The 72,089-nt window shown below is 32.6% G+C and overlaps 5 protein-coding genes, 1 non-coding gene and 3 pseudogenes across 6 annotated transcripts; 8 read left to right on the plus strand and 1 right to left on the minus strand.

Annotated features, from left to right (window-relative positions):
* The first annotated feature begins 13,241 nt into the window (after window positions 1–13,241).
* Window positions 13,242–14,799, plus strand: LOC148194179 (protein FAR-RED IMPAIRED RESPONSE 1-like). Its single transcript, XM_088097135.1, has 3 exons — window positions 13,242–14,380; window positions 14,462–14,735; window positions 14,779–14,799. The coding sequence occupies exons 1-3, from the start codon at window positions 13,242–13,244 to the stop codon at window positions 14,797–14,799; spliced, it is 1,434 nt and encodes a 477-aa protein (XP_087953261.1).
* A 19-nt stretch (window positions 14,800–14,818) lies between these two features.
* Window positions 14,819–15,975, plus strand: LOC148194180 (uncharacterized). The gene is made up of 3 exons (XM_088096139.1): window positions 14,819–15,434; window positions 15,508–15,699; window positions 15,775–15,975. The coding sequence occupies exons 1-3, from the start codon at window positions 14,823–14,825 to the stop codon at window positions 15,937–15,939; spliced, it is 969 nt and encodes a 322-aa protein (XP_087952265.1). The 5' UTR covers window positions 14,819–14,822; the 3' UTR covers window positions 15,940–15,975.
* A 3,112-nt stretch (window positions 15,976–19,087) lies between these two features.
* Window positions 19,088–28,660, plus strand: LOC148194181 (uncharacterized). The gene is made up of 7 exons (XM_088097136.1): window positions 19,088–19,183; window positions 21,177–21,260; window positions 24,299–25,906; window positions 26,026–26,099; window positions 26,526–27,306; window positions 27,423–28,453; window positions 28,594–28,660. The coding sequence occupies exons 1-7, from the start codon at window positions 19,088–19,090 to the stop codon at window positions 28,658–28,660; spliced, it is 3,741 nt and encodes a 1,246-aa protein (XP_087953262.1).
* Window positions 28,661–40,556: 11,896 nt separating this feature from the next.
* Window positions 40,557–42,168, plus strand: LOC124841248 (NDR1/HIN1-like protein 1). Its single transcript, XM_047317489.2, has one exon. The coding sequence runs from the start codon at window positions 40,740–40,742 to the stop codon at window positions 41,367–41,369; it is 630 nt and encodes a 209-aa protein (XP_047173445.1). The 5' UTR covers window positions 40,557–40,739; the 3' UTR covers window positions 41,370–42,168.
* A 1,395-nt stretch (window positions 42,169–43,563) lies between these two features.
* On the minus strand, window positions 43,564–43,648 carry TRNAM-CAU (transfer RNA methionine (anticodon CAU)). The gene is given in 2 exon segments: window positions 43,564–43,599; window positions 43,611–43,648. It is a non-coding gene; the product is annotated as a tRNA-Met (tRNA).
* A 6,304-nt stretch (window positions 43,649–49,952) lies between these two features.
* On the plus strand, window positions 49,953–51,229 carry LOC124836182 (NDR1/HIN1-like protein 10 pseudogene; annotated as a pseudogene).
* A 6,999-nt stretch (window positions 51,230–58,228) lies between these two features.
* Window positions 58,229–59,263, plus strand: LOC124836178 (NDR1/HIN1-like protein 3). Its single transcript, XM_047311280.2, has one exon. It carries the CDS (start codon window positions 58,419–58,421, stop codon window positions 59,088–59,090), a length of 672 nt encoding a protein of 223 aa, XP_047167236.1. The 5' UTR covers window positions 58,229–58,418; the 3' UTR covers window positions 59,091–59,263.
* Window positions 59,264–61,035: 1,772 nt separating this feature from the next.
* LOC148194182 (NDR1/HIN1-like protein 10 pseudogene) lies at window positions 61,036–61,980 on the plus strand (annotated as a pseudogene).
* Window positions 61,981–67,116: 5,136 nt separating this feature from the next.
* LOC148194183 (NDR1/HIN1-like protein 3 pseudogene) lies at window positions 67,117–68,082 on the plus strand (annotated as a pseudogene).
* Window positions 68,083–72,089: the final 4,007 nt, after the last annotated feature.

Raw genomic sequence — 72,089 nt, forward strand, 5'->3', positions numbered from 1 at the left:
GAAAACCCTGTAACGGACTCGAATAATCGATTATCACTAACAATAATCGATTATCTGCGGCAGCTATAATTCATCTTTGCGAACACAGACCAGTTGGCTATATAGGTGAGTTCCAAAACTCTTAGAAACAACTCTGAGCTTTTGAGAATACAGTGTGATCTGAGGAAGTTCCATAAGCTAGTTCATTGCACTGCCTAGTCTCGTGAAAAGGAGAAGCTCTTGCTTTGTGGGTCAAAGGTCGGAGCGATTCTCTTCGAGTTGGCAACGCTACTGTTCTTCCGGTTCGTTGGTCGAAGGAAGAACTGTTCTGCACTGTTCCGGAGTCGAAGGAAAGTGTAGATTGCTTGCTTCCATTTCGTTGGTCGAAGGAAGGTTTTATATTTCTGTTTTTATTCACTCTTAATTGTATTTTGTTGAAACTGATTTTAGTGAAATCGTTAATCACTTTTTATAGTGATTAACAACTGGACGTAGATTCTTTTGAATCGAACCAGGATAAAAATCCATTGTGTCAACTTTTCTATTCCTTACACTCGTTACTGTTTTATGCACATCAAGTGTTTGTTAAATTTTCTCTAAGAAAATTGATTTTCTAAAACGGACCATCATAACTTGATTTGTGATCGTAACACGCTTTCCGAGTATTTTATTCCGTTGCACGACTCTATAACGGTACCGATTGTTCCGACAATTGGTATCAGAGCTTGCTTTGATATTCTTTCAAACTTTTGCGAAAATGGCCGGTCATCAAAATCAAGTATATGCTGAGGGTGCATCCATCAACACACCACCTCTTTTTACTGGTGATAACTATGCATTCTGGAAAGTCATAATGGAAATTTTTATGGGGTCTGTTGACAGAGGCATCTGGGAAGCTGTGCTAAATGGTCCCTATATTCCTAAAAGAACTGTTGATGGTGTAGAAGAAGAAAAACCATACTTTAACTGGACTCCTGAGGAAAATAGAAGAGCTCAATTTGACATTAAGGCTCGTAATATTATTTCATCTGCTGTAGTACTTGATGAATTTTATAGAATTTCAGTGTGTAAGACAGCACAGGAAATGTGGGAGGTCCTTAGAGTCACACATGAGGGTACAGACGACGTGAAACGTGCAAGGAAGAATACACTCATTCAGGAATATGAGATGTTCAGAATGCAATCTGGAGAAACAATATCTGATGTTCAGAAGCGTTTCACTCACATTGTGAACCACCTGACAAGTTTGGGTAAGACTTTTGACACTGACGAATTGAATGTGAAAATTTTGAAATCATTAGACAGGTCTTGGCAACCAAAGGTGACTGCCATCTCGGAGTCTCAAAACCTCACTCAGATGTCAACGACGATTCTCTTTGGAAAGCTTCATGAGCATGAGCTTGAGCTAAGAAGATTAACTACAGAAGAGGATCAAGGCAAAAGAAAGACGCTTGCCTTCAAGTTTGAAGTCTCAAAAGGAAAAAGTTCTAAGAGAATTGAGGATGATGATTCCGATAACGATGAGGAAAACATGAGTCTTATGATTAAGAAGTTTGCTAAATGTATGAAAGCAAAGGGAAAAGACAAATACCATGGAGAAAGGAAAGAAAATCGAGGATCTCCATCAAGCATTAAATGTTATGGATGTGGAGAAAGAGGTCATGTGAAGACTGACTGTCCTAAGAATAGGAAAAGTGAAGAAAAGAAAGAAAGAAAGTTTCCAAAGAAGAAGAAAGCTTACATAGCTTGGGAAGAGAATGCTTCTAGTTCTTCAAGTTCAAGCGATTCAAATGAAGAAGCAAATTTGTGCTTAATGGCAGACTTAGAAGATGCAGGAAGCCAAGTAAGTGATTCTAGCTTAGAGTCAAGTGATGAGTTTGACTTACAAAAGGCATTTCTTGTTTTGTTAAATGAATCTGAAAAACTTGGTGTTGCTCATAAAAAGCTAAAGAAAGAGCATAATGAATTGAATTTGAGGTATGAAAAAGTACTAGATGATGAAGTTGTTTTGAGAAACAAAGTTAGTAATTTGGAAACTAAATTATCTGAATTTGATACTGTTGTACAACCTGTTGAATGTCTATCGTGTAAAAGTCATATGTTTGATATTGACATTCTTGAGAATTTACTTGCAAAGGCAAATAAGTCTAAGTCACATGCCAAAACAAACTTTGAGAGAAGCAATGCTAGAAGTGGAAACACGCATCTACACAAAAAATATAAAGTGATAAGAACTCGTAGAGTTTGGGTAGAAAAAGGAACTCTTGTGAAAAATAAAGTGTATGAGGCTTGTTGTTTTTACTGCATGAAACTTGGTCACACCTCAAACAAATGCAACATCAAACATTTTGGTGTTCCAAATGGTAAATATGCATGGGTTAAAATTGTAAAATGATGTATATTTGCATAAACTAACCCCAAGGACCCATAATAAGATTGGGGACCTAAAGTCTTGCTCAAATTTGTTTTGTAGGAACTTACTAAGTCAAAGAAGTCACTGTGGTATCTTGACAATGGTTGTTCAAGACACATGACCGGTGACAAGAAAAGGTTTATTTCTTTTGAGAAGAAGAAACAAGGGTTTGTGACCTATGGAGATAATAACAAAGGTAGAATCATTGGCACTGGAGACATTGGAGGAGGATACACATTGACTATAAAGGACGTATTATGCGCTGAAGGTCTCAAACACAATCTCCTAAGCATAAGTCAATTATGTGACAAGGGTCTCAAGGTAACCTTTGAAAGTGATAGATGTACCGTATATTTTAAAAATTCTACTGAAATTGCTTTGCAAGGTGTTAGGCATAATAACATTTACTTGATTGATATTGAAAATGCATCTAGTCATAGTATAACATGTTTAGTTGCTAAAGAGGAAAATCCTTGGTTATGGCATAAAAGAGCTGCGCATATTCATATGCAACATTTAAATAAATTGATTTCAAAAGATCTTGTGATTGGTTTGCCTAATTTAAAATTTGAGAAAGACAAAATATGTTCTGCATGTCAAAAGGGAAAGCAAACCAAATCCTCTTTTTCGTCTAAAAACATGATTTCAACATCCAAACCTTTAGAACTTTTGCATATGGACTTGTTTGGTCCATCTAGAATTAAAAGTTTTGGTGGAAACTACTACGCTCTTGTGATTGTTGATGACTACACTAGATTTACTTGGACATTTTTCTTAACCTTGAAAAGTGAAGCTTTTAAAGCATTCAAATCATTTGTAAAACGTGTTCAAAATGAAAAGGATTTGAAAATCAAAACCTTGAGAAGTGATCACGGTGGTGAGTTTGAAAACGAATCTTTTGAAAAGTTTTGTGAAGAACATGGAATTGCTCATAATTTTTCTGCTCCAAGAACTCCCCAACAAAATGGTGTTGTTGAAAGGAAAAATAGGTCATTAGAAGAACTAACTAGGACTCTTTTAAATGAATCTAATGTGCCAAAATACTTTTGGGCTGATGCAGTTAGTACATCTTGTTACGTGTTGAACAGAATGATAATTAGGCCTATTCTTAAGCTAACTCCCTATGAACTATTTAACGGTAGAAAACCAAATGTATCTCATTTGAAAATCTTTGGATGCAAATGTTTTGTTTTGAATAATGGTAAAGATAATCTAGGCAAATTTGATGCTAAATCTGATGAGGCAATCTTCTTAGGATACTCTTTAACTAGCAAAGCATATAGGGTGTTTAATAGAAGAACCTTGAAAATTGAAGAATCAATGCATGTTGTCTTTGATGAAATTGTGGACCTTGAGGTGAACCCTCTTGAGTCAAATAAACCAATTGTAGGTGATGAGGATTATTTGAGGGAAGCTCTTGAAGAGATGTATCTAAATGAAAACTATCCTCCAGAAACTCAAAATGAACATCAAGTAGTTGATCCTAAAAGCTATCAACAACCAAGAGGACTTTCTCTGGACAACATCATCGGAGATATGTTAAAAGGGGTAACTACTAGACACAATCTTAATAATTTCTGCTTAACAGTAGCCTTTGTGTCTCAGGTAGAACCTAAGAACATAAAGGAAGCTCTTCAAGATGATAAATGGTGTGTTGCTATGCAAGAAGAACTTAATCAATTTGAAAGGAATGATGTTTGGGAACTCATTCCTAGACAAGATGATTATCAAATCATTGGAACAAAGTGGGTGTTTAGAAACAAGCTTGATGAAGATGGAAACATCACAAAGAACAAAGCCAGGTTAGTTGCAAAAGGCTACTGTCAAGAGGAAGGTATCGACTATGATGAAACTTACGCCCCAGTAGCCAGGTTAGAAGCAATTAGACTGTTACTTGCTTATGCATCTTTGATGAAGTTTAAATTGTATCAAATGGATGTGAAAAGTGCATTTTTAAATGGTTTCATTAAAGAAGAGGTATATGTTAGTCAACCTCCTGGTTTTGAGGATTTTAAATATCCTAATCATGTTTATAAGTTGAAAAAGGCCTTGTATGGTCTCAAACAGGCACCTAGATCTTGGTATGAAAGACTTAGTACTTTCTTGATTGAAAATGACTTCTCTCGAGGAAAGGTTGATTCAACCTTGTTTATTAAAAAAGTAGAAAAACATATCTTGATTGTTCAAGTATACGTAGATGATATCATTTTTGGGTCTACAAATGATTCATTGTGTGAGGAATTTGCACAAATAATGCAAGGTGAATTTGAAATGTCTATGATAGGCGAGCTTAACTTCTTCTTAGGACTTCAAATAAAGCAAATAGATGGGGGAACTTTTGTCTCCCAAACTAAATATTGTAGAGAAGTGCTTAAGAAGTTTGGTATGGATACTTGTAAAGAGGCCAACACACCTATGGCAACGTCTTGTTATTTAGATAAGGATGAATCTGGTGAAGGAGTAAATGAAACCATGTTTAGAGGAATGATAGGATCCTTACTTTATCTAAGTGCTAGTATACCAGACATTATGCAAAGTGTGTGTGTGTGTGTGCTAGGTACCAAGCTAATCCTAAAGAATCTCATCTAATTGCTGTCAAACGGATTTTGAAATACCTTAAAGGAACCCCATCTTTTGGACTTTGGTATCCTTCTGATGCTTTACCTAGTTTGATAGGTTATTCTGATGCAGATTATGGTGGCTGTAAAATTGATAGGAAAAGTACTAGTGGAACATGTCATTTTCTGGGCTGTTCTTTAGTGTCTTAGCATTCAAAGAAACAAGCTTGTGTAGCCTTGTCTACCACTGAAGCTGAATACATTGCTGCTGGAAATTGTTGTGCCCAAATTTTATGGATGAAACAATAACTGGAGGATTTTGATATCTTCCTTGATCACATTCCTCTGAAATGTGATAATACTAGTGCTATCAACCTAACTAAGAACCCCATAATGCACTCAAGAACTAAGCACATTGAAATTAGACATCATTTCTTGAGAGACCACATTCAAAAGGGAGATTGCCAAATTGAATACATTGACACTTTACATCAATTGGCTGATATCTTCACTAAAGCACTACCTAAAGATAGATTCTATGAGCTTAGAAGAGAGTTAGGGGTGTTAGATATGTCCTAAATTCAAACTTTATAAAATTTTCTCAATTCTGGTACGATCAGCGCTTATTAATCGATTATCATAGGATAATAATCGATTATTTTTAGCTTTGGCAAAAACCTCTATTCGCAGATAATCGATTATCACTTACAATAATCGATTATTTTTTAGCCTTGGCAAAAACCCCTATTCGTAGATAATTGATTATCACTTACAATAATCGTTATTCATATTCAAACCCAAAACTGGACTTGTATGCGAAGATAATCGATTATCTTCATACATAATCGATTATTACACAATTTCTAGAAAGTGACTTATGAGCAGATAATCGATTATCACTTACAATAATCGATTATTACGCGATCTGTTTCAAAAATATAGCCGTTACAGTGAATCCTAACGGCTGGAAACGGTCATAAACAGCTAGTTTCTCCATTTTTCTTATAAATAGCCCCCTATAATCGATTATTACTCACTTCTTTGCACTCAGAAACCTGCTGCACCCAAATCTGAACCAAATCTCTCATCTTTCTTCTTTCCTTCCAAAGTTTCTCTTTGCCCACTTCTCTCATGGCTGATTCAAGAAGAACCCGAAGGAGGACTGCTGGTGCTTCTTCCTCTCGCTCCCGCAATGTTCGTCTTGCTTCCATCGAAGGTTAGATTTCAGATGAGGAGCAACATGGTGACTATGTTCATTTCTGGCAAGAACGCCGAATCATGGCGGTAAAGTTCATCCGTCTCGACTTTTATCGTTTTTATGGCTTTCAATTTCCAGATCTGTTTCATGCTCAAGGACTTACTCATCTAGTGGAGCAAAAGGGGTGCATCTACCCTGATCTTATCCGTGTCTTCTACTTCAATATGCGTTATCGTGATGGCATCATCACAACAAAAGTGAAAGGTGTCCCTATAATTCTGGATGATGACATATGGACAAATGTCGCACAACTCACACTATGGGATGATGCTATCAAAGTCCATCTTGGAGTTCCGGACTTCAATCGTCTCCTTGCCTTTCAATCTTTTTTGCGCCATCCTGAACAACAAATCAATCGTCGACAACTGCTTGTGGGTGGATTCAAGGTTGAAGAAAGGATGATTCATTACTTAATTGTATGGATCCTATGTCCTCGTGCCACTAACCATGCTCAATGCTCGGAGCAAGATCTTCTACTACTATATGGGCTTTTAAATCACATCCACATTGATTGGCCAGCCCTCATCTCCGACACAATGGTAAAGGCCAAGAAATATTCTTCTTATCATTTTCCATATGCACTTCTCATCTCTCGAATTTTAGAATACAAAGGTGTAAGTGTGGACGGCGAACTCATTACCTCCATTCAAGCCATTGGCACTGAAATTGGTGAGACAACATTTCGCCAAATGGGTTTTGTTGCTCGTGGCCGTGTGATAATTCACAAGGATGATGATCACCACGAAAATGTCAATGACGATATGGACGCCCATATGGTTGATCCAGTCCAAGCTGCTACCTCTGCTGATGCTGGTCCTTCTCACATGCCTTCAACTTCATCCCTGACTATGGAGGAGCATTTTGCAAACCTGTCAAAACAACTGGAGGATATGCGTCTCTTTCAACAAACTCACTTTGAACAAATATATGAGTGGCAACAAAATCACGAAGAATTTGTGATCGACAGTTCAATGACCTTGATACTCGCATTGGAAACATTGAAAATCACTTTAATCTCCAACCTCCAGAGAGACCACCAAGTCCTGAATTTTAGATTTAGGATTTTATGATTAGTGTGCTTTCATGTTTGTTTGTTTTGAATTCCTAGGATGTTTTATCATGATCATGTCTTGCTTTATGTGCCCTTGTAATCTTTAATGTTTTCCTGAATAAAATGATCTATTGTTTTAGTACATACACTGTTTAATTGAGGGGGAGCTCATATTAAGGGGGAGCATTATCACTCTTTTTGCTTCTGATCAAAAAGGGGGAGAAATATGTGCAGTTACTACTAACTCCTACTGTTGTCTGTCAGTTTGTATCTTTTGCAGATAACCCAAAGTGCTTTTAAAAGGTGATTTTTGATCATCATCAAAAAGGGGGAGATTGTTACCAATGAAGAGCATTGGTAAATTTGAAGATAAATGATTTTGATGATGCTGAAAGATGATACATTGTTATAGTTGTTTTAAAAGAAATTTGTAGATTATAAATGTATTAGGAAAAGCCTTAAACATGTAATACTTAGAAAAATTCGTATTTTTAGAACTGCTACGCATTTAATCGATTATTAGAAGCTATAATCGATTATCCTGAGCCCTTCTGAAAAACCTCGTTGCTTTGGAATAATCGATTATTACTCCAAATAATCGATTATCACTAGTTCTGATGAGAACTGCCAAAGTCTTTGGAATAATCGATTATTCCTCAGGATAATCGATTATCATTTTTTGAAAACCCTGTAACGGACTCGAATAATCGATTATCACTAACAATAATCGATTATCTGCGGCAGTTATAATTCATCTTTGCGAACTCAGACCAATTGGCTATATAGGTGAGTTCCAAAACTCTTAGAAACAACTCTGAGCTTTTGAGAATACAGTGTGATCTGAGGAAGTTCCATAAGCTAGTTCATTGCACTGCCTAGTCTCGTGAAAAGGAGAAGCTCTTGCTTTGTGGGTCAAAGGTCGGAGCGATTCTCTTCGAGTTGGCAACCTAGTTGTTCAGTATTCTTCACCACTCCTAGTAACCTAGTTAGCGAATAACTTCCCGTTACCCTATACTAGCTGAGTGTTCGCACCACTTCTGGTACTAGACATTCCTAATATCTCTTATAAGTTGCCTAAATTTCCTTAACTCGTTAGAGTTTCACAACAAGTGTTTAAATTCTCTTCAGAATTGCAATGAAATGATTGCTTAAAGTCGTTTAGACTTTTACTCTCACATAGAGGATATTTGTTCAATACACTCGCTGAGTATTTCTCTCTTTTTACTTTTCTTTCTTATTATAATAGTAAGCAAATATTACAATGAGGCTCGAGAGTATTGCTTGACTATTCTCTTTCTGTTCTCATATATTCTCATTTTGCTTGAGCTTCTCTATGCTTTTCTTTTAAACGCTTTCGTAGGATTGATATTTTCGTTGTAAGCTATCCTCTTGATTCTTCCTTTGAATGATCATCTATTTAAAGAATTTTTCAAAAGGTATCAATTAGACTGAGCTTTTGGCCTTGAATTTTGTGTCTTCTTTGTCTTATGTGTGAAGTAATCGTTGGTTAAAGTCAACTTGTCAGAGCATACATGCATTTACAACACTTTGCTCAAAGTAGGTTGTACATGTCTTCTTATGAAGAGAACATTCTATAAATGTCTTCTTTGTCTCTAACGTCCACTTTTAATATATTTCAAATAAAGCATGTGGATGCATGTAATAGGTTGTATGCATAGAATATAGTAGATTGTGCATGCAACATATATATTTGATCTCTTATCACTTTTATTATTTTTGAACATTGAGCATTTAATGAAATTTAATACTTGTTCAAAACAACAAAGTATTTTTTACATTGTTTACCGTTGAGGTAGCCTTTATCATTTAAGTTTTTCCTTAAGAAATCATTCGTTGAGTAGGAACTTCATCCTTAAACAAAGTAAAGATTTTAGCTCATGGTTGGTATGAGGTTGAGACATCCCTAGACAAACACAGACTCAACTCTCAATCACACTAGAACTAGTTTGGACAATGACATAAAAACATGATAAATGTCGAATAAATAAATAAATAAATAATGATGAATAATTAACTTTAAAATGATTTAGACATTTTTGGAAAACGATTAACCAATGAATAATGTAAAACCCAACAACAAGCGCTATAAATACAGGTAAGGTGATGATAATGACAAAAAAGTGAGTTTCCAAGTATGTTGTTAATTATTTGTCCAAGATTATCCTAAGCAAACGATAAGCCTCCTAGTACAAAGTATTAAGAAGCCTAACTGATGAGAAGAATGTGAGAAATAACGGAAGACTAGAAAAAAATTGTGATCTACTTAGAGTGTCTTAATCCATTAATAATAATATTCAATATATTATACATTATGCATCTAATTGTTTAAGAAATACTGTTTGTGTGATAATATTACAACTTATGATATATAATAATATTACAAAATTTTTACAATATTGTATTTATAATATTTCAATGGAAAAGTTAATGCATTGCTTTGTTCATTCTTTTTGCAAATAAGATTTATAAAAAGGATTCACCCAATATTTTGCACTCATGATTTAATGTTTAAAATTTTTCTTACAAATACTAAATAAATATGACCTACATAAAAGGATCTATAGTTGCACCTACTAATCTACTTTAAGTCTAAAGTTAGACCTTTGTTATAGAAAGACAACAACACTTCCAAATTAGAGAGCTTGCTTTTCAAGGAAGATAAATAAATGTGTGTTATTTCAAAAGAAGTTTTAAATATGGATAACATTTATACAACTTTAAATATTCTACATAAAACATTAATTATCACAATAATATTTTGTTGGACACACAATTGAAGAAAGAATATGTAAAAAAAGAAAATATATACGAGAAAAAAAAAGGATTTAAAAAAAATTGTAATAAGAACTACTTTTTAACCTCTCATAAAAAAGATAGAAAATGCGAGATTATAGTTATAAAGAGGGAAAAAACTACAACATTTTCAAGCTTTATTCTCTTAACCTTAAAAAATTATATAAATTAACAATTATCACATCTTAAAAGAATATAACTTTTACTTAAAAACCTTAAACATTTTATCCATCTATCTAGTCTAGATTGAACGGTGTTCAAAACTTTTCTTTAAACATTCTAGGATTGTCATGTTTGACAAAAGAATGATCATGTGTTTTAAAACTTAGAGAAACTAGTCAAATAATACTTAGAATAGACTTTTGAAAAGCTACTATTTGAGATAATGGTGTTAGTCCAAACTAACTCCAAAGAATACTTGTTTGTGAAGTTTAGTGAAATTTGATAAGTGAAGAATTTAACATAGTCTCTAGTTAAGACCAACTAATATAAACCTTTGTGTATTTATCTTTTTTTTACTACTCTTTTTTGTTTTATCTTGATAACTTAGTATGAATTGTGATTTTAGTACTTTGTTAAAATGAGATTTATTTTAACATTTACATTTTGTTTAATTTTGTCAGTTAGTTAGACCTTATGTTTAATATAATCATTTATTACCATATTCTAGAAAGATCAGATAATAAACATCTATTTTAAGAAAGTTATTGAAAAAATCATTAAAAAGATTGAGGAATAACAACATCCGAATGAATCTAAGCACATGCTTAAAGGTCACATATAATATCACATTCTCAATCATAAACTCATTGTATTTATTCTCAATCATAAACTCATTTTATTTACTTAATTATAATGCCTCTTTGTGCTACCATAATCTCACAATCTACTTCAACTATAATAATTTATCATAAGTCGTTTGAAGTAATTTAACTAGTAATAATTATTCCATATACAAGAGCCTTCCTATTAGAAAATACTAAGGTCGATAAAAGACAACAAAAACTTTCTTGCATAGACTCGTATTCAACTTCAAGAATAGAGGAGACATTTAAATACAAATGCATTATTCACTATACATCTTAAATGAAAAAAAGACATAATTTACTATAAATCTTAAATGAAAAAAAAAAACATAACTTAGATTTTCATACTTTTCATTCTCACAACTTAAAAATAATTCTTAGATACATAAAAAATAATTTGTGATGCTTAAATATTTTCTTAAAAATAATTTACTATAAAACTCACATATTATGAATTCTAATCTTGCATAATATATGTGATCCTTAATGAGTAAGAAATTTTATTATTATATATTAATATTTAAAACACGTTGGATAAGTCACCGCAATAATATAAACTGGTGTTAACTAGTTTAATTATAAGAAAGTTATCTAAATCTGTTTTAGTAAATATTTAAACTAATTTATGAATGATGAATAAATGGAAATTTATAAAATTCAGCACAATTGTTTACAAGTGTTTAATATTTATGCAAATATAATTGTTTATATTTAATATAAAAATTATATACAAACAGATGAAACTTTAATAACTTATTTACATACAAATTTGAGTAAAAAATCTATTAACTAACACTATCAAAGCACTCAAACACTATAGAAAGAATTATTCATTTAATTATTTACTTGTATTTATTAACAATCTTTTCCCTTATATCCTTTCTTGGTTTGTGTGTGTCAAATCATCGCTAAATTCAAAGGAAGCTTAGAATTATATATTAATAAGATGTGAACAGAAAACAAAAGCGCTCTAAGAAAAAATAAATCGAGAAAAAGAAATAGATATAAAGTAAAAATATTTAAATATTTAGTTAAGTAGAATAACTTAAAAAATTGAAAATTTATTTAATTTGATTACTTTAATATAAATAAATAACTAAAAATATATGAAAAACAATAGTGAGTTTCACTGTTTAAAAATCATCTTTCTTTCATATTTTCTTTCAACCAAAGAAATAAAATTAAGTTTCTTCGTCATTTTTTCCCTTCTCCATCAAACAAATAATAATACTGTTTTTATTCTACAATTTTATTTAATGTCTCCCATTCATATTATAATTGATTTTTAAATTTTAAAAGCTCATATTTTAACAAATGGGATATGTTAAAAAGGGAGTTGCTCCCTCCACCCCCACGCATCTCTTCCTTCACCTCCCCTTTACTTTTTTGCCCCTTCCTCTACTTTTCCTTTACTATTTTGCCCCTCAGTAACATTTTATTTTAAAAATTATTGTTTTTTAATTTTATTCATTTATAACATATTTCAGTGATAACCTACGTAGTTCCTTGTATGAGTAAAATATTTTTCTGCAAAGCTTGGTGATCGTGAAAAGAATTATCAAGCAATCTTCCTCTTGTTCTCGGTGCAGTACGTGGTGCAGTGCGTTTATGGTGTAGTGTTCTTATTGTGATTCCTCTCCAGGTACGTAGTCATAATCCTTCCTATAATCCCAAACCCTAAACCTTTCCCATACTTCCAATAATGTTTTTAATATCCAAGCCTGTAATTGCATGAGGAGTAAAATAAAACCGAAACGTAAAAGGAACATCTGGACGGATGACATCCTTCAACAGATGTCAACATCCGTTGAAGGCGAAACGGATGTCGACATCCGTTTTGCCTTCAACGGATGTTGACATCCGTTGAAGGATGTCATCCGTCCAGAAACAGTTTCCTTTTACGTTTCGTTTTTATTTTATTTGTTTATTTTATTTACAGTAACTTATATTTAAATTTATAATTTTAAATGTTATATATGGTTAGTTTTTAAACGTAATAATTTTGTTAAAATATGAATTTGTTATAGATGATTTTTGTATCTTTAATTCTTTAATAATTTGATAATTATATAAAAAAATTATTTATTACTCTATTTATATCAAATATATAATTTAATTATATTAATATTTTTATATTTGTTTGATTAATTATTAATTATGTTAATAAGGGTCATTATAATTTTGTAGGTGATTATTATTAAAAATGAATGAATATCTTCATATGGATTCTCAGATTGGTTGTAGTTTGAAATCTGATTTGTCTTCATCAATTAGCAAAGTTGTAGAGAGAGATTTAACAAATAGATTTACAACAAATGAAATATTTCATTCACGGGAGCACTTAATTCAATGGGTAAGAGGGATGGCTTTTGATTTAGGATTTGTTGTGGTAATAGTAAGATCTGACATAGCTACTAGTGTACGGGGAAGAAAAACGTATGTCAAGCTTGGATGTGAAAGAGGGGGAAAATATAGGAAATACAAAGCTGATGCAGTGGCTAGTGTATACGGCACTCGTAAATGTGAATGTCCGTTTAGATTAAAGGGTAAACCATGTTCAGATGGGGCCGGATGGGTGTTGAAGGTGATGTGTGGACATCACAACCATGAGTTGGCTGAAACTTTAGTGGGTCACCCTTATGCTGGCAGGTTAAATATGAGTGAGAAGTCATTACTGGTTGATATGACAAAGAGTAAAGTTACACCTGCAAATATTTTATTAACACTCAAACAAAATAATGATCGAAATGTGACAACGATTAAACAAATCTACAACGCAAGGCATGCGTATAAACGATCATTAAGAGGGTCCAGAACTGAACTACAACAACTTATGATGTTGTTGGATCGGGATAAGTACATTCACTGGAGTAGGTGTGTTGATGATTCAAAGGTTGTTACTGACTTGTTTTGGACACATCCTGATGCGGTGAAATTGTTAAACTCATTTAATGTTGTATTTATGATGGATTCCACATATAAAACAAATAGATATAGACTTCCGTTGCTTGAGATTGTGGGTATGACGTCTACAGGGTTAACCTTCTCAGCAGCATTCGCTTTCTTGTCTACTGAAAGGCAGAGTAATTTCACATGGGCTTTGGAAAAGCTGAAAGGTTTATTTTTAACATCTGAGGGTGGTCCTAAAGTTATTGTGACTGACCGAGACTTGGCTTTGATGAATGCCATATCAAGTGTATTCCCTGAGTCATATCAGATGTTATGTCGGTTCCACATCCTTAAAAATGTTAAAGCTAAATGCAAAATGTTAGTTCATTCTACTGAGGTTTGGGAAGTGTTGATGGATGCATGGGAAAATGTGATGGATTGTGCTGATGAAAGCTTGTTTGCTGAGTATGTGAATGGTTTTGAATACGCAAGCAGATCATGGCCTTTGTTCTTTGAATATGTTAATCAGAATTGGATTATTCCGTACAGCACATACTTTGTAAAGTTCTGGACGAACAAAGTAATGCATTTAGGGAACACAACCACAAATAGGTATGTTGTAATGTTATTTTATTTATTTGTTTTGTAGATAAATATTTATTTGTACTTGTTGAAGTTTTTTTTTTGTTTCAGGGCTGAATCTGCTCATTGGAGCCTGAAGAAAGTTCTGGGCAATAGTATGGGTGATTTGTGTTCTTGTTGGGATAGTATTCATAACGTCATTATCTTACAACACAACAAGATTAAGGCGTCATTTGAAAGTAGTTTGTTGCTCAGGAGTGACTATTTTAAAGGCTACATATATAGAGAACTTATTGGGCGTGTGTCTCGATATGCATTGGATCTCATTGCTAAGGAATTGAAAATAGTGCAGCAGATAGGATTGGACTCCTCAAAGTGTGGATGCGTATTGAGACGTACATTTGGTGTCTCATGTGCATGTGAATTAGCACGATATGATCCTAGGATGATCCCTATAGGTGAATTTCATATCATGTGGCGAAGATTGCATTTCTCAAATGTTGAATTAAATGAAACTAAGCCTCAGTTATCCATTAAAGATGAGTTGAAACAAGTAGAAGAACGATTCAATGAGGTTGACATTGGCGGTAAAGTCACCATCAAGCAGAAGTTACTTGAAATTGTTTGTCCTACATTGACATCAATGGTCCCTCCATTACATAAAGTCAAGACAAAGGGTGCACAAAAAAGTAAAGTTAAACGAAGTGAAAGGTCTACTACGCGGGATCCATCATATTTTGAGTATGTGGACGCCTTTCATTCAACCATAGAATCTTCATCTGTGAGAAGTAAATTACAATCAAAGCCAAAAGCAATGAAGAAAAGGAGAGTTCCAATGATAGACCAGTTTCATTCTACTACTCACCCCTTCATTGTGGACGTTGTTGATGTTGTGGCTGATGGTCACTGTGGGTATAGATGCATTGCTGCGTTGTTGGGACTCGGAGAAGATTCATGGCCCGTTGTGAGGAATGAGTTGTACAAAGAACTGAGTGCATGGCGTGATGAATATGCAAGCCTAGTAGGAGGCTATGATAGACTAGAAGAACTGAGGTCCCCTTTGTTGGTGCAGTCACTGTCTGCGGTAAGTGTTTCCCGTTTTATGTAGTTTCTTTATTGCACAAAGGGTTTTTTCTAACAACTTTTATTCGTAACAGGCTAACACGAGCAAGTGGATGACATTACCAGACATTGGTTATGCAATTGCTAACCGATATAACGTTATCTTAGTGTGTTTGTCATACTCTCAAAATTATACTATCTTTCCACTACGTTCCACACCACCTTCTGATATCACTCAACATCGCTTAATTTGTATAGGACATGTTCATGGATGTCATTTTGTGCAGGTAAGTGCATTTTGTTATGAATTTATTTTAAAATTACTTATCACTCAATTATATTTTGTTATTTGTATAATGTAGGTTAAGCTACAAGAAGGTTGTCCGTTGCCCACGGTGAATATCATGTCCTCAACCCACTGTTATCCTGAGGCACGAGCGTGGTCATCTATTTATACTAGTAGGATGCACGCATTTGAACAGTTGATGGACATAACAACATCTTATGTTGACTTAGGTGATTCATGATATTTATATTATGTATGAAGATATGTAGAAATACACTATTATATTTTGTTATTTAAGTACTTATTGTCAGTATTCATGATAATTATATTTTTATTATTCGTGATATTTATGTAGTATTTATTTATATATGATCATATTTATATTACTCGTTGTTAATTAAGTTCTTTTTTTTTTCCACTTAAACATATAAATATTTGATCATCTATATAACCAATATAAAAGAACATGTAACCCAAAATGAAAACATTGAAATTATAAGAAATTATAAATGTCTATTACAAATACAAAGATAATATAAAGTTCTGTAATACATAATCAGATAAAGGAAATATAAAGTCCTATCAATTAGACGTCGACCGTCTACCACGCACATGCCTCTGCTCTCTCCTAGGCGTGGAATATTCGTCGATGCCTTCATTAGCAATCTGAAGCAGGTCCACTGACACCTGATGTGCAACAGTACCCTCGGTGACATGACGACACGATATCAAGGACTGTAACATTCTCGCCATTCGCCTAAATCTAGCCTGCATTATAATTATATCAAACAATTAAATAAACAAGGTGATCAAAATTTAATAATATAAGCAATGAAAAATAATATACCAGGGCGCCAGATGGTGAAGGTGGAGACGATCTACGATGGGGTCGTGTCTCCCGTGGAACATCGGGGCGTTGTCTAGGTGCAAGAGCCGGTCGCGCGTCATCTGCAGCAACAATAATATAAGGATGCGAAACCCTTCTGAACCACTGAATGTACCCATCAACACAGTCAGAAGGGGATGCTGCATGTCTGACATTACTCACAACATGAGCTCTGAAGTGCAACCACATATGATCAATGGCCACTACATCTGCATCTGGAACCGTAGTCGGTGATCGTGGAATGTCTTGCTGAAACCCAAATTGCCTCAGCACACGCTCAGGCAAATGACGCCAAAGGGTGTCACCAATCCGAATCCATCCAGAATACATACAGATGCCGAAGAATGGCCGAATGCCTCGATGCCCCTCATACGGATGCCATACAACTCCACTGTATGTCAGCGCATCCAACTGTGACCGAATCTCTGCGAGAGTGGAACTCTGTCTAGGGCTCTGCCACCTCATGGCACGTGGTGTGGTATCATCGTAAGAAGTCACCAACCGCCTCCTCCCCAAGCCAGGGAAATGTTCGTATATCCAACTCTAAAAAAATAATCATTCAATTAAATTACATCCATGTTCGAACATGGAAATAAATACATGAAATAAATGTCAAAGTTATAACTGTACCTGAAATAGAGTCAAATATCCAGCCATCTGCTTCGTGGACGCGAGACTTGCATCCCCGAGCTGCTCGTACAAATAGGCGAGTGCAGCAACACCCCAAGCATATCTGCCACACGCGTGTACGTCTCTAAATAACAATAAGTAAAACACGCGTATAGAACTGGCACTCTTATTTGCAAAAATCGTACATCCTACTAGATGCAACAAATATGCTCTAGCAGCATAGTCCCAATGCTGCGACTCACACCTCTGAACATATATCTCTCTAAGCCAGCTAAGTCTGACTTTCGGACCACGTGCGTCCTCCATCTCAGCACCTGCTGTGCCACCATCAACGCCGAGCAGTTGCACAAGGGCTGTACGAGCCTCCTCAAACTCCAACTCCTCCAAATCACACATTTGTCCCATCACGGGCAGGTGAAGTAATGTCGAGACGTCATCAAGAGTAATCGACATCTCCCCTATAGGGAGATGGAAACTACTGGTCTCAAAATGCCACCTCTCTATGAATCCGAGGAGTAACCCCTTATCAACGTAATCATAACAAATCCCTGTAAGAGGCATCAAACTGGAATTCAACACAATGTCTTGAATTCCCTCGTGGCATGGTCCTAACTTATTTACTTTTTTTCCGTGGGAGATCAACTTCAGTGTGTCCCCTCGATCCTACACATCAATATTTAATAAATTTTCTATTAAAAAAATAATAAAATAAATTTTCTATTAAAAAAATAATAAAATAAATTTTATTTTTGCACTCACCCGGCCTTGGGAAATAGCATAAGCTACATGCTGAACATAGTGCGTCAGCAATGAATGATCGTGTGGACCTCCAGGAAATCCAGCGACATCCTCTTGTATGTCATGAACATCTGCATGCTCCTCTCCATGAGTCTCATACGCCTCATATGTTTGTTCCTCAACGGCTCGCTCCTCAGCTATGGGGTCATGCTGGATAGGAGCTGCCCGACTTCTACGAGCAGAAACGGTAGGTCTTCTCCGAGCTTCGCCCTGCGACGAACTCTCTCCTCGAGAACTCTCTCCTCGAGAACTCTCACCTCGAGAATTAAAAGATGCACCACGTGTTCTTGCCATTTCTAACAATAATTTGTTTATTTAATTTCAAAAATTAAAATAAATTATTGTTTCAAATATCATTAATAAACTATAAAAAATGCAATTCAAAATAAATTAAACTAATAATAATTAATTTATTAACTTACAACAAAAATTAAATAAAAGAAACAATTAGCTAATTAATTAAAATAATATATTTAAATACATTTCCATTTAATTATTATTAAATTAATTATTATTACAAATACAGATTTACTATAAATAAAATAAATACAAATACAAATTTACTAATATTAAATAAATTAAATTGATAATATTTATTTTAAGAAATAAAAATAATTTAAATATATAAAAATTTTCGTATCTAATTCTTAATCAATTTATTTACAAACTACAAATAAAAAAATTTATAAAATATTCAAATAATAATCTAAGTCAAAAGAAAATTTAAAAACATTTAACAATAAATATATCAAATATATAAATATATATTTCAGTTATAATAATTTAAAAACAATTAAAAAAGTAAAAAAAATTCAGCAGAGCCGAAACGGATGTGGGATATCCGATTGGCCTTCAACGGATATCCCACATCCGTCAACGGAAGTCGGACATCCGTCGAAGGCAAACGGATGTCCCACATCCGTTTCAGCCTTTCCTGCACAGTAACATCGTCGACAAAGCACGGGGTGAAAGACCAACCTGGGACGCAGATCTGCTCGTTTCCTCCGCACCAGTGTTGCTCCACACCAAACGATCTTCTACAAAAACGAAAAACAAAGAAGAAATGGAGAAACAAATGGAGAAAGAAATGGAAAAAAATGGAGAAGTTGGAGACGGAAGTGAGAAGTCAGAGAGAGCTTACGGAAGTGAGGGAGAGTTACGGAAGTGGGAAGTGAGAAGTGAGAGATGAAAATGAAAGGTTGGTAGGTTTAGGAAAAAGTAAATTTAAATTAATTAAAATATTAAAATGAAAAAAGTAAAAAAATTTAATTTTAGGACTTAATTGGAATTACATAAAATTGGGTTAGGACATAATTGAAATTATATAAAATTGGAGAGGTGGAGGGAGAAGCATGTGGGGGTGGAGGGAGCAACGCCCTGTTAAAAAATTATGAATTACCAAAGCAACAACCCAAAAATCAATGAAATTAAGGCCCACAATAATGAGCCCAAGCCCATTATCCTTACCTAATTCAACACCGGCCTATATGTTCAAAGACAGATATGTGCTTTAGATTAACAAATAACTCAAGTTATTATGTGTTCTTTAATTTATATGAATTATAAATATTTATGTTAATAAAAAATCATAATTAAAAATTAGATATATTTTTTATAATTTGGAAAATTTGAATTTGATTTTCAATAATTTTCCAGTTACTTGAGTTTTTTTATCTCTAAAATTAAGCAAATTTGATTTTTTTTTAGTTAATTTGTTTCACTTACAAACCCCTCTTCATTATTTATTTAAGTGTTTGCGAAGTACTTCTATTCACTATGAAATAATATAAAATTTTTAGACATAAGAAAATAGAACTGTTGATAAATTTTAAACAATGCATGAAAGGTTATGTCAGAATAAATTAATATTTTTATTTATTTTAGGTGTAATCATGGCCACTATTTTCAGTAGAAGAAAATCTACGTCAATTTGTAACAAAAATAATATAAAAATAGAATGAGGATTTTAGACTAAGTAGAATCAATAAGATGACTAAATTTAGTTAAATATGTAAAACAAAATGTAAAGACTAAAATAAAAAATCTAAACCACAATGATCAATTCATGTGCTGAGTATATTGTAATTTTGATTCTCTATCAAGTTTTTTTAATATATATTTCATATTCAAAATAGACTGATAAGCATGATTTTGATATTTTAAAATAAAATTAAAATATCAATATATTTTTTATGTTCGGTCAGTGTCATAATAATAGAAAACTTTATATTGTAGAAGTCATTATTGTATCACATCAATATGATTATCCTTCCTTAATGCTTTTCATTCAAATGCTGCCAAACTAAAAAAAAAAAAATCAAAATTTAGAAAAACTCACATAAATGTCGAAACACAGATTGAAAAAAATATGTCATTCAATTTATAGCTTAAATGTGTAAGCACTTTAGTTTATTAGGCCAAAATATTCCCTTACTATGTTTTGACTTAATTACTTTTTATAAATTACAATTACTTTTATTTTAGTCATTTACATTTAAAATCTTCATTTTAAATTAATCAATATAAAAATGTGATTTTTTTAAAATATTAATTTTAAAAAATAATATAATTTTCTTAAAATTAATTTTACTTATTCTCTTTTCTTTTTTTAATTTGAGAACTTAAAATACTTTTTTTTTAATTTAAAAGTATAAAATATCTGGTGATGTATGGACCGTATTGTCAGACCTCGGAAATTTAACCTAAAACCCCTGCTCAGATTCATTTAAAACGCACCCAAAACTCTGTAAACTGACGCCAAGTGTCAAGAATGGAAGATTCGAAAATCAGTAGTGGAGGGCAGGTGTCGACAGGAGAGTGTACGTCCGTTGGACGTGGGGTAGACAAAAATGATTTTTCTGAAAAACCCTGCTCACTCTCCTCTGCATGCACCTTCTCCTTTCCAAACTCTGATTTCCATTTCTCCTTCTTCTCTCTAGAAACTTCCCCTTCTCTCTACTGTAACTCATCTTTCTCTTCTCCGATCATCATTCAGAGACCGTAGAAGTATTCTCGGCGTCGTAAGCTCCATTCTGAACCGAACAGTTCCAGATTCTGAAACTAGTAAGTTTCTCGTCCCTAGCTGTTCGTTCATATGCAAACCAAGCCCTGGTTGCATGCAATCACCTTGTCTGAATCAATCTTGGTTCTGTAACTTGTTTTAGTTGGAAGAGTTAAGTGATCGTGAGGGTAGAAGTTGTAGTTGGCGAACCAAGTTGCAATCTGTAGGACGTTCTTTCACACTAAAGGTAAGGGAAGCTTATTTAATTTAATCTGTATGTAGTTGTCTTGTATGAACGTCCGTTGTTTGAATGAATGAATATGATGCATGATGGTTGATGTGTATGATGATGGGTGATATGTATGAAATGTATGAATGTGAATATGAGTAATCGTTTTGGAGTATGAATTATTAATATGCATTCTATGAAGTATGTAAATTGATATTTTGTGTGAAGTTATAAGATTATGAACTGATGTGTTGAAACTTGAGTTGGAAATAAATGAAAATCTGAATATGAAATTCTCACTATGATAATGTACTTTCGTCAACGGTCATCTACCGTTCGGTTTTTCTAGTAAACTGCTTTAAAATGGAATTCTTTCATTTGGAGAGAATTATAGTCGAGAACGAGCGTCCTCATGTGGAAACACTATGTTTGAGCGTTCGGCCAAGCATAGTTGTACCCGGATATCCCGAAATAAAGTAATATATATATATATATATATATATATATATATATATATATATATATATATATATACCCTCGTACTTTAAGACTAGTAGTGCTCGGTCTTAAACCTAGTGCTCGTATTAAGTAGTGCTCGGTCTTACACCTAGCGCTCGTACTAAGTAGTGCTCGGTCTTACACCTAGCGCTCGTACTGAGTAGTGTTCGGTCTTATACCAAGCGCTCGTACTAATGTATAATCAATCTTGATAAAATAGCGTTCGTCCAACTTCAGTAATATTTTTCCTTTACCATGTTCGGTCGTTTACTAGCATTGGATTTCCGTATGTGAACTATTCTAAATATAGTTCCTTAACATCTTGATTAATCTTCTTGCATTGGATCCGGCCTAGGGCCTCCATACTTGATTTATTCCTTAAGTATTGGTTTGAACTCAAGAGAGTCAGTTCATTCAACTGACTCACGTGGTAAATACCGTTCGTCACATATTGCACTATTGTACTCGGTTCATTTCTTAAATCTAAAAGTAACTCTCTTAGTCTTATTCTGTCCTGAAACGGGAGAATTATCGATCTCGTTCTTATCATTCGTCCTCGTTCTAAAGAAGTCTGAACGTTCGGTATTTTGTACTCTTAGAGCAAATGATGAAATTAAACGTATTGGAAATGAAAGAGGAAATTGAGAAAAATGATAATGAAAGATGAAATCGAGAATGATTATGAATGAAATTATGTGAAGTTGAACGAGCGTTCCGTGGAGGAACGACTCATGTATTGAATATTGGAATTGCTAAAGTATGACTGTGGTTATGCTAATGCTGGCAGTTCATCCTGATGTTCCGTGAGTACTCGTCCTCACGTAGAGGAGGGTAGGTCATGTGTGGGAACGGCAGGAGGTCCTAGTCCTTAGGGGTACTTTGGATATGGCTAACCTCGGGTGGCAGCTGTTGAGTGTATCCCAGTTACTACATCACCCGGGTGCACGAACGCTTGTAGCTACACAGATTCATACAGTCCAGACGGTCAGTCTAGTGATAGTTTTCGTATGGTTATATGTGATGAAATTTCTTGTTTGTTGGAATGTTTACTTTATATGTTGATGTATGAATTAAATTACATAAGCTTACCCTGTGTTTTTCCTTGTGTTGTTTCGTCCTTGTATGTCCGTCTTGTCAATTGCAATGATAATCCGTGTGCATGTGAGCAGAAGGAGACGCATTGTTGGAAGAAGTAATTGAAGAAGAGAATCTGGTGGACGTTGAAGTCAAGGCCGAACCTTAGGACGTTCGGTTATTTAGATGATAGTTGGTTCGTTTTGATCGTTCGGTAATTGGTTTTGTAAAACCGTTCAATCATGACTTTTCTTATTTCTGTGAAATTGTAAATTAATCCTGTACTTAACGCCGTTCGACTTTAAACGTTTATTATTAGTGTAAGACTGAACTGTTTATTATGAAATGTAATCAACTCTATTATATGGTTTTATTACTGTATTTTTGGGATGTTACACGTGATAAAAAAAACTAGATTAATTACATTCGTAGTGTTAATATCATGAATATTTCCAACAGACTATTATAAAAATTCAAATAACTTTTTTTAAAAAAAATTTTGTGAGATTTATTCTTCAAATTTTAGAAATTTAGTTCACGTCTTTAATTTTGTATAGATTTATTACAATTTTTTTATGTTTTGATTAAACAAATTATTTCTTTAAGGCACTTTTTAGTTCACGTGTTAGGGCTATTAATTGGAAAATAATAAAATAAATAGAACATACAAAAAAATACACACTTATAATAAATTTACTACAAGTTCATCTAAAGTTAACTTATCTGGTATAAAGCATTAATAAATTCATCTAAAATTGTGAATAACACCGTCTATAAATGAAATAAATTCATATTTAGTGACAGGCGTATTATTATTAAATGAAATAAATATTTAGTCACATGCACATTATTGTTAAATGAAACACAGCTTCTAAAATAATCTAAAAGCATGATAAACAACATCTATTAAACCATACCATAGTATATCTTTGCAATGTTAAAGTGGCATGTAACAAACTTATGTTTAATATTATATTATCATTAATGTAAGACGGTATCTAAAAACATATGTTACCAAGCTGGATGTAGGTTTTTTATTTTTTCAATTTCTCTTCACTTGAAGTCATGTATATGTAACTAAACAATAATGAAATCAAGATATTTTTATTAATGGAGTGTTATATTTATCATCATTACCCAAGGGTTGATACCTTCTAGGTGTCCTACACCACTCATGCAAATCACTCATTTAATGTCATCTAGGACAAAATCTTATATACATATACAGTTATACACTTACATATATATAAGTAATTTATCTAGATCCATCCCTCACAAAAGATTACCTAAAAAAAATATGTCATGCATGTTAGGTGTTTTTAAATTCAAGCTGATATACAGTTTATTCTGTTATTTTGTTTACTATAAAACACTGTTGTATTACATATTTTACTGTGTTCAATATACATTCAATATTCTCACGTTTTCATTTCTCTCTATTCTGATATCTTCTATCAGTTTCTATTCTTTGCATTCTCTTACAGTGGTATCCAGAGCCCAGGTTGAATGAGTACCTAAGGGGTATCGTTCCGAGTACAGTGCGGCTGACTGTGGGTGGTTTAGAACGATCAAGAAAGCAGTTCTTGGGCAGAGAAGAAGGGTGGACCATGGCTGATTTCTCTACGACAAATCTTCCTGTACTCACCGATAAGAAATGGAGTAGGTGGAGTACGCAAATGCGTGTGTTGTTTCGCGTTCAAGATGTGAGCAGTGTGGTAGAAGGAGATAACTTCGTTAGTGATATTCGTGGTTCAGAAGATCAGAAGGAGATACTAAGAAAGAAAGATGATAAAGCCTTGCTAATCATTCACCAATGTGTGGATGATATGCATTTCGAGAAGATACAAAATGCATCTACGGCTAGAGAAGCGTGGGAGATATTGGTACGCTGTCATTCTAGGGGAGAGAAAATCAGAAAAGTGAAACTCCAGACGCTGCGGAGACAATACGAACTGGCACAAATGGAGGATAGTGATAAGGTTAGTGATTATTTCACTAAAATTCTGAGTATTACTAACCAGATGAAGAGATGTGGTGAGTCCATTAGTGATTTCATGATAATTGAAAAGATTATGCGGTCTCTACCTCAGCAGTTTGATTACATTGTTGTGGCAATTGAAGAATCAAAAGATATAGAGAAGATGAAGATTGAGGAACTACAAAGTTCCTTAGAGGCACATGAAATGAGATTGGTAGACCGAAATCCCATAAAGAATGATGAGCAAGCACTCAAGGCACTGTATGTCAGAAATGAAGAGAAAAAGAAGTTCAAGAAGTGGAAAGGAAAACCAGCAAAAGGAAAATGGAAAAATGAGTATAATGCAAATGAGCAAGATGAAAAGGTTGAATGTCCTGAAGGGAAGAGTGGTTCTGAAAAGAACATAAAGAAGAAAGATAGAAGGAATGTAGAATGCTTTAGTTGTCACAAGATGGGGCATTACGCATTCGAATGTTACTCAAATAAAGGTAAACAGAAGAAGAAACAACAAAACAAGGAGGCGTATCTAGCTCAAGAGGATTCTGACTCAGAACCATTGACGCTGATGGTGACAACAACAACTGATAATTCACAATCATTTGTGAAATCGTGGTATTTGGACTCGGGGTGCTCAAATCACATGACATGCAACAAGGAGTGGCTGGTCAGATTAGATGAATTAAAGAAGAGTAGGGTCAGATTCGCAGATAACAGCACACTCCAGGTCGAAGGAATGGGAAATGTGGTTATACGAAGAAAAGATGGCTCACATGCTATCATAGAAGATGTTCTACTTGTGCCAGCAATGAAATGCAATCTGCTAAGTCTTGGACAACTTGTTGAGAAAGGATTTATAGTTGTTATGGGAGGCTGTGATCAAGTAGAAGTGTTTGATAAAAATAAAGTGTTGATCTTGAGAAGCAAGATTTCTAAAAATCGAACATTTCAAGTGTGTATGGATGCAGTAGGAAGCTGGCATTGTTTGTCTACTGTAAAGGATGATGATACCTGGAAGTGGCACTTAAGGTTTGGCCATCTAAACTTTATGGATTTAAGGCAGCTAAGTGGAAAAGGTATGGTTTCTGGAATGACAGAAACCAGTATACCAGAAAATGTGTGTGAATCTTGCATTGTGGGAAAACAAAGCAGAAGACCATTTCAAGCGAGACTGGAGATGAGATCCAAAGGATGTCTTGTTGTAAAACTGTATTGCAAAAGATCTTTCTTCCATAGTTTATGCGTGCTGAAGAATCAGATGATGCAGTTATGTGGAGTGGTTTTGACCACGTGCTCTGTAACCTCACTAGGTATTAAGCTTCCAGCATCTTCCGCAAGCTAGGGGCTGCCAACGTTCATTTTGCAACGTTTCAATTAATTAAAATATTATTTTTCTAAAAGATATTTTGGACTTTTGGATCATGGGCTTGATCCATGAACTCTATAAATAGGGAGCTCCTCCTCCATTCCATAAACACACAAAAATTTCATTCTTTCTTATTCTTCTCTTTTCTGAGTTTCATTCTTTAGCTCTTTTTCTCTTCTAAAATTAATCTGGGTTATTCTTATACTCTGTTTAGAGTTCCTTGCTAGTTCTGAGATCCTCAGAAATATCTGAGAAGTTCCTGTTGTATCCTGGGGGGCTTGCGCAATACACCGCGGATAAGTCCTTAAGGACAGTGATCTACACGCCTCAGGAAGTATATTGTTCGTGATCTTTATTCTACTTTTGTCAGCTTTTACAACATGGGAAATGTGGTTATACGAAGAAAAGATGGCTCACATGCTATCATAGAAGATGTTCTACTTGTGCCAGCAATGAAATGCAATCTGCTAAGTCTTGGACAACTTGTTGAGAAAGGATTTACAGTTGTTATGGGAGGCTGTGATCAAGTAGAAGTGTTTGATAAAAATAAAGTGTTGATCTTGAGAAGCAAGATTTCTAAAAATCGAACATTTCAAGTGTATATGGATGTAGTAGGAAGCTGGCATTGTTTGTCTACTATAAAGGATGATGATACCTGGAAGTGGCACTTAAGGTTTGGCCATCTAAACTTTAAGGATTTAAGACAGCTAAGTGGAAAAGGTATGGTTTCTGGAATGACAGAAACCAGTATACCAGAAAACGTGTGTGAATCTTGCATTGTGGGAAAACAAAGCAGAAGACCATTTCAAGCGAGACTGGAGATGAGATCCAAAGGATGTCTTGATGTGGTGCACTTCGATATATGTGGCCCTATGGAAGTGTCGACCTTGGCTGGAAATAGGTATTTTATCACTTTTATTGATGAATTTAGTAGAATGGTTTGGGTGTTCCTGATACAGCTGAAGAGTGAAGCTCTTGAGACATTCAAGAGGTTCAAGATTAAGGTAGAAACAAAGAGTGGAAGAACCATTAAAATACTTAGAACCGATGGAGGAGGTGAGTATACGTCTCATGCATTTGAACAATTCTGTCAAGACAGTGGAGTCAATCATGAAGTAACAGCACCATACACTCCACAGCACAATGGCTTGGTAGAAAGGAGAAACAGGACAATTATGAACATGGCCAGGTGTTTGCTGCGTGATAAGTGCTTGCCACGAAATCTCTAGGGTGAAGATGTGTCAACAACTGTTCATATATTGAACAGGTGTCCTACCAAGAGACTCACAGGCAAAGTTCCACTCGAGCATGGACAGGTACGAAACCAAGTGTGAGTCATTTTAGAATGTTTGGATCTTTGGTTTTTAGCCACATTGCAGATCAGAGGAGATCGAAGCTTGAAGATAAAGGAGAGGCGATGGTTCTCGTGGGATATCATCCGACAGGGGCATATAAGCTCTACGATCCTAACAAAGGCAGAATGGTGATCAGTAGAGATGTAGTAATTCTAGAAGATGAGAGTTGGGATTGGGAGAAAGGTCAGACCAGTATCAAGAAGGTAACGGTGGTGACTGAGATATCAGATGCAATTGATAAAAAGATTGTTGATGGTGCTGATAGTGATGATACACTAAGGAGACCTAGAAGACAGTCTACAAGACTACCGAGGTTTGCTGATTACGAGTTATACACAGATACTGGTGTGAGTGATGAAGGTGATCTAGTTCACATGGCATTAATGGCTGGAACTGAACCAATAGATGTAGATGAAGCTATGGCAGAAACAGAATGGAAGGAGGCAATGATTGAAGAACTCAGATCCATCGAGAAGAATAGAACGTGGAGCCTGGTTGATCTGCCACATGGAAAGAAATGCATTGGATTGAAGTGGGTTATCAAGCGAAAGCTGAATCCAGATGACACTGTTTTAAAGCACAAGGCTAGGCTCGTGGTAAGAGGATTTTTGCAAAGACAAGGGATTGATTTCACAGAGATGTTCGCTCCAGTAGCAAGGTTAGAAACAATTCGTGTAGTAATTGCTATTGCCTGTGCTAAAAGATGGTCTATGATTCAACTTGATGTTAAATCTGTGTTCTTGCATGGACCACTAGAGGAGGAAGTCTATGTTCAACAGCCTTCAGGATTTAACAGAGTGAATAAGGAGCAGCAAGTGTACAAACTTCATAAGGCTCTCTATGGCTTGCGGCAAGCTCCAAGAGCATGGAACAGAAGGATTGACGGGTTTTTCCTTGGTCATGGGTTTAAACGTTGTGTTGTGGAGCATGGTGTGTACGTATGGTGTGTACACACACACAGTTATATATATATATATATATATATATATATATATATATATATATATATATATATATATATATATATATATATATATAAACCGAACACTATGACTTAACCATCTAGATTGTATGAATATGTAGCTACAGTCGTCCTTGCACTTGTGGTAGTGTAACAGCTGACACCAATCAAGCTACTACCCAAGGTTAATCCCATAATACCTACCTCGGCACCCTGAGGTGGTAGGACCTCCTGCTATTCTCACAAATGAAATATCTCTCTATGTGAGAATGATACTAATAGAATTTCAGGATGAACGCCAGCTTAGCATATCCATATTCATACTTTACAATTCAATAACCATACACGAGACATTCTGCCTTGGAATTCTCTTCCACAGTATTTAAAAGTCAAAATTCTCATATTTAACATAATCTATCATTCATCAGTTATATTTTCATTCATAGAATAAAGAGAACATGTGAACGTTGGAGACGAACACCTTCACATTACCCAACTGAGAGGACCGAACGGTTCATAAGAGACAAAACAGAAGAAAATGACCGAATGTTATTATTGACCGACCACTATAGGAAACCAACTACTAGGAACTTAGCCCAACCTGAAGAGCTTAAACCGAACACTCATAGCTCAAACCAAACTCTTAAAAACTTAGACCGAATGCTTTTACTGCACTGAGTACTTAGAGCGTACTGGATACTCTATCCAGACTGAACACTATTTTAAATATCAGAACACTGTGGTTAGACCGAACGGTCATAAATAGATAACACCTCTAATAGACTGAACCCAGTTAATGTTTGAGTACGAAACACAGCCGAACGGTCAACAAAACAAAATTCTGAATAACACTTCTTAGACCAAAATAAGATATTTTTCTTAATTTCTAAACCTCCAAACTTGATTTCTAAGTTATTTTAAACCTATTCCACTAAACCTATTTCACATTGACCCCAACTCACATTTTCACATACTCTCTTTCCCAAACCAGAAATGACCGAACGTTCTACAACAGGAAACTCCAAACCAGTTTATAGGTCTCGACCAATCAGGAATTTGAATACACTTCAATCAAACATACCATTATTCATACATGCAAGCATTCAAACAAAAATTCCAAACACAGAAAAACATAATTAAATTACTAGCTTCCCTTACCTTGAATAAACTTGACACCTCCTAAGCTTCCACCATTTTGACTAACCAGCAACCACTTCTAAAGCAACCAACTAAATTTATGATCGGTGAAAAGGGACCAACTAGAGGATCAAAGACAAAAAAACAAATTTAGAGAGATAGATGATGAACACATGTAAGCTGAACAGTGCTTGCATGTATAAGAAAAATATAGAACCTCACAGAACGAATGAGTTTACTTACCTACTTCACACAACAACTAGATTGATGGAAATGAAACTCTTGCCACCAAGAAAGAACTCAGACACAACCTAGATGATGATCAGAAGAAGGAGAAAGTGAGAATTTGTATAGAGAATGAGGAGAAATTTAGAGAGAAGAGGTGCATGCAAAAAGTGGCTCAACGTTTGAAAAATTTACTTGTATCAAAAACCGATCAGCCAATCAGCTACACACACCTATCTTTCACTTTCTAAATTTTCTAAATCCTTACATCTATACCTGACTTCCACTCACTGCTGATTTTAATGTTCCTAACACAAACAATTTGAATAAGTTTTCAAAACTTCATATCAACATTAGTTCCTTTTAACAAAATAAGAATAATGTGCATTTAGTATCGAGATTCGATATTAATAAGTAAAAGGTGACACTAATTAGTTAACATCATTGAAATTGCATCACACATCCAACAAATTCTATAACCATGGAAACAAATTAATTAGTGTCCAATTTTGAAGTCAATTATTATTAATTTTTAAATTGAGTTTCAATTAAAATTGTTTATTTTTTAACCAAGTCGATGCTAAATAAAATCTATTTCAAATATTAATTTAATTTATGTCAATATGACGGATGTTAATGACAATAATTTCAAAACAAATTTCTTTTTTTACAATGATTCTATCTTCAACAAAAGTACAACATAGACAAAAAAAAATAAAAAAAAACAGGTTTGGGATTGAAAGAGTTTTATTGAGAAAACAATGTGAAATCAAATTATCATCACGATAGATAAAGTAGATAAATGTGAACGAATGAGATATATATATATGAAAAGATTTATACACAAGAATGAGAGAAACAAATTATACACGAAAATATTTATCATTTTTAAATCTAACTCTTCGGATAAAAATAATTTATAATTTTTATTTATAGTCACAAACTTACACAAATTCATAATATATAAATAAAATTAAGTTCGTCTGCTAACATAAAGTTAAAAATATATTATATTATTTTCATCAACTTAAATAAATAATAAAATAAATAAAATTAATCTTGATATTAATTTGTATAAGTGTCAATACTAAAAAAAAATAAAATTAACATCAATGCAAACTAACTTTATTTATTTTCAACATTTATTTTAGTTTACATTCACTAGATTGACATTAACTTAATACTAAGAAAAATATTTATACTTATTAAAGAAATTTAAAAATAATGTTGTATTTATACAAAATGAAAAGAACTGAAGAGCTATTTTCTTTCGTGGTTTAATGTCTCCATAGGTTCCTATTTTCGTCCCAAATTTGAAATAGGTCCCTGTTATATTTGAAGTCTTAATTAGATCCTTATTTTTGTTAATTTGATGTAAATAAATCCTTTCCGTCAATTTCAGAAAACGGCGTTAAGAGTGCGTGACGTGGCGTGTGTGAATGTAATTTTTTAATACTGAGATATTTTGAATGAAGTAAATATAGTATAATCCATGCTGAAATTAATTAAACAGAGGGCAAATTTGGAAAAACTTAATGTTTTGTTTGCTGAAACATCTCTGGAAGGGAGAAATCAAAATCAAGTGCGGACCCCTTTAATTGACAAATGTAATTGAGATTGGGGAAAAAAATTAGGGGTAGGGTTCGTGTGAGGAACAAATTAGCTTTGGAAGTTGGAAGAAGGCTTTCCTGCCTGCACCGCGAATTGGATTCTGTGTGTTTTTTATTCACAGGTTGATGGAGACGAAGGAGAAAGTGGCAGTGCGATGGTGGTAGAGGCGATTTAGGCTTCAACAGCGGCGACAATAATGCTTGGTGATGGTGGAGAAGATTCTGGGTTGGTTTCTGGTGGTGCGCCTCTTGTGGTTTTCTGCTTGCAGGTTGACGATGAAGACGTGAGGGAGATGGTTGCGCCACGGCGGAGGTTCGGCGAGAGACTGGCATTTCTGTTCTTCTCTGGATTTTGCTTTACAGGTCCAGTGATGTAGATGACGAACTCACAATGTTTATCACTTTAGTAACATTAAAAGGCGTTAAAAGAGTGTATGTAACTTTAACTTCAACCCATAGGACGTACGTAACTTTAACTTTAACTTTGACTTTCTAAATTTTTACAGGTTTTATCATAGGGACGTACGTAACTTCAACCCATAGGGACGTACGTAACTTCAAACACAAACACAACACACATTCCCTTTCCCTTCTTGTTGGTGTTGGTCAGATACAACTCGTCCAACTACCTCCCTGCTCACGACCGTTCGGTCTGGTCGTCCACCCTCCTCTATCGCTCGTCCAACTACCTCCCTGTTCCCGATCGTTCGGTCTGGTCGTCCTCCCTCGTCTACCGCTCGTCCAACTACCTCCCTGCTCACGACCGTTCGACCTGGTCGTCCACCCTCCTCTATCGCTCGTCCAACTACCTCCCTGTTCCCGACCGTTCGGTCTGGTCGTCCTCCCTCTACCGTTCGGTCACATAGCTCCCCACCTTCTACCGTTCGGTCTGGTCGTCCTCCCTCGTCTACCGCTCGTCCAACTACCTCCCTGCTCACGACCGTTCGGCCTGGTCGTCCACCCTCCTCTATCGCTCGTCCAACTACCTCCCTGTTCCCGACCGTTCGGTCTGGTCGTCCTCCCTCTACCGTTCGGTCACATAGATCCCCACCTTCTACCGTTCGGTCCCCCTCTCTCTCCCTCCTACACCTTCTTCTCTTGTACACTTTCCAGCCCCTAACATGTGCTCCCTGCCTTCCAACGTTCGACCTTTACGATCGATACCGTTCGGCCTCACTTCCCTCCTACCTTTCTTCTCCTTCTCATTACCTCCCACCTTATACCCTAACATATACAATACCAGATATAAGACCTGCAAAAATTTCTAAACATAACTATGCCCACCAAACTATTAAAAAACAGTACTTATGCTTTAGTAATACAGCAATGGAAATACAGTTCCTGGTCATTGTAATATATAAGACGTCAAAGAAGGAAGTTCTAATATATCCAAAACATTGTAATACATCCAAAACACATAGTTGGCATCATTGTCTTTCATTAAATTACATAGCAGTAAAACCATAAACATTGTTCCTTAGACTATTACATAATAAGATCCTTAAACTTGGCATCATTGTCATTTATGTTGAGCTTCCTGGTCATTCATACACACTTCAGATAACTGTGATGATGGCATGATTGGTTCTTGGGTTGCTTTGGGGGACCACCACCGAATATTGTAGTTTCTCATCAATAAAGGACCCACACCTGACCTACCGAGACACGAACCCCTGCATGCCGCTTCCAACTACTTCTTCTTCACCGACGAACCTTGCCGCTTCAGCTCGAACAAAGATCGTGATTTTTCTTCCCTCACGCGAACCCTAATAATAAAAACCCCCAATTTGTTTCCCCAATCTCAGTTGCATTCCTCAATTAAAACGTCTTAGATAGAACATGTTGAACGTGAATTCTGCATTTGATTCTCCCTCGGGCATCCACTCGAACAGCATCCACTATTTCCCAACTTTGAGACGACACGAGCCCTAGAATAGAAAAATCCCCAACTTGATTTTGATTTCTCCCTTCGAGAGATGTTTCAGCAAACAAAACATTAAGTTTTTCCAAATTTGCCCTCTGATTAATTAATTTCAGCATGGATTATACTATATTTACTTCATTCAAAATATCTTAGTATTAAAAAATTACATTCACACACGCCACGTCGTCACGCACTTCTTAATGCCGTTTTATGAAATTGACGGAAAGGATTTATTTGCATCAAATTAACAAAAATAAGGATTTAATTAAGACTTCAAATATAAGAGGGACCTATTGAGATATTAAACCTTTCTTTCGTTGTGGTTTACTCGATGCCTTTTTGAATTTGGAGCTTTGTTTGGTTAGAGAATTTTGATCAGCCATTCCTTCATCCTCAATATTGCAACCCTATGGCCGCCTAACGCTGTTTTCTTCTACTTTTTCACATTTTGTCTCTTTTAAAATCCTATCATGTGAACGTGAACTAATAATCAATGCATATCCACTACTTCTTTTATGGTAGGCAAAACGTGTAAGTCAAGTTCAAGTCAATAATTTTGTTTTATTCTTTTTTTTTTCTTTTACTCTGTCTCCAAAATCTTTTATTTTTTATATTTTCTTGTGTTTTTTTAATATATTTTTGTGAAAAAAATTAGTTATCATACAATTTTCTTACCAAAAACAAAACATTAGTCATCTTACAATTTGATGATTTTATCAATATTTTTGCGTTCATATCATATTTGCATGTCTATGCATCTTGGCAGAGATAAGTCTGATAAAAGAAAAAGGTAAACAGATTCCTTTAGAGGAAAACAAAGACAAACCATGACACACTACGAGCAATATCTTTTCTGCCGACCAAATTTGTTTCATGATATATATTCCTCTAATCATGTTATTTTGTCCAGCATTTACTGATTACAAATAATCAATTATCAATTGTAAAATAAGAAAGTTTTCCTCAAATAATATTATTTCATACACATAATTGGTATAATTAGTTATTTTATTAAATTTGTTCATTAATTTAAATGTTAATAAAATGAAGAAAAAATGTCAAAATTAATACATTACAACAAATTTTAAAATTACAAAAGGAATTTAATCGATAAAATAAATTTGTTAATAAATCTAAATTAGAGACGAATTTTACTACGAGTTTTTGGTTGATAAATTTGTCGTAATATATACTTCACTTATTGATGACATTTTTCATTGATAGAATTTGTCAGTAATTGAAATATATATTATTGACAAATTTTTTTATTAATAAATTTTGTCGATAATTATAAATTTTAAAATTTACTGATAAAATTTGTTGATAATTTAAAATATTTATACAGATGGATTTATTTGTCAGTAAGAAGAGAGACAAATTTTTTATCCAAAAAGTCTAGTAGGTGCATAGATCGTAGAAATTAGGATGTAGAAATATCATTGTAGACCACCATAGCAAATGTAGAAACACAGGCCCCTGCTTTGATCTCCTTCTTCACAGCAAGCATGTTTCTTCTTTCTCAATGTTTATGGTCACCATAGATAACTGCAACGCCTACCACAGGTGTGTTTGGCGACCGCATTGACTCTCTAGATCCAACGACATCATCGGTGTTAGTAGTGTTGTGTTTCTCCTTTCTCACTTGAGGGTTTCACCTTTTTTCCTTCTTCTCTGTCATTATCATATTGAGACAGTAATTGTCGCACCTCTTCACCACCGTCGCGGTCCAATTCAACACAGTCATTGCAAAATTTTCATTTCCTATTTGTTTATTGCATGTGTAGGTATTGAGTCTGTTGTAATTAGAAAACAAGTGATAATAATGATGAAGAATGGATAACATGATTTGGTTCTATTGGACATTTGTGTTGATTAAGACCGATAGTGTTGGATTGATCAAAAAGTGAAGATGAAATTGGAAAAATAAAGGAAGAACAAGATTAAGGGAGGAGAAAAAGATGAATCAGATCGTGATGTTTATCGACGAAATTTTTTGTATGTAATTATTAATGAAATTTACCCACAAAATTTTTTATCAATAATTACTGACATATTTTACCAATGAAACTTTTCGTTACCGACAAAATAAGAATTTTGTTGATAATATTTACTGATGAAAAGTTTACTAAAGAATTTTTTGCTACCGATAAGTCGTCAATAATATTGATTAACCAACAAATTTTTAACATTATTGACAAATTTTAATTGTATGTAATATTAATTTTTATGATAGTTATTTTAATGTTTCTTCAAATGAAACAAAATAAAAACCAAATAAAAAAATATATTAGATTGTGTCATAACTTAAGAAAGCTTACATAGTGAAACACTCAAAATTGGTAATCAAATATTATGATGAAAAGTAAACACAAATAAAAACATTAAAAAAACATAAATAATTAATTAAGTGTGGTCCTAAGAAATATTTAGTTTGATAAAGATAGATTAACATTTATTAAAATTCAATTCATCATTTAAATGAAACTACATAAAATATGTAATCAAGATTTTGATGAAATGAAAAATACATTAAAATATGAGTGCACTTGATGGATATCAAATTATGCTGATAGTTCAAAAATCAATCAAAATTATGTAAAAAAAAATAGATCTTCTAAAAAGAAAAAAACAAATAGAATAATAAAAATCAAATTTTAGGTTAGCTAATAATAAAATAAACATTTATATATTCATCTTTATTCTTATACTAATAATCTTTATTCTTATATTAATAGTAACATTTTCCAAAAATATTTTAATGTATCAAATAAATATATATAAATTTTGAAGTGTGAAATATATAAAATATACTAAAATTAAGAAAAAAAACTTTTATTTATATACCATTTACATCTGTATAAAAAGGTAATTGAAGAAAGTGTCTTCTAATATCACCCGGTATACTAGATTAAAAAATTAATTCAAATAAAACAAAATAATAAGAGATTATTTGCACAAACATCATAACTTTTTATAGGTGTATCGTACGACTTTTTGATCAACATAGATAAAAAGGGTCGAGCTACGTAAGTTACAAGAATAATCACAATTATAATATTGAGATAGAACGGTTGTGACCCACAAACTAAATTGTCATTCTCCAAAACGAATCACATCTAATATTGATTAAATTATGACAAAGTATGATTATTGCTAATTAATTAAATCATAGTTAGACTGTCACTAATCTAAAGCTCATTCTGAAGTCTGTAAATACAAGTTTTAGTAGTGTTGTCAAAACGGGTCACTTAACCCAACCCAACCCCACCCGACCCATCAAGGGTTGGTCACTTAACGAGTCAACATAACCCTACTCACTTACTAATGCGTTGAAAAAATTTAAACCTGACCCGACTCACCATGGGTTGATGGGTTAAACGGGTTGACTCATTAGCTCACTTATAGCCTGTTCACTTGAATTGATTTGGGAGAGAGTGATTCAATGAATTTGAGAGGATTTGAATGTAAATTTTTTATTGTTTATTTGAGAAGGTAAGTGAGAGTGGATTTGGAAGTAAATTTTTTTAATTTGTCGCAGCAATCAAATCCTACCCTAATTCTCACATACTTTACTTCATAATTAAGACGACAAATGTTGGACAAATATTCGAACCTTCAACAACTTATAACAAAGTGAAGCGTTGACCTCGACTTTATACCCAAATTTTTTTTTGTCATATTCTAAATAAGAGAAAAACATTTTCAACTTATTGCAATTAATTTTAACACTATTTTACAAGGGTTATTATGTTAGGGGATATCATTAAAATGTTACTAGCTATTTTATTATTTGTAATTTTAAGGATATAAATTAGTTAACAAAAAAGATAGATGGAGTGTTTTTGTTTTGATTTTAATATATAAATAGGAAAATGTTATTTGGACAACAAAAGTTTGACACAATTTTGACAACGGCGACGTGGCAGCTGTGCATTGGCTCAGTGAACCGGGGTGAGGGGTATTTTGGGTTTTTTCTGGTTTGTTTTCAATTCACTGAGCCAATGCACAGCTGCCACGTCGCTGTTGTCAAAATTGTGTCAAACTTTTGTTGTCCAAATAACATTTTCCATATAAATAAGTTGAATGAACAGGCGATGTAGAAAGAGTGATAAAAAGAGAAGTTGGGAATGTGAGAGTTTCGAAGAAGCACTCGTAGGGTCTGAAAACTGTCAAAGCTTAAATAATGGAGAAGCTAGGGATCACGGAAGAGAATAATAAATCATCCTGAATGTCAGTGCATGAACACGTGTTTGCTTGGCCCATCTCTTCACACATTTTTGTCCTTTCAACTTCCCTCTTATGCCCACATTTTTATCATCTTTTTTAACAACTTCTCTCCAATTCTGCCTACAGTAATGGAGGATATTCTCGTGTCTCTCTAATTTTTTTTATAAAAAATCATTCAAAAATCTTTTTTCTTCAATTCTTAGAGACTATATGCAATTTTTAATATTTATTCCACTTTCTAAAAGAATTTCAAAATAACATTTTTTATATATAAGAATTGAGCATAGTTTAACAACTCATACTTATTTAAAAGTTGTTTATTTGGTCAAATAAGTTAGGTGTGTGTAATTTTCAACAGTAATCATGGTTAATAAAATTGACTTTTTGATCTAGATGGAGAAAGTGAATTGATGGATACTGTTTTTGCGGTTCTTAATTTCAAGGTACAGCAGCCACATATTTTTCTCCATTTTCTAGCTGCTAACGTTGGATTTGCCTGTTCTGTCGGTGCTCATTTTGTTCATTTTCGAAAACAAAATAAAATTTATTTGCACTGATAAGAAAATTCAAACATGGTAGGTCCATTTGAACGACCCAGAAGAACTCGATCTTAACTAGGTTCTTCATGTTTCGCGGTTCAACTTCATGGCCTTATCAATGTTCCGCACATGACTATATAATGTAATAATTGTTATTATTCACTGTTATCACGTACGTTCTTTTTTAGTTTCTTTTAAATTAATCAAATAATTACAGAAAAATAAAAGTATTTTAAACATTGAATAAATATTTTTTAATACAAATTTAATTAAACGATTTAATGTTTCTCATAATTATATAATTGGTTTCTACATTTCCACTGATTTGAAAGCAGAGATGATCATTCCTGAAATACATCATTGGAATCGGAAGGTAATTATCATTTTCTTATGATTAATAATGTTATCCCATACAGTTGTATTATTATAATTTTTTTTTCCGTTACTTGATGACGTGAAAGAAGCATTACCATGTTGAAAGGGCCATCGACTAATATAAAGGAACTAATAATTTAATCTTTTGTCATAAAATTAGGTCCACTTTCAAATTAAATATTATACTTTGAATAATAAATTTTAAATTATTATTTTTTTGTAGTAATGTTATTGAAGAAAAAAAATTATAGAGATATCTAATTGTTTTTGGTTCCACTACACTTGATTTTCTTTTCTTTGTCTTTCACATCATATATCAAAATTATACTTTCTTTCTCCACCTTTTTCCTTTTCATTTTATTTCTATCATACCCACTGAAATAGAGTGAAGATTAATCAACACTCAAAAGTAAAGCACCCATTTATTGAGTTGGCAAGCATCAAAAATTGCCCAAAGACAAGAAAATTGACAAGTAAGAGTGGAACGTTAGTATTGACAACCGTAGAACGTACACATCCACGTATGATTAGTAAATGTTAACATCAATACCTTTCTAATTAATTGCTCCAAAGGAAAATTATCTAATAATACTTTTATATACTCACTCTGTCTCATGATAAATATCGTGGAAAAGAAAAAGATAAATTTTAGAATACTCAAAAGTACTATTTTAGTTTACTCAATAATGTTTATTGTTATCTTTATTCATGTTGTAGGAAAAAGACTATGAATAAATTTGTTTATTTACATCTGAAAGCGTTCATCGTTTAAAAGTTAATGTCAATAATAATTTATAAATGAGCTTATTCTTTACTTTATCTAAATATCTATTAAAGATAAAATTATTAGTTATTATAAAAATCATAATAGACTTATAAAAGTGCCTATATAACTATTAGACATTCTTTCTTTCTTCAATATACCATAATACTTTTTTCAAGACAAAATAACAAGGTGTCACCTAGAAAATTTCTCACCATATGTCGATTGTAATGAAGGAACAAACAATTTCTTAATATTATGTTGTAAGGAAGAAAAAGAAGAAGAAAGATATAGATGAAATAAAATGAAAATTGTATTTATTTCTTTGAAGAGAAAGTAAAAAGAAAATCAAGAAAAGTTGTCATTTCTAATAATTATAGTTTGATTAAAATCAAGTAATTCATTTATATATAGATGAAAGAGAGATCATTTTGGAAAACATAAATTTCTTTTATGTTTGCACTGTTTTCTGACTTAGATAATGACATTTTGTTGTCAATTTATTTGCGAAAATACTTTCTTACTCTCAAATTCTTCCTTTAGTGACTTTTCATTTTATACACTTCGTTTTCTACATTTTTCAAACAAAAAGACCCTGTGAGTCCGTAGTGGGAACATTTAAATTACGATTATAAAAATATAAAATTGTTGACACTTTCACCTATTTACCAACGTATTTTTCATCTACGGTTCTATACTGAAGGCGTGAGAGAAAATATCATTCTTATAAATGAATATCAAACTGGAAAGTCATCTCTAATAATAAATATTATAGCCTAAAAATTGTGAGAAACGATTTAAGTGTGAAAGAATCAATTTTGTGGGCAGAAATTTTTGTTTACATAAACTTTTGAAAGCTGAATTCTCACACCAGCAGGCGACAAAAACAGTACAAGATATTGAATATGTTTTTTGTACAAAAGTTACTTTCGTAAGTTTGGAACAAGGAATCGGTGTCAGTAGAGAGACATGTGTAAAAGTGGGCACTAGATGTAATGTAATGCAAAGGCATGAAAGAGCAGAAAAATGAGATCCTCTAGAGAGAGAGAGAGACATTACTGTCGTAGCAGAAGTAAGGAAGAAGCATGCGTAACAAGATAGAGAAAATAACAAAAGTAGAAGGTTAAACCGGTTGAACATTATGGTTTTGTTTTGCGTAAGTTGTGGGACAGACACGGTGAGAGGTTCCATTTTCACACAGTGTTCTAATGAAATCAGGAAACTACCAATAAAGCATTAATAATTATGGTGGATTGGCCTCAACAACCAAAAGCAGCCTCCACCATTCAAATACCATATCCCAACTCTACAACATAGCACGATCTTATCACTATCTTAGAACACTACACTTCACCAAACGCAACCTCACACACCATCTACAAATTAATATCTTATTCCTCTCTTTTCTTTTCTCACCTACACTACAAATTCAGACACTCTCCCTTCAAACCACCAACAACGAAAGACCATGTCGGTGAAGGAGTGCGACCACCACAAGGGAAAGAAGAGGAAGAACTTCCAGCGAGTCTTCTGGTGCATAGTGGTCTTCCTCTTCCTTGTCTTGCTCGCTATTCTTCTCATATGGGCAATCCTCAGACCCACCAAACCTACCTTCACTCTTCAAGACGTCACCGTTTACGCCTTCAACGCCACCGTCGCCAACTTCTTGACATCCAGTTTCCAAGTCACGCTCATCTCCCGCAACCCTAACGACCACATCGGAGTCTACTACGACCGCCTCGAAACCTACGTCACTTACCAGAGCCAGCAGGTGACCTTCCGCACCTCCATCCCTCCCACCTATCAGGGCCACAAAGAGGTCAACGTTTGGTCTCCGTTTGTCTACGGCACCAACGTCCCCGTCGCACCCTTCAACTTCCAAGGCCTCAGCCAGAACCAGGCTGCGGGTACCGTCCTCATCACCGTCAGAGCTAACGGCAGGGTCCGCTGGAAGGTCGGCACCTTCATCTCCGGCCGCTACCACCTCTACGTCCGCTGCCCCGCCTTCATCTCCTTCGGCGCCCGCACCAACGGCATCGTCGTCGGCGAAAACGCCGTCAAATTCCAGATCATCCAACGATGCTCCGTCAGCGTTTAAACTCGCCGCAAAAATTTACCAACTCATTCTCTAACACACTCTTTCAAACACACCTTTTCATCGGAAAAAACTTACATACAGTATTATGAATACCATTGATGTTGTTCTTCGATTGTGGTCAGAGTTTCACCTTTTACAATGCATTTACATTGAAAAACAACATCAACAATACTGTAAACAAGTTTTACCCTTTTATTACCACGAAAAAAAAAAACTAAATTTAGTGATGTACATTATTTTACATCAATAATTTAGTGACGAGCTTTCAAGAAAACATAAGCACAAAATTTTCGTCACTGATTTTAAAATTTTTTGAAAATATCACAATTTTACTGTCTCTTAACATGTTGAAGATGTTACGGTATATATTTCGATCAATGAAAGAATAATGAAGAGTGTGTTAAAAGAATGTATTAGAAATATGTTGGTAATGTTCTCCCTTAGTGTATTTTTATACGTATGTATGTATTCTTCCTCTGTTTTTACTGTACGTAAAGTCGTGTATGAATTGGTCACTAGATGTTTGTCTTCTACATTTTGCTATGTGAAACAGACCAAAGAGTCGGATATAGCAAAACTACCAGATGCAAAAAGGAGATTAAAAGTAAGTTGAGGTACGATGGCAATAAAATTTCTTGTTTCAATTTGGATAAGAAAGAGAGTGATGAAGCATGGATGGATTCTGAGTCATTATCTTCTCTGTAATATTTTATTGTTTTTTGTGTATGTGTGTGCATATTCACAAGCCATATTCCATCTCGCTTTCTTTATGTGCAGGAAATGGACCACTTTAGTATTATTTGAGTGTCACTTTTATCTTCTTTTTTTCTTGCGGTTAGTGATTGAATATTCATTTGGGTAGATGCACCAAGTTTCAGGTTCCTTTTGGTGTATAGTGTTATTTAGGATAGAAAAAGGTTTGGAAGAAAGGTGGTGGCATGGTAAGGGAAAATGAAAGTGCAAAAGTTAGTGAAAATTTTAGTGTAATGAAAAGAGATTTAAGAGTAAAGGTGAAGAATTATTGAGGTGGTTGTGGGTGCCTAACTTTTGGAGGAATATTATTGTGGATGTGTAAATTGATGCACACACGGCATGGTGATGGTGGTGGTCCTTTTCAAACACCATCACCTACTTTGGCTACTAATAATATCAACAAAGAAAGTTTTTCTTCCATTAAATCAAAGTTAAGATGACACGACTCGAGGACCTTTTTACTTGACGGATTCAGTTTTTTGTGATTTTATAAATATTAAAGTAAGATGATAAAAAATTGGGTTGTACAAAAAGTCTTACTTATTAAATTATGATAAAAATTATTCAACATAACAATTTTTTTAATATTTTTCAATAATTTGTTTTACATGATAAATATAATGTGCGATTCTTTATTCACTACCAAATGATTATATTATTGTCTTTTGCCAAAGGTAATGGACGTCCGAATTCACTAAAAATGAGTTGTGAATTATAAGAAAATGATTATTTTTATAAAGAATTTGAAATATTTTTATGATAAAATATATATTGCCGAAGAAAATTTAAAGTGCATTAAAATTTTAAAGTTTTGTTAGAATAGTTAGATTGTTTAATATTAAATAGTTTTTAATTCTATTTATGAATTAAAAATTAAAAATTACTTTTTTTTTTCTTTATACTATATTTTTAGTTTGATTTTGAACGGAACATATTTTACCTAATCAAAATTGAGACGTAATTGAAATAACATTTTTTTTATTATTATTATTATTAATAATAATAAAAAGAAGAGTTATTTTTTATTTAAATGTTGTTATAGCACTTGTGATACCTGTTAAAATGGAATCACGATAACGAATAAAATGACATACAACAAAACAAATAATTTGAGTTTCATTCAACATCAGTATCAGCTATATTAAATAATACTTTATATTTCTTTTAGTTGAACAAAAAACTTTATATGTCGTTTTTTAATTTTTTTAAAAATCCATTCACTCAGTAGAATATAATTTAATAAAATAAATCGAGTTAAAGAATAGTCTTAAATAAACAATATCTAAAAAATTTATGTACAAATACTAATGTGGATAAAATAAAAAAATTGGACATGTAATATAGGAAATTAGTAAAGAAAAAAAATAGAAAAATAGGAAATTTACGACATCATTGTTTTTTTATGTGAAAAATAAGACAGGTTTTATGAAAATAAAAAAAATGGGGTGAGAGAGGCTCGAACTCTCGACCTCAGGATCACTCAGAAGCTATGAGACCTACGCGCTAGCCAACTGCGCCACCACCCCCTTGTTTGTTAATTAACAAATATTGTTATATATAATTAATATAGAACTGGAAGAACGACGTACCAAATGAGTAATTTTTCAAAATCTAGCCATTTTTTATATTTTTTCAAAACATTGCATTCTTTTAGGAATTTTTTCTAAATCAGGCTTTCTTCCTAACTAAAAGGCATTATCACGTAATGAGCAAACAAGCAGAGAGAGACGAAATTAGGTTAATTCTTTATAAAAAGTCTAATATTACTTTTACAAATCATACACAAAAAATATAATTAATGCTCTTTTTTAGCGTGGGCTGGAGGAAAAAGTTGTTTTTAGAAATTACACATTACTTAAAATTTAATTTCATTAATGGTATAGCATAATACCAACTTAAGTCATATTATGAGTTGCTTGATTTAGATCTAATAATAAGTCTAGACTTGCATTAATTTAAAAGTTTGGGACCATTTAAGAAGTTTGGTAAGTAAATTAAATGGTTCGAGTCATACCATACATCAACTTGCAAATTTTTGTGCAAATAAAAAAACCTAAACGAAGAGTAAACTTTGAAAATTTTCTAGTTTAGGTTTAACATGATATTTAAATATGAATATATGTAATTGTTCAAGTATAGGGTTGTTTAATTAGTGCTTGAGATTACCTATTCCTAACGCTAAAGTGTAACTTAACCTAATCTATATCTTAGGGTTCTTTAACCAAATTTAACTCCTTCAAAGTTTAAACTTGTCTTGAAAAAAATAGTTATTACAAGCAAATTATTAATGAAGAGGTTAATATTCACCGACAGACCAGCCAGTTCAATAAGACAAGAATGTTAAAGATTAAAGGAACTTTCTTTTGATTTGTCTAATCACCATCACTAACGATATCGATGCATTATGAATAAGATGATGTTTTGAAATATGGTATTCAAATTAGGAATTAGACTATTTAAGTAAAAATATTTTAAGAAAGGGTATATATGTATTATTTATTTATATACATATAAATCTTAAATTGCAGTTGTTATGAAACAGATAAAGTAATAATTTATACATCCTCCATCTCAAGGTAACTACAGTTAAAGGTTCTCTTACATATAATAAAAATAACAAAAAATGTATTATTTTTTGAAAAAAAAAATATGAGCATACTCTCATTATTTTAATAAATATAAAATAATTGATTTAAGGAAATATTAAGTAAAAATAACGCTTTATTAAAAAAGTTATTAAGAAGAAATTAAACAGTTAAAAGTGTATTAATTGTGAGAGAGATGAAATAGTTTGACTCTTTTGAAGATGTAAAAGTCAACATTGTTGTGATGTGGTGTAAATGGGCTGGGTACTTTCAAAGGTGCGCAATTAATTGTTGAGTGATGGTCCCTTCATCGATCCATCTTTTCCATACACTTCTCCAATCTTTTTTTAAATTCTAAATTTATCCTTTTTACTTTTTACTTTTACTAATTTTACTTTTTATTTTTTAAAATCCTAATCTCAATCCTCTCTCACTTTCACTTTCTCTTTCACTCTGAGCGGCAAGTCCCCACCTCCCATTGTCACTTTTTCTCTTATAGAAAAAGCAAATTCTGCATGGTATAAATTTAAAACATTTATAACTTCTGATGAGTTTTGAAGTATATGATTCCATAATATAATCTGCTAAAAATTTTTTTCCTGCTTTCTTGTCTTTACATCCGTGCTTACAATGGTACAATGAAAGAGAAGTATGTTTGTTGAGTACAAAATAAAAAGTGAATAAAATAAAAAATAGTTAGTTCAGTTTATTTTCTGCTTTTTCTATCAAATTTTATGTTAACGATAGTGAAAATTAAAAGAGAAAGAGAAAGTGACAGTAGGAGATCAAGGCTTGCTGCGGAAAGTGAAAGAAGAAGTGAAAGTGACAGAAGATTAAGATTAGCGTTTTAAAATATAAAATGTAAAATTGATAAAAGTAAAAAGTAAAAAAAGATAAATTTAGAATTTAAAGAAAATTGAAAAAATGTAGGGAGAAGATGGGATGACGAAGGGAACATCACTCTTAATTATCTTACAAGTACTCTGGGCCTTGGGCCTCACTGCTACACGCTTTTTTCAAATGATAGGTGTGTACATGAAAATGATATTTCTTTGGAATAAAATCTTTAGTAAGTTTCTTTCGAATAAATTCATTTTCAGAATTTAAGAAAATGGCTCATCCAAAATATAATATATTCACTATTTTGGACCGGTGGGACGAACGGATTTTCTCTAATCGGAATGTATTGCATGTTATTCAAATTAATTATACTTATATAATTAATTTATGATAAATTTTTGTGATGTATTTAAATTAGAATAATAATGATAATAATGAATTATAGTAAATTTTATTACAATAATATAAATTATTTTCAAATATTTGTTATTATTGTTTTATATTGTATTTTAATTTTTATTATTATTATATTAGTATTATTATGTTATTATATTATTATTCAATATTTTTACGTATTATAATATATTATTATGTAATGCATAATAATTACAAAATTAAAAATTTATATTTAATAAATACTTAGGGAAACTTAATTTTTTTCATTGAATCACGGTCAGAATTCTTTTTAGTATTTAATAAATACTTAGGGAAACTTAATTTTTTTTATGCTCATCATAACTATTTATGCTGATAAGAGCACTTTTTTATTTATATTTTAATTTTTCTTGTTACATTATTAGTCAAAATGTTTTTTTTATCAATGGAAGACTATTTAGTAGATGTAGACTATTGTTCGATTGAGGTCTTTAGAGGTTATATTTTTCTATCTATTGTGATTATTTTTTATCATCAACACATATATGTTATTCTTTAATACGGTTCACTAAGTTTCCCTCTTCACATAAATCAAAAGGTTAGAAAACAAATCTTTCAACTAACAATGTTAACTTAAATAATTGTGATTTATATATCACCAGAAAACAATTTTGGTCCATGTTAAATAAAAAAAACAAATTCATCAATATTAATTAAAAAATATTCGTAAACTTTAACAAAATAAATAATATCAATTAATATCAACTAAAAATCACTAATGTTGATGTTTTTAATAATTATTTAATATTTAAATAAATTTTAGCATTATAGATGTAATTCAGCTTTGACTGTTATAAAAATTGTGTCGTTACACAAATATTGCAAAATATCTAGTGTTGATTTCATTGTGCACGTTCCACAAGAATTGGAACGTTGCAACTCCGAATCTTGTGCTTCCATCAATTTTGTTGCTGTCAATGTTTATTTTAGGTTGCAATGTTTTATTTTATTAAAAATATTATATTCCCTAAATAAATAGAGTACTTCTTCCTTCGCTCCAAAACACATCATCAAAAATCATTCTTCTCTCGTTCTTTCTTCTTTTGGTTTCATTCTTTCTCTTTTCTTCTTTTCCTAAAAATATTCTCGGTTTATTTTATTCTCTTTATAGAGATCCTTGCTAGTTCTGATATCCTCATAAATTTTGAGAAGTTCCTGAGAGGCTTGCGCAATACAAGTCCTTAAGGACAGTGATCTACAAGCCTAGGAAAATCCTTTGTTCGTGATCTTTATTCTTTTATTATTAGCTTCTACAACAATCTGAAGGACTTATGCCTGACATCAACAACTCAATCCCGGAGGATCAAATCTTTGTTTCCAGAACTCATACGGTATTTGCGAAACCATTTTCGGATGTGTCAAAAGTCGAGGTCTTCTCTAGATAGAACTTCCGGAGGCTAGCAAGGTGCTCGCAGCAACAGTGGCTACTGATCGCATTTGTAGGGACCGCGGATGAGGATGATGAAGAGAGAGACGAGGCGACAACTTAGAGTTCGTTGGAGTTAGGATGATGAACCGTAATGTTCATGTGTCATGCCTTTGTAATGTTTGAGGAAAGATGGAAAAGATTTTCTCTCCAGAGAAAGGAAAAGAAACAAGAAGATGAGATACTTGAGTAAGTTTTCGTATACTTTACCTACAAAGAGAAAAACACAATCAGGTATTTTCTCATTTACCAATCTTAAATATTTTAAAATTATGGGGGTGTAGGTAATTTTACTTAATTACTTGAAGAAATAAATTTGGTTTTTCACCTAATGATGCTAATAAATGTATGTACTCTAAATTTGAAAATGGTGATTGTGTCATTATATGTTTGTATGTGGATAACATGTTAACTTTTGGTACATACAATGAGATTGTTGCTAGAACTAAACTTTTTCTAGGATCGAACTTTGAAATGAAAGACATGGGTGAAGCCAATATAATTTTAGGTGTTAGAATCATAAGGAAGGGAGATAGCATATTACTATCCCAAGAAAAATACATTGAGAAACTTCTTAAGAAGTTTGGGTATTATGATTTCAAACCCGTGAGTACCCCTTATGATGCTAACTCTAAATTAATGAAAAATATAGGAGAATCGTTATCTCAGCCTTAGTATGTCCAAATAATTAGGAGCTTACTACACTTGATGAACTTTTCTAGACCTGATATTGCTTATGCAGTAGGTAGACTGAGTAGGTACACTCAATGTCCAAATAAAGAACATTGGGATGCTCTTTCCAGGCTTATGAGATACTTAAGAGGTTCAATGGATTATGCTATTGAATATAGTGGATTTTCCGCTGTACTATAAGGGTACAGTGGTACTAACTAGATCTTTGATTCAGATGAGACAAAATCCACTAGTGGTTATGTATTCACACTTGGGGGTGGTGCATGGAGATAAGCTAGACAAACAATTATTGGAAGATCAATAATGGAATATGAGTTTGTCGCTCTTGAGATGGCTTGTATAGTGAGGCTGAGTGGTTGAAAAACTTCTTAGCAAATATTCCACTAGGAATGAAACCAACCCCATCGGTGTCAATACACTGTGATTGCCAATCAGCAATAGTTATAGCTAAAAACAAGAATTACAATGGAAATAATAGACATATCCAATTGAGACACAATTTGGTGAAGCAGCCGCTAAAGAGTGGAACTATTTCCATTGACTATGTGAAGTCAAAACGGAATCTAGCAGATCCTCTAACAAAACCCTTGGGAAGAAATATGATCTTAGAAACATCAAGGGGAATGGGACTTAAGCCACTAGCTAACAAACAAGTGATGGTAACCCAATCTTTGTGATTGGAGATCCCATAAATAAGGTTCATATGGGTAAAAACAAGTCACTTGTTAGTTCTGATAGCACTAATTTGATTTTAAATCAAATATATATGTCCATTATTATGGTGTGTGTGAAAGTGTTAGAGACTGCATTATTGAGAGGTTAAACTTTGTAATTAATCAAAATTTTTAATGATCTTCATATCCCTTATGGGTGGTGTATAATTTGCAGCATACACTTGATGAAATCACCTATATGAGTGTCAAGTGGGGCCGCTTACATGAGATCTTGGCATGATCTCTAAAGCACTCATGAATATCGGGCATGTGCATGGCCTAGTAAGCGCATCACAGCGATAACAGCAAGGATTGTGGGGTTGTACTGTGATTGATAAACCTCTAACACACTCAAGTGTCTTTGGTTCATATAGCTTGCTATACTAACTACATTATGTATTAAGTTTCTTGATCTAAAACTGGTTCATATAGCTTGTTATACCAGTTCTAATGCATTACATCTTGTGAAACCCATAATAATTTATTTTATCTTTCGTTTGTATATATATTTTGCAATATGTGGGGGATTGTTATAAAAATTGTGTCGTTACACACATATTGCAAAATATCTAGTGTTGATTTGGTTGTGCACGTTCCGCAAGAATTGGAACATTGCAACTTCGAGTCTTGTGCTTCCATCAATTTTGTTGTTGCCAACGTTCAATTTTGTTGTTGCCAACATTCATTTTGGTTTCATTCTTTCTCTTTTCTTCTTTTCCTAAAAATATTCTGGGTTTATATTATTCTCTTTATAGAGATCCTTGCTAGTTCTGATATCCTCAGAAATTTTGAGAAGTTCCTCTTGTATCCTAAGAGGCTTGCGCAATACACCGCGGATAAGTCCTTAAGGACAGTGATCTACACGCCTCGAAAAATTCTTTGTTCGTGATCTTTATTCTTTTATTGTCAACTTCTACAACATAGACAACCTAAAAATAGTATAAGAAAAAATCCTAACGTAATTCACTCATTGAACACTCCATAAAATATTCCACCATGCAATTTTGAAAATAAGTATAATATTATAGAATATATATATATATATATATATATATATATATGCATTTAAAAAAATAATAATTCTCTTAAGAAAATGTTCTTTTAACAATTTTTTGACAAGAACTCATGTGATAAGTTTGTGATTGGTTCCTTTCAAATACACGTAGCAATAAAAATAATAACACATATTGTGTGTTAAAATATCGGATAGATTCACTTAATAGTAAAAGTCAACCCAACCCCCAACCTTCAAAGCCACTTGCCTTCAACTTGACCATGAAACTTCATTATCCACTTGGATCCTCATCAACATGTAGCAAGGACAAAAATCTTATTCAGATGATAGTGATTAAATGTCCCTACCCAAACGCGTCTTAGCAGAGTTTTCAAACGCATTGTGATTTTCGGGCAATTAATTGCACCCTCTTCTCAGTTACACCCACCGTACAACAATTTAAACAAACAAAATAACGAAAAGAAAAGAAAAAATAACCAAGCCCTTCATCCTGTGTCTATATTTATACACACGTGTACTTTTCTTCTATCACAAAAAGAGCACTTCATATTCTTCATCCCCTATCATTCCAGCATGGCAGATAAGCAACCCCAACTAAACGGTGCGTATTACGGCCCCACGATTCCTCCGGCGGAGGCGCCACGTCCCCGCCGTCACAGAAATTGCTGTTGCTGTCTCTTCAGCATCTGCTGGAAGATTCTCCTCGCACTCATAATCTTCCTCGTCATCGTATTCATCATCTTCTACGCCGTGCTCCAGCCACGCGTCTTTAAGCTGCACGTCTCCGACGCCACGCTCACGCAGTTCAACTACACCTCCAGCGACAACACGCTCCGTTACAACCTCGTCCTCAACTTCACGGCAGGGAATCCCAACAAGAAGCTGGACTTCTACTACGAGAGCGTGGAGAGCCACGTGTCGTACAACGGCGTCACGTTCGCGTCGACGGAGTTGTTGACGTTGCGTGACTCGTTCCGGCAACGCAGGCAGAGCACGAACCGACTGAACGGCGTTTACAGGGGGCAATACAAGACGGTGTTGGATCAGGATCAGGTGAAGAGCTTGGAAGAAGATGAGAAAAAGAGGGTTTTTCATTTCTCTGTGAGACTCCACTTTAAGGTTAAGTTCATGCTTAATGACTCGGCAAGTTCTAGCACGAAGGCGAAGGCGAAATGTGAGCTTGAGGTCCCTTTGAGTTCCAAAGGAGAAACTCCAGTAGGGACTGTGTTTGTATCCACCTACTGCCATGTCAATTTCTGACTGTCCCATATTGCACGTGACATCTTCACAAACGACATTAATTTTGCCGCTTACTCTGTCAGATTCCATGATTTACCCTTTTGCTCCCCGTTAATTTATGCATGTATTGTGTTACTCAACGCTGGTTGATTTGAATTATATATATATGCATTTATTATTAAAAAAACTCTGCATGATAAGATTTATAATAAGGTAATGATGGTAAGAGTAATTGTTATCTCATCGTTTGAGGAGTTTTCCGGTAGAAAAGTTAATGAGTATGCAAATGACATGTCTTTGTCAATTTTAAGTTCGTATTTCAATGAAAAATGGTCTTTAGCTTTAGAAGATAACCGACCATCATTCCAATACAAGGGATAGTGCATCGATGTCACAATTGGACAGGCAGACCATTTCTCCATAGGAGAACGCTCTTTGGTGGAATGCAAACATGGATGTTGGTGTAATCGGTTTTGTCAAGTTATTTTACTTGTGCAATCGGTTTTATCCCGTTAGTTACTTGTTAAAAATACTTCAACTCTTCAGTTAATGTTTAATTAAGGCAAGATATAACAAATGGAACATATTCTAAATTATTAAAATCCTTAGCCACATACCATATTTATAGACCCTTCAATGAACTTTTACCTTAATATTGATCAAATTGTGGTCCAATGACCTTCAAATTTTCCTTAACATGGTAATCCTATAATTATATTCTAATTATTGAAAAGAAGACAAGAGTGGAAGCTAAAAAGAGTATAAGAAAAGAAAACACTTGTTGAAAAGGAAACAAAAGAAATAAGAGAGAAAGAAGAGAAAGAAGAGAAAGAAAGAAAGAGAAGAGGAAGAGATAAAAATAAGAGAAAAGAAAAGAGAGAAAAGGAAGTAAAAGAAAGAGAGGATAACAAAAAGAGAGAAAAGGAAAAGAAAGAAAAGAGTGGCATCAAGAATGGAGAGAAGAATAAATGATATTATCAAAGAAAGATTTATTCATTAAAAAACACTGACAACAACAATGAAAGGACGAAAGAATGATAGAAAAGGAAAACACAAGCTTTGAATTCAATTAATATGTGTTTGATACTCTATTAGATTGTTTGTTAATTACTTTGTATAGTCAAAACAAATTTTTTAGTTTCGACATAAACTTCGAAATAGTTGTATATAAGTTAGTTTGTTTGTCCATTCTAAACCAACCTATGTGTAAGAATGTAAGTTTGTAAATACATGCACATGAATTAGCTTGCTTGTCCATCTCCAAAAAGTGTAAGTACAATCAAAGTTGTACTTATATTTTGAGTGTTTATTTGAGAAATATTCTATTAATCTTTTTTAGCATTACATCTTTAATTTAAAACTGCTTTATGATTTGTGCATGTGGGTATTTGACCCTAGAGGCAGGCCTCCAAAATCTTTGATAATAAGATATGGCTTCTTCTAGGATCCAAATCACATTTTAGTAAAATTTCTATTTTTGATATTTTTAAATTATGTTTTTGATTTGTGCATATAATCTTTCAAAATTCGTGGTTGGATTTTTTTTTCAAGAAGAACAAAATTAAGAAAAAATATAAGAAAGAGGGAGTTACTCCAAAAATCATTTGCACAGAGTTAGTCAAGAAATCATTCACCTCATGAAAGGATAAGGAGAAATTTAGGAAGGAGTGAGTAACTTCTAACCTTACCAAACATAAAAGGAAGGAATCTTCAAATGATAGAATTTAGTGAACAATTTCCTTATGTTGTTAAGAATAAAGAAATCAAGGTACAAAGTTAAGGACAACTTCGTTTCAAGAAAGAGGATATAATATAGAACTATCTCATGACTCCATACAAGAAGAACTAGAGGAGGAGCCTATGGCCTTCAATGGACATGAAAGCATGAAAATCATGGTTTAGAGAATACTTGAAGAATTGTTCTCATGAAAATTAGTTTATGTTTCTATATTTTTGAGCTTTCGATTTTCTTTTAGAAATTAGTTTAGGTTTTTATGCCTTTATGTTTTTATGCTTTTGGACTTGGGCTTTCTTTTTCTTAAACTTATGGATATATATATATATATATATATATATATATATATATATATATATATATATATATATATATATATATATAGGTACAAAAAACTTGTGTAAATACTTTTTAGTCATATATTAAAATTGATTTTATTAATGAGAGGGTTGTCTTTGTTTAGGGATTAGGCCATCAAGTTCTTATCAAAGATTCACATTTTTGTGACAAATCTTTCTTAATTTATCAATCTTCTTGATATTGACGTCTCCATTATCGGTTCTTATCAAAGACTAACCTCTCTCTAACAAATGTTCATTAGCTTATCAATCTCCTAGATTATGACATTTATCATTTCTATCTAATGTGAGTCATGCATTTAATTTTCATGTTTAATTAAGGAATTCAAAGTTAGAAACAATCGTAATCTTTCTTGGATAAGATCGTGTAATCAACAAAACAAAATGAGATGAATTAGTAATTCTTTTGAATGAAAAATTGGGATGTTCTTTTCTTTATTTTTCCTTTTCTCTCTTTTTGTTCTACTCTCTTTCTTTTACTTCCTTTTCTTCCTTTTCTTTCTCTTATTTCTCTCTCTTCTCTTTCTTTTCTTTCTCTTGCTTTTCTTTGTCTTCTCTTTCTCTTATTCCTTTGTTTCCTTTTCTATAGGTGCTTCATTTTCTTGTACTATCATTGGTTTCCCCTCTTGTCTTCTTTTCAACATATCTAACTTTTACAAAGTTTTTTTTCCTCCTCTTTCAAGTGTAGAATGTGGTTCTTACGTCTTGATTGGTTATGGAAGTTGCATTCCAATTTGGACACTTATAAGTTTCATGACCATAACATTCACATTTAGTGCACCTTAGAATAATTGTCCTATCCGTTCACAATGATTTTCTATTATGTTTGTGCCTTCTTTTTAGCTCACATATTTTTCCATTTAGATATGTATTATGTGTGACACGATTTCATTGACATCCTACAACAAGGTCACACAAACACTAAGTGTATCTTTTCGTGACACACTCATGGTACTTTCAAATAATGAAATGATCTCAATGAGGAGTATGATAAGTTAAATCAAAAGTTAAACCATTTCTAGAAGGATACCTCTGCGAAAACATATTGCATTACTCTAAATGTCAATCCTGTAATAAACAATAGAAAACAAAATAATAAAAAAATTTAAGAGCTCGCCACTTTTTCAAAGTGTTTCACTTTAGAAAAGTGTTTCACTCTAATCCACTCATTTATTACATTTGTAGGTTTTTTTCTCAATATACTCTGATAACAAACTTCATTACCTTAAACCAAAATTAACAATGAATATGAAAAATGTTACCAAATCCAAATTTTAACTCAAGAGGCCATAAATAAAGAGAATTTAGACAAAACTTTAAGAATTTTAAAAGACACAAAACCATAAAGTTAGAATAAATAGGACTACCAAAAATAATTAATTTAATAAACAACATGAATCTAAGAAAAGATTGAATGTCAATCAACTTATCAAACAAATTTATGTTGAACTATACAATTTTATTTTCTTTTGGACCCTTCCTTTTTCTTTTCTTTTGTAGTTAAATCCACTAAGTTTTTTTTAATGAATTTTGCATTTCAAACACCAAAACTCCTGTAAAAAAAACGTAATATCACTTATAATAATTATTTGAAAAAGAAAACAAAAAAACGTATAATTTCTTCACATCTAGTGCAGAAATTCTCAATTTAAAATGAAAAATACGACAAACAAATAATATACCATAATGATATTCAAGAATTTCAGAATAAAAATTTAAATTGTTATTTTATTGAATCAGTTTTTGATACACTATTAGCTTATTGTCAATTGTTTTGGATAGTAAAAATTGTTTTTTATTAGTTTGGATACAAACTTAGAAATAGTTATACATGAGTTAGTTTGTTCATTCTCAAGCATTTTATGGACAATGACACAAGTTTGAATATATATGCACATGAATTTGTTGTCCATTTATATATGCACATGAATTTGTTGTCCATTTATAAGTAATCTAAGGACAATCAAGTCATATTTATAGTTTGAATGTTTATTTGGCCAATATTTCTTTTGACTTTCTTTAAGTATTGTATCTTTAATTTAAAATTATTTAAATAGCTGTATAGGTGAGTATTTGATCGTGAAGGTAGACTTCCAAAACCATCGATAATAAAATATTGATCTCTTCCAAAATTCAAATCTCAGTAAAAAGATTTATTTTAAATTATTTTAAATTATATTTTTTAAATGTGTTTTAATTTTATTATTCATCTAATAGTAACCAAAATGACTTTTTAATTGATTAAATATGTTTTTTAGTTCTTTAATTATTTAATTTTTTTTTCAAACTTTCATAAACTTTGATTTTAAAACTATAAATTTTCATCTTCCACAGCTAACTTAATGGCCAAAACCTCCTAAAGTGTTTTAATGGCCGAAACCTTCCCCATTCTTTGCTTCAGTTCCTCTGTTGCTTTCACTGTTAGGCCCATTTGAAAAATGATTTTCTAAATTAGTCAGATAATATATATATATATATATATATATATATATATATATATATATATATATATATATATATATATATATATATATATATATATATATATATATATATATATATATATATATTAACTTGAAATGTTTTTCCAATAGACATGTTCATTTAAAAGGAGAGATTTATCTCATTTTATCCCAGTCTATTTTAATCTTTTAAATAGTAATAATGATTTACAGTTTCATGTCATTATTATCTCCAGATTTACAGTAATAAGGATTTACAGGCATCATTTCACCTCTTGCTTTTTGTTTCAACATTTATATAAAAGTCCACCACTGTCAACCTTATTGTGCAATTTTATATATATATATTTTGGTAATATGTGCCTTCATATCATAATTAGATGTGAAAGTGAACCATCGTCAATCTACCAGGAATAAGTACGTTTCCAGTAAATATATTATCATACTTTAGTAATATTTTTACCTGAAGTATCCTCGGTTTAGTAATATTTTACCTGAACGGTTTTCTGCTGCATACGGACCATCTCACGCAAGGCCACACATTCATTCTCAATTTTGACCTTTGCAAACGCCGGCATGGCCAGTTGACCATCCATTTTGAACTCATCATGCTTCCGATTAACAGATAGAATTCAAACCCTAAAATTTTGTTCATTTGAATAAATTTGGAAAAAAGTGATTGAGTGAATTTGAAAATAAATTTTTGTTGTTGTTTATTTAAGTGAATTTGGAGGTAAATTAGAGTGAATTTGGAAGTAAATTTTTTTAATTTGTCACACATCAATCAAATTCTACACTAATTCTCACAAACCTTAGCTTTCAAATTCATTCTCACTTACCTCCAAATTCACTCAAATAAATAACAAAAAAATTTATCTTCAAATCCACTTAATCACTCTCCCCCAAATCCATTTAAGTGAGCAAAGGGTAAAGATTGAGCCAACATGGAGCAACCAAATCCACAATTGCAACATTTCAACAAATCCTTGGAAGATGGAACTACTTCTGAAGCCATAGATCAAAAATGCATAAAAACCCTTAAACCACTTACAATCACCAACGTTTTACCAAATTCAAAAACAAATCACCTTACAAAAATACCCGTCAACCAAAAAAAATTGGTATTTACTTCGAGATCCTATTTACCTTCCCATCGAATCAACAAATAAGGGAAAAAACCTGCAACAAAAAACATAGAACCACCGAGATCAGAATCGTGAACAACATAACAGAAGCAAAGGTGATTCTGTTCAGAGCTTGGTTTTAAGGCCAGCATTTTCCTCAGGTGATAACGATCTGCCTCACAGAGATCACTGATCTCGGTAAGTGCAGTGATGTCCTCGCCGACGATGAAGACAGAGTGGGAGATGTTGATGCAGGTATGGTCGGTGTAGAGAGAGACAGTTTGCTACCCAAAGACAGAGGGAGATGTTGGTTCGGTCTGGTCGGTGTAGAGGGAGACAATTTGCCACCTGGAGACGGAGGGAGAGGGAGGGAGAGAAGCTCGGTGTGAAGATGCAGGGAAGGACTGACACGTTTCAGAAAAAATGATGTGCCACACCGTTAGCCACCTAAGAAAAAAATTAACGCACGAAAATTAAAATCGCTTGATAGTTAAGGGACTAAAAACATATTTAACTCTTTTTCTTAACATAATTATGTTCTAATTGTCATTTTTTTCACATCCGATCAGTCTCCAACAATCGGCACCGATCACACTTACCCAATCTCTCTAATCCATATTTTTCATAATTTCATACGCAATACGTATAGTTAAAGCACTAAAATGTTATATCTTTTTTAATACGATTCTTTGTTTTATAATATTATTTCACTAACTATTATTTATCGATATCAATTATTACTATAATTTGTCTCTTCTCAAACAAAATTATTTCAGTTAGGATCTTGATATTGATATTTGTTCTTATAATTAGCTTTTATCAGCAAATAATTTTTTTTTATTATATGAGATATCTTAAATAATCTTAATGTTTTTTAATAAAAGCGGAGAAGGAACATCCAAATGTGTCGGAATAAAACTCTATCAGGACACAGTCATCCACTATTGAGGTATTACATTTATTTAAATAATAATTATGATAAATGTTAAATTAACTAAATTTAAACTTTTATATTGTTACGGAAGTATTAGAAATACTTAATTATTAAATTTTGATTGATAATTTTTATTTGATAAATATATTAAACATATGGTTTGTCCAAAATTTTAGACACTAAAGCACTTAAATATATAAATACGATATTACAAAAATTGAAATATGTATTTTTAAAAGGTATGAAACTGGATAAAGTATTTCTTTCTAAAACCGCAGATAAAGGAACGCGCAGAATATTTTGTACCCAGAAATAGTATACATCCTAAACGTTGACCAAACTGCAGAAAAATTCATAGCTTTATAATCGTATAATTTGATTGTGTTTGGATTTTTTTTTTTTTTTAGAAAAGTCAGGTTAAATTTAATAAAAGTTGAAAAATGTAATTTGTTGTAGTTTTTAGAGCTGAAGTTTAGAAGAAATTTTACTTCCAACTTAAGTAACTAAATTGGAGTGTTTCAACGCAAGTAGGAAAAAAAGCATTAATGAGTTAAAAGCTACGTGGAAACGTCAAACATTGCATGATTACTATTCAATTAGTTGTAGTCAGAAGCGCGTTTGTCTTGAACAATCCTTCAAAATCGCCTTATACAAAACCATCTCTTCTACGCCACCAAAACGCTCTCTCACTTCACATATTTGCTTATCAAAACTCCCTCGCCCACGCGCCTGAGACATGGCTGATATACAGCCGCCGCCGAACACCGCCGCAGCAAACGTCGCCGCTTCCGTTCCTTCAAAGGAGCATCTCCGCACAAGATGCTGCTACTGTCTCTGCAAAACCTTGTGGATCTTACTGGTCCTCGTTATCGTCCTCGTCATGCTCGTGATTTTGGTTTTCTACATCATCATCACACCCCGCTCCTTCAGATTCCACGTCACTGACACTACCCTCACACAATTCGATTACGCTGCCAACTCCACCCTTCGCTACAACCTCGTACTCAACATCACAGCAAGCAACCCTAACAAGAAGCTCAAGATCTACTACGACGTCGTTCAGGCCAACGCGTTCTACGGCGGCGTTAGGTTTTCCACCACCGACATCAACATGCCTTGGAATTCCTACCTTCAGGACAAGAAGGGCACCAACCTTTTCAGCGCCGTTTTCTCGGGACAACATGTGATGGTGTTCGATCGAAACCAGGTTTCTGACTTCCATGAAGATACCAATGATGGGGTGTTCCCTATAGATGTTATGATTCGTTTCACCATTAGGTTCAGGCTTGAAGCTTTTCAGTTTGGGTATTACTATCCTAGAGGCATGTGTGAACTCAAAGTTCCTTTGACTTCTAAGGGGGAAAAGGTGGTTCCGTTTAAGGTCACCAAGTGTCGAATTGATTTCTGAATCCAGCCAACGTTGTTCGTATCCACACGCACGTTTCGATCTTGTTTTCTGAATTCCAGGTTGTGATATTCCTTTATTTTATAGGTAGATGTCATTGTAAGAGAACGACGAAAAATTATTGAATTTAAGTGAGTTTGACAACATAGTATATAAAATCAAGTTGTTAAAGTCAATCATAAAAATAATTTGTCAAGAGTTAGTAATGTGTACCAACAAAGTAACATGTAATACAACATTATTATAACTCTTTATTAGGAGGAACAACATTAACGGATTGGATAAATTCTAATTACAATTTTACCCTCTCTTTTTTTAATTTTACCCTTTTAATTACTATTTTTAAAATTTAAATAATTAGCTATAACAATACATAAGTTATGGGTAAATATAACTTAATAAATATAAATTTACTTTATATATTAACTTAATAACATTGTAATATTATTTCTTACTAATACAATATTATATATATTTTAAAAATGTATACATACTAAAAATCACGTCTTAAAATGAGAGTTGAGTCAGGCACGGATAGTGCCACCCATCACCTGATCTATATCAACAAAATTCATTCTATGTATGCTCCGTTACTCATTAAATACTCGTTAAAAAATTGTGTGAATATTTTAAAACTCACATGTATAAGTGAAAACATGTGGATATTTAAAAAAAAAAAAGACATTTTATAAATTTTTAAAATAAAATATAAATAATATTATAAAAAAATATAAAATATAAAATTAAATAAATTAATTATAAATTAAAACTTAATTTTGATTAAATTTAACCTAATAAAATATAAATTTAATTTAATTTTAATTAAATTTAAATTAATAAAATATAAATTAAATTTTAATTTTAATCTTTTTGCAAATAGTGAACTCGAAGATACAAATACTCGCATCCGACCTACTCCTCCAAATATAGATACAGCTTTGAGTTATGACAATATTATTGATCAATTCCATAATAAGTACTCTTTTATCTACTCCAGCTCCACCGAAAAATCCTATTTTTCTTCACGACGATGATAAGGAGCGAAAAGATCTACCTTTTATTTATGTTTCAACAATAGATAATTTTGTATCTAATTATATAAAGCTAGGCACAGATCTATGAGTGAGAGATGTTGTACAACTATCTGCAGGACCTAAATTATCAATCAGCTTTCCAAGCACGTTGAAAATTCATCCTAGAGTTACTCCGCCTACTGGAACACTTAGAGGAGTTCCTCTATGAATAACTTTCATTCCTCTCTTTAGACCATCTCTAACACTCATAGCTACAGCTCTAACTAGATTATTTTCTAATAATTGTTGCACTTCACAAGTCACATTAATTTGTTGACCAACAGTATCTCAACCCGTAACTAAACATATATTAAAATATCTGTTACCTACTATCCGTTCGTAATATAAATACCATAGCTATAAACTATTCATTTTCAAATTTTATCTACAAATACCGAGAGATACATATATTTTTGTGATCTAATAACATTTATGTTTACACTAATAACATTTATGTTTACACTAGTAATAATTATTATAATATTTTACTTTATATTATTTTCATCTATTGAATCATCTTTTTATTTATAATATTTTCAAATCATTCACAATCACTCAAACTTTATTTTCAAATATCTTGAATTTGATCAACAAAATACTCTACAATCTCCTTTTTTTATCTCATCAAATTTTATCTATTATTTTTTTCTCAAACTCATCTTCATGTAAACAAAGCATACAAAAAGTTAAATGATAAAAGTTATAGAAGTGTAAAAAATAGTAGTAAAAGATGCATAATTATGAAGAAGAAAGTTAGAAAACAAAAAGAATAATTCAAAACATGATGACTGAAACAATAGGCGCACAGATTAGACTCAAAAGCGCGTTTGTCTTACATACTATTCAACTTCTTATCCAATACATATACCTCTCTACACGCCCCCAAAAAAAGGCACTTAACTTCACGTCACCCTTCTTCTTTCACTCCACGACATGGCCGAAACACAACCTCAACCGAACATCCCCGCAACCAACGACGTCGTATCGGCTCCTACAAAGGAGCACCTCGGAACAAGATGCGGCTATTGTCTCTGCAAAACCTTCTGGATTTTTCTGGTCCTCGTTATCATTCTCGTTATGCTTGTGATTTTGGTCTTATACATCATCATCACACCCCGCTCCTTCAGATTCCACGTCACCGACGCCAAGCTCACGCAATTCGACTACGCCGCCAACACATCCACCCTCAACTACAACCTCATACTCAACATCACAGCACGCAACCCGAACAAGAAGCTCAAGATCTACTACGACATCGTTCGGGCCAACGCGCTCTACGACGGCGTTAGGTTTTCCACCACCGACGTCAACATGCCCTGGAATTCCTACCTTCAGGACAAGAAGGGCACCAACCTTTTCAGCGCCGTTTTCTCGGGACAACATGTGATGGTGTTCGATCGAAACCAGGTTTCTGACTTCCATGAAGATACCAATGATGGGGTGTTCCCTATTGATATAAAAATCAAGTTTCGTATCAGGTTCAGGCTTGGGGATTATATTTCTGGGCACTTCAATGCCAGAGCCACGTGCGAGCTCAACGTTCCTTTCACTGATTCCAATGGGAAAACGGTGGCTGCGACTGCGTTTGACTCGACCAAGTGCCAAGTCGATTTCTGAATCCTTGCTTGTGGCTGCGTTGTTCATAATGCACTATTTTCTAATTTCCTCACTCGTGAATGAAAAATTGTGTTCATTACTTCACGTTTTTCTAATAGATTTCTTTTGAAGATATACAGTTTTACAATGTATGATTTTGGAAGAAGTTGAGACGTTAGCAATATATTTTCCAACATATTCATTTTATTCGTAGTTTAATAATGTTACTCAATTATTTATGAAAATTTCAAAAATAAAAGTAGTGGTAGATGAGATGGGCTTGTTTGGTATGTGCTTCAGGGGGTGTTGCTCCTTCCACCACCACACCTTTCTCTCTCCACCTCTCCAATTTATTTTAATTCCAATTATATTCTCAGATTAAAATTTTTTACTTTTATTATTTTAATTTATTTCAAACCTAGTTCTCCTACTTTACTCCTACACCCAATCTTTCCATCTCTCATTTTTGTTTAATAATTTGTCTTTCGTTTTACTCTGCAATCCAATTTGTCTCCTCCGTTTCACTTCTCCTCCTCCGTTTCTTTCTTCTTCATTTTCCTTACATTATTAAAATACATTAAAAATATATTCAAAAATAATAAATCAAAACATTTAAATTAAATTATTAAAATATTTCCAAAATAAAGAATAAACTAATAAAAGAAACCCTAAAATAAAAAACGTAACTTTTAAACGGAGGTGACATCCTTCAACGGATGTCAAAATGCTTCAACGGATGTCAACATCCGTTGAAGGATTTTGACATCCGTTAAAGGATTTTGACATCCATTGAAGGATTTTGACATTCGTGGAAGGATTTTGACATCCGTTGAAGGATGTCTTAAAGGTTACGTTTTTTATTTTAGGGTTTTATTTGAAAGTTTATTTGAATACGCACCTTGAGGAAGCAACACACTGCACCACTCCACACACTGCACTACGAGAGCGACACTGCACCACGAGAGGGAGACTGTTTGATAATTCTTTCCACCACCACCAACCTTTGCAACTTGTAAAAGAAAGAGAGGAAGAAATATAATGTTAAAATGAAAGAAAAATATTTTATTCATAGTGGAATAGGTTGTGAATGAGTAAAATTAAAAAATAACCCTAAAAATAAAATTTTACTTAGGGACAAAATAGTAAATGAGAGGTGGAGGAAGAAAAGTGTGGTGGTGGAGGGAGCAACACCCTGTGCTTCAATGTTATGAGCTAAATAGATGGCCCATCTCCTAGTGGGTGATTGTTATTTTCACGTTCCTTTTATCCATTTCTGCACCCCTGATGTTTTATTTTAGCAAAAGTAATGTTGCTGGAAACACATTTTGTTATGTATAAATACATGACAAAAAATACGAGTTTTTCTTTTGTATGAAGATATAACTCAAGAAAAACTTGTTCTCGATTGTATGAAAAATCTAGGGAGATGTATAATTGTATTCCTCTATAACTATTCATTCGAATTTCCGATTTTGTCCTATATTATTTTTTTTATGATTTCTGTTTATTTTGTTAACTTTGAATATGATTATTTTTTATTTTAATTAAAAAATTCAAAGGAAAAATAAAATGTATGTAAAATTGAAAACTGAATTAAATTTATTTTTCTTTCAAATTTAGAATTATTTTACTACAGTCCATAGTTTCATTTTGTTTAAGAGTTGAGTATAAGTACAATTTAAATATTCATTCCATCTTTTGAGACTCTTTGAAGAACAAAATCATGATAAAGTTCTAGTCTCCAAAATAGATAATACTCCAAGAATGTAGTGATTGATACATACAAACTCATCTTGCCATTGACTGAGGATTTGTTTTGGTACATTTAATATTATTTAGAAGTCGAAATCAAACATAGTTTAAATATTTTTTTATTGAATTTCAAAATTTGGTAAGTTCGTAAATCAGATTTTAAAATCCGATGATTTTCTAAATCGAATTTCAAAATTTTCGATGAGTTTTTTAAACTGATTTCAAAATCCAAATAGTTTTCTAAACCAAATTTCAAAATTTATTATATGTAATGATAGATTATAAAAGAAGAAAACGCATAGAGAGTTGGAGGTACCTGGTTTAGGAAATATGAAAGACACAATAGATACGTTTTGTATTTATTGGTAAGAAGGACAAAACTGTCAACTTGGAAGTGAAGAAAAACCTTAGAAGTGTAAGAAGAAACCATAGAGCTACAGGTAGAAGTCCTCTCCGTACTTTCACCCTGTGTTTGGGCCAAAACGTAGAAGCCTGAATTGAATGGCTTTTGGGCCGTACAACCTTTATAATTGAGCGCACCGTATAACCCGAGTTGAATTTTCATAAATATTTATCGAGATTTAAATTTTAATTAACATTTTTAATCTGATTCAATCATTATCCAGTAATAGGTACAGCGTGAAAGTGTAATAAATAAATAAATAAATAAATTTTTGTTTTTTTATTTCCCTCTTAATCTACATCGCTACGACACCATTTCATGCAAAAAGTCCCATACACTTTTACCGAACATATTGGACAAATATAACAAGATTAACAACGTTTTAAATTTTAAAACAAAAATTGTTTATGTTTTAATTTTTTTATAAGTTTAAAAATTAAATAAAAACAACAAAAAACTAGCCTAATCTTTTTTTCTTACAAATTAAAAAATTGATAATTTCCCTGCCTGTAAAATATTCCTTGTCATCTACAAAGGACTTCTCCAATGAAAACCATACACAAAATTTTTTAAAAACATTTTTAGGCAGTGACAACAAATATCTTTCAAAAACAACATTATTTTTAGCTTAGAAAGGCTATTGTGGGCGAAAAAGGTACTTTCCTTTTAGTACTTTAATTCTTGATTTTACATCACTCTTGATCTAAATTAATTTCCTATTCAATACAACTAAAGGTGTATTTCTTATAATCAATTCTCATTTATTTGTAAAATAAATTCACTTTACTACTAAGTTAGGATTAGTATACGATTCTAATGATGTTTTAATGACCAAGAAAAAATATCCTTTTCATGCTTAAAAGGACTAATATAAGACTTTCTTTGAGTTTTTTTATTTATTTAATCTTTTCATTGTATATTTATTACCCTTGGTTTCCTTATTTAATCTATTCATTGCTATCATCGATATTTATTCATTTATTTCACTTCTGTATAGATAGAAATATATTCTTTTTAATTATCAACTTTCATTTAATTATTAAACAACAAGAAACTAATGAAAAACAAACATAATTATTCTCAAAGAAGTAAAATATATGAATAGATATTAATGATATACTACTACTAATAATAATAAATGATAATATTGATATCTAATGGTAGCATTAACAGGAATGTAAGAGGATGAAAAAGGAAACTATACAAACAATATAAATAAAAATGATGATAATAAGGTCAAATGAAATGATAAAACTTTGAGTTTTTTTTTTCTATATAATATTTATTTGACTGTTTTATTTGATGAAATTTTCCCTTCAGAGGAAAACCCAGTCAGCACAATAATTTGTGTATTAAATTGAGACTCTATTTTTAATCTATTTAATAATATTTCATTTATTTGTCGAAAAAAATTGTTGTCGGTTAAAAAATGCAATTAGTACTAATGGAATCCAAATAGAAAATATTAAGCTGAATTCATTTGAGTATTATTTTATTTCAACATTGATCAAATCCTAATTACAAGGTTTTATTTTACAATCTAATTGGATGTTTTTCCCTCGGAATGAATTGAAACTCAGTGAACTTTTATGATGTTTAGATAGTGAGTGTACGGCTAAAATAAACTATAGCCATAATATTGCAAGATTTTAAGCTAACGATAGCAAATATAAATGAAACTAAATTAAGGGTTAAATAATGTTTCTTAATGTTGTATATAATTAATATTTAACTGAATTTTAAGTCATTTTAATTGTGTTTGTGTTAAATTTTGTTGTTCGTATTCAAATTGTTTACATTCTATATTTGATATTCTGTCTTTTAATTCGATTAATTTGTGTTAAAAATATAAGATTTTGTAATTAATATGATGAAGGTAAAATGACAAATTGTTTTTATAGACTTAAATAAAAACATATTAAATAGTAAGATGTTAATCAACAAAACATTATATTTTCTAATACGTAAATAAAAACAAATAACTAACCTGACAAGATAAGATAACAAAAATAAAAATAATAAAAAGTGAATGTTTAATTAAGAATATAAAATTTTAAATATTTAATAGAAAAAATTTAGCAAATACTCAACTAAAAATACTCGTATATTTATATAGAAATTACTTCAAATTTGATTAAGTCTCTACTCAATTTTAGAATGCAAATCTAATGGTCAAGATTTCAAGTTAAAAGAATGTACTCAGAATGAAATTAATTTCTTTAAATAAGTGTAGTTAAATTTGAGATTTGAAAATTTGGAATCCTACCGTATAAGAAAACTTCAATACAGAACAGAATCTTAACTTTAAAGAAAAGATCGAAAAGAATTAATGATGATAATTTAGAAAAAAGAAAAAAAAAAAAAACAAGGGTTGAATAACACTAAAGTCGCATATAAAAAGTGAGAATATATATATATAAAGTGCATTAAAAAAACTTTAACATTTTTTCACGCGGTTACTTTGGGAGTAATTAAGTGATTTTTTTTCTTTATTTTATTTTTGTGTATTAAATAGTTAAATTTAGTTTTTTTAATATGAAAAAACCAGTTGAAAATTGAATAAAGTTAACTAAATTTACTTAAATTTTTTCAGAAAAAAAATTACTAAATCCTTTCAGTTACTTTTTGAATCACTTTCATTAAAAAAAATAGCACGTCTCATTTAAATAAATAATATTTTGTCATAATTTCAAACAAATTTTCTGTTGAGTCGATTAATAAGAATTTTCAAGAATTAGTTATACATATTTTATGATTTTAAATATTTGAAAGTGTATGTGTAACTTGGATAGACTTAAAATTTTGTATAATTCATTAATTATAAAATTAAATATAATGAACAGTTTATCTGTATGGATTCCAAAAACATGCTATTTGAGAAAGCAATTAAACTTGCCTCAAACGTACATTCTTTCACGTTATTCTTCCACCTAACGTGATTGTGACGGAAGAACGAAGAAAAAATAGACATTACCAAAATAATATCAAAAGGTCAAATTTATTTTAAAAGAGTAATTAATCGATTAAAAAAATGTGAAATCTTAACACAAAAACAAGACCTTGAAAATAAAATTACCAAATTTTATAAAAATTATATTATTAATTTTTTTCAATTTTCCTTAATTTGGTTACTGCTGAAGTTAGTGGTAAAGTACAGCATTACCCACGAAGTCACCCTTCACGCGCTTGAACTCCTCACACGCTTTCACCGCACTATAAAGGCTCACATCACAAAACTTTCACTATACTCAAAGAGAAGTTTCCTTTCACAACGTTCCAAAGTTCAAACCTTTTCGTCTTTCTCTTCTCTATCTGCGGTTCTCAATGTCGCAACTAAACGGAGCTTACTACGGTCCCTCCATTCCGCCGCCGAAATCCTACCGCCGTCCGTCCAGCGGCGGAGGTGGGTGCGGGTGCCTGAGCTGCTGCTGTGGGTGCATCTTCAACTGCATCATCAGCCTCATCTGCAAGATCCTCACCACCGTGCTCATCATCGCCGCGGTGCTCGTGTTCCTCTTCTGGCTCATTGTGCGCCCCAACGTCCTCAAATTCCACGTCAGCGATGCCTCTCTCACTCGCTTCACGTTCTCCAACAACACGCTCCACTACAACCTCGCCCTCAACGTCTCCATCCGCAACCCCAACCGCAGAGTCGGCGTCTACTACGACCAAATCGAAGCGCTCGCTTTATACGACGATGTTCGATTCGCCTCCCAGACCCTGGGGCCCTTCTTCCAGCACACCAAAAACACCACCTTCATCAACCCCCTTTTTAACGGCCAGCGCGTGACGCCACTCACGGCTGAGCAGGGTTCCCATTTCGAAAAGGAGAACGGCGCCGGGATTTTCTCCATCGACTTGAACCTCTTCATGAATGTTCGGTTCAAGTTCTTGTTCTTCAAAAGCCACACCGTCAGACCCAAGATTCGGTGTGGGTTGCACGTGCCGCTGAAATCGCGTAACGCAACTACCTCTCCTGACGCTGCGTTTCAGGGCACGGACTGCGATTGGATTTACAAACGATGGTGGATCCGTTGAAAATTTATTTTTTTCCCGATGAGTTTTCTTGGTTCTTTATCTTGCTTCACTGTTTTCTTTTGGTGATGTATACATTTGTTCCCAAATTGATACCTAGCAGATCTATATGTTATGAATTTATTTATTTTATATTCTTCATAAACGCCTCAATTTCATTAAGTTTTTTAGCCTTAATATTTTAGTCTTGAAAATAGGATACATCTTTGTTATATTCTTATGTGAATAGCATTTTATATATTACCTCCCTCCCTCTACACGATTAACAGGAATATCTTATTGTGGTTTTCGTCTATCCATTAGTATCAATTAGGATAGTAAGTAAATCTGATTTCGTAGAATTACTTGAACCTGTCTCAAATTTTAATGTAGGATTTCTGTATTGATTTAGTATCATATGAATACCATTTTAATTTTTTAAATTGATATACATAATTGTCCTTGTACCATTCGAACACTCCACTATGGATAGAATGGATTCGAAGACTAGAAGTTTTGGAAATGGAGACTTTAGAAAGTTATGATTTAATTCATTTAGGAGATATTTTAGAAAAAGATAAAGAGTTTTATATTTTATTATTAACTTTTCGATAAATAAAATTTTCAAAATCTAAAATTTAGTGGGTCTAAACCTAATAGGAAGTTGAGATATTTTAGAAAAAGAAAAAAAAGTTTATCTTTATCTATTATAACTGAAATAATTATAAAAGGAAAAGAGCGCACTATAGATTTAGACATTTGTATTCTTTTTTGGGCTTTTTCTTGTTGTTAACTTTATTTCATATTATTTACTTTACATATTTATTTTTTGATTTAGGACATAGTTTTTTGCTGAAACAATTTGACACTTATAATAGAATATAAGAATAATTAGATATGTTATTTTAATAATATAAATAAAACTTCGTAACTACGTTTCATTCTCTGAGTTTTTTTTTTTTTAAGAATTTTAATTCCTAATTCACGTGTTTAACTAGTAGAAAGTGAATAGGAGACGGTGAAATATTTATTCTTCATCTATCACTTTTCCTTTTAGAACAATTTATCTAAGTCTTAGTTTAAGACATATGTGGCACATGCATATACAGTTAGTATAATAATTGTTAATAAACTTTATTATGGATGAAAGATTTATTAATAATTATTAATGATAAAAAAATCATCTATAATTATTCATTGTAATTAATTTGTCATTGACGAATTTGTAATTATTAATAAAAAATTTCGATAAATATTATGATCTTTCTTCTCTATTTCTTTTTTTTTCTTTTTCCTCCTATTTCTTTTCCTTCTCTTCTTCTTTTTTATTATTTTTATTCTTTTTTTTTATTTTTTCTCTTTTCCTTCTATTCTTCTTGCTCATCTTCCTCTCAGTTCATTTTTTTTTCTTTCTCTTCCTTTCCTTCATCATCTTCCTCATATTCATTTTCTTTCTTTTACTTTTTATTAATGAATTTTACTATGAAATAGTTAAGCACAAAACATAAAATTTGATGTCATTTTATTGACAAAGATTACACAAAAAATTTCATAGGTAAAAAAATTATAAGTTAGATTTATTTTTATTGATAAAATTTTATTGGTAATGAAAACTTCTTACATTCTCCTGTTTCTTTTCTTCCTCCATTATTGTCACTATGATCTCCACTATTGCTTCTCCATCGCTACATCATTGAGTTGTTGTGTTCCTAGTGCAATCATTACTATCACCATTACCTAATTTTTCTCCTTCTCTTCTTCCTTGTTACCCTCAATCTCTTCCTTTTGTTGTTGTTCTTTTCATCCATCTTTCATTAATTTATAAACATATTTTAACAAATTTGACGAAAGATTTAACACTTATTTTATCAATGAATTTTTAAAAATTGAATTATTAACAATGAATTTATTAACAAATATAATGACAAAATAAATTTATTAACAAATATAATGACAAAATGATTAAAATCTAAAATAAGAATTTGATTTTCTTTATCAATAAAATTTATTGACAAAAGAATGTGTAATTAAAATTATAATTTATAACAAATTTTATCATTAATTTTTATCAACGGGTCCATTATTATTAAAATTTCTGTCAATAATTAAAATTTTGATATAATAATAAATTTTATTAACAAAGTTTCCGTCAATAATTAAAATTGTATTTTAATGACTGATTTTACTGGAAAAATTTTCGTCAAATAAGAGATATATGTTTCTTCCAAGTGAAATAAAGGAAACCATTATTTAAAAAATTTATAGAAGAAAAAAAGAAGCAAAATATATATAATTTGACCAACAAGAGCTAATAGAAAACATAATATGAAAATTCAAAACATAGTAGGAATTGAGAATAAGAAGTGTAAGAGCCTGAAAAAGTTTAAGACCATTGGGCCCTATGTGGGGTAGGCAAGCCCATCAGACTAAGACCAACCTCACCTTAGGAAGGGCTCCTCAAAATTTTTCATTTTCTAAGCTCTTCTCTCTCTAAGAATCTTTGTCCTAAACTCTTCTCTGCCTTCTCTCTAAATTTCCAGCTCTCTGAACCGTTCAATCTTGGCTTGGAAGGTGCTTAGACGTTTACTACACCGAAGGCTTCCTTTTGAACCAATCGTATTTTCGTTTGGACCGGTAAGTCGTTTTTTTCCTTCTCTTTCACTATCTTCAAACCTAGAGCATGCAACATTACTGGTTGTATGTTATTAGGGGGTTTCGTTTTCCTATTTCTGCCAAACCAAGCTCTAAGAGCTGTTGCTGTCACCACTTTAATGGTTTGTAGGGTTTGGATTGAGTTCGCGTGTGTGAGATACCAAAAAGGGGCGTCCTTGTGAGCTTGGTAATACAACTCTGAGGTAAGGGAAGCTAGTTATATTTTAGGAGTTGTATGATTGGCCTGTTTAATTCATTTTGAGTGGTTTACTGTTACACTATATTTTGGGGTGAGCATGTTTTAAATTCCACCTGTTGAATATGTGAAATTTGTGTAACCATGGTTTGATAATTTTGATTTGAATTGGATATATTTGTTGGTTGTACTTGCTTTGTTGGAGAGACTTGGAGTATGTAATGTTGGTCATGTGGTTAGTAAGTAGGTGCACATGTACTGTTTTAGGTTACTGTGAGTTATTGAAGTTAAGTAATTTGAAGTATAGAACACCATAGGACAATTTGGATGACTTAGATAAATCAATTGTGACTTATTGAGAGTACTGTGTTGGTAGGATAGAGGAATCTTAAAAACCTGAGTTGGCACATCCCTGATCATAGAGCAGCCCTGGTCTGATCCAGTCAGTTGTAACTAGTCATATGTGCTAGCGTCGAAGGTGAGACTGATGCGTTCAGACATTTGATTCTTCTCCAATGACCAATTGGGTTAGTAAGGAGTGGTTGAGGTGGAAATCATGTGTTAGTCGCGTTAGAAGGGTAAATAGTTAAGGCAGTACTGTTTTGAGTCTTTTGAAAGGAACTGAGGTAGAGAATTTGAGCATAGGTAGTCCTGAGTGCAATTGGGCAGTTTGGCTAGCTGGGATGAGTAAATTAGAACAGGTTAGGATCATAAAACTGAGTAAAGTCATGTTCAACATGGTAGAATTGAAATTGGGTTCTTGGGTTAATAAAAAAATGGGAGTTTAAGTTAAAACTTGGGTATTGATCACTTTAAAATCATGTTAATAACACTTGATAATCATCTAGACAAGTTTAATTAGGTACAAAATATGAATTAGAAGTCTTAAAAGCTGGAAGAAAGGCCTAGAAGTGGTAAGGAGTGGGTGAGTGGGTAATTCTGCAAAATTTGCGTTCTGCAGATTATGCAGACTCGCTAAGTGAATGTTTTCGCATAGCGAGTCCTCACAGAGAGGTGCTCTCTGTTTGAGCATTCACACAGCGAGTTGGTGCACTGTGCGAAAGACTAGAGAGGGTTGCTATCTGTTTGGTAAGTCGCGTAGCGAATGTAGTCGCTTTGCGATTGTTGCTAGCTTGGGAAATTAGCCAAATTAATTTGAATACGAATTTGGGGCGCTATGCGAATTTTAGCTGAAAAACACTCCCCTCGTCAGGAAAATTCGCTCAGCGCACCAAGGGTAGTGCGTTGTGCGAATTTTTGTTGTCTTGCCTTGCATCTTGGTGCGTTGTGAGACCTGGTTCAGTGAGTTTCATATT

The sequence above is a fragment of the Vigna umbellata genome, chromosome 8, assembly GCF_029865625.1.
Source record: "Vigna umbellata cultivar VRB3 chromosome 8, Vumbellata_1.0, whole genome shotgun sequence".
Lineage (NCBI taxonomy): Eukaryota > Viridiplantae > Streptophyta > Magnoliopsida > Fabales > Fabaceae > Vigna > Vigna umbellata.

What these genes read in the sequence shown, in the direction of transcription:
- LOC124841248 (XM_047317489.2), top strand. Translation starts at nt 40,740, where the DNA reads ATGTCGGTGAAGGAGTGCGACCACCACAAGGGAAAGAAGAGGAAGAAC.
- LOC148194180 (XM_088096139.1), top strand. Translation starts at nt 14,823, where the DNA reads ATGTGGCGAAGATTGCATTTCTCAAATGTTGAATTAAATGAAACTAAG. An exon ending in TGGTGCAGTCACTGTCTGCG is followed by an intron (nt 15,435 to 15,507) that starts GTAAGTGTTTCC and finishes TATTCGTAACAG; the next exon opens with GCTAACACGAGCAAGTGGAT. An exon ending in ATGGATGTCATTTTGTGCAG is followed by an intron (nt 15,700 to 15,774) that starts GTAAGTGCATTT and finishes TGTATAATGTAG; the next exon opens with GTTAAGCTACAAGAAGGTTG.
- LOC124836178 (XM_047311280.2), top strand. Translation starts at nt 58,419, where the DNA reads ATGGCTGATATACAGCCGCCGCCGAACACCGCCGCAGCAAACGTCGCC.
- LOC148194179 (XM_088097135.1), top strand. Translation starts at nt 13,242, where the DNA reads ATGGCTTTTGATTTAGGATTTGTTGTGGTAATAGTAAGATCTGACATA. An exon ending in GGGAACACAACCACAAATAG is followed by an intron (nt 14,381 to 14,461) that starts GTATGTTGTAAT and finishes TTTTTGTTTCAG; the next exon opens with GGCTGAATCTGCTCATTGGA. An exon ending in ACTCCTCAAAGTGTGGATGC is followed by an intron (nt 14,736 to 14,778) that starts GTATTGAGACGT and finishes CATGTGAATTAG; the next exon opens with CACGATATGATCCTAGGATG.
- LOC148194181 (XM_088097136.1), top strand. Translation starts at nt 19,088, where the DNA reads ATGGAGAAAGAAATGGAAAAAAATGGAGAAGTTGGAGACGGAAGTGAG. An exon ending in AAACCAGTATACCAGAAAAT is followed by an intron (nt 25,907 to 26,025) that starts GTGTGTGAATCT and finishes TTTCTTCCATAG; the next exon opens with TTTATGCGTGCTGAAGAATC. An exon ending in GAGCATGGTGTGTACGTATG is followed by an intron (nt 28,454 to 28,593) that starts GTGTGTACACAC and finishes ATGAATATGTAG; the next exon opens with CTACAGTCGTCCTTGCACTT.